This window comes from Amblyraja radiata, chromosome 3 (assembly GCF_010909765.2).
Source record: "Amblyraja radiata isolate CabotCenter1 chromosome 3, sAmbRad1.1.pri, whole genome shotgun sequence".
Lineage (NCBI taxonomy): Eukaryota > Metazoa > Chordata > Chondrichthyes > Rajiformes > Rajidae > Amblyraja > Amblyraja radiata.
This window is the reverse complement of record NC_045958.1, coordinates 25,040,910-25,108,700: the sequence shown is the minus strand read 5'-3', so window position 1 is coordinate 25,108,700 and position 67,791 is coordinate 25,040,910. Positions and strand designations below refer to the sequence as shown.

Genomic DNA, 67,791 nt, shown 5'->3' with positions numbered 1-67,791 from the left:
TGTCTATTGGTTCTAAAGCTTGCAAAAAGTGTCTCTATTGGTTCTAAAGCTTGCAAAAAATGTCTATTGGTTCTAAAGCTTGCAAAAAAATGTCTATTGGTTCTAAAGCTTTCAAAAAAAATGTCTATTGGTTCTAAAGCTTGCAAAAAAATGTCTCTATTGGTTCTAAAGCTTGCAAAAAAATGTCTCTATTGGTTCTAAAGCTGGCAAAAAAATGTCTCTATTGGTTTTAAAGCTGGCGAAAAAATGTCCATTGGTTCTAAAGCTGGCCAAAAAATGTCTATTGCTTCTAAAGCTGGACAAAAAAATGTCTATTGCTTCTAAAGCTTGCCAAAAAATATCTATTGCTTCTAAAGCTTGCAAAAAAATGTCTATTGGTTCTAAAGCTTGCAAAAAAATGTCTATTGGTTCTAAAGCTTGCAAAAAAATGTCTATTGGTTCTAAAGCTTGCAAAAAAAATGTCTATTGGTTCTAAAGCTTGCAAAAAAAATGTCTATTGGTTCTAAAATGGTTCATACTAGTGCTCCAGAAATCCCCCTCCCCTGGTTGGCTTGGCTTGGGTTAGTCTTGAAATTGAAAGGCACTACTTACTGCAAATGGTGGCATGAAGTTTAAAGGCACTACTTACTGCAAATGGTGGCTTGGGAGCTTTGGCTTGAAGTTGAAAGGCACTATTACTGCAAATGGTGGCTTGGTTGCTTTGGCTAGAAGTTGAAAGGCACTACTTACTGCAAATGGTGGCTTGGTTGCTTTGGCTTGAAGTTGAAAGGCACTACTTACTGCAAATGGTGGCTTGGGTGTGGCTTGAAGTTGAAAGACACCACTTACTGCAAATGGTGGCATGAGGTTGAAAGGCACTACTTACTGCAAATGGTGGATTGGATGCTTTGGCTTGAAGTTGAAAGGCACTACTTACTGCAAATGGTGGCTTGGTTGCTTTGGCTTGCAGTTGAAAGGCAATACTTACTGCAAATGGTGGATTGGTTGCTTTGGCTTGCAGTTGAAAGGCACTACTTACTGCAAATGGTGGATTGGTTGCTTTGGCTTGAAGTTGAAAGGCACTACTTACTGCAAATTGTGGCTTGTAGTTGAAAGGCACTACTTCCTGCAAATGGGGGGCGTGGGTGCATTGGCTTGAAGTTGAAAGGCACTATTACTGCAAATGGTGGCTTGGTTCCTTTGGCTTGAAGTTGAAAGGCACTACTTACTGCAAATGGTGGCTTGGGTGTGGCTTGAAGTTGAAAGACACCACTTACTGCAAATGATGGCTTGGGTGTGGCTTGAAGTTGAAAGACACCACTTACTGCAAATGGTGGCTTGGGTGTGGCTTGAAGTTGAAAGACACCACTTACTGCAAATGGTGGCTTGGGAGCTTTGAAATTGAAAGGCACTACACAGCAAATGATGGCTTGGGTGTTGCTTGGGTGTGGCTTGAAGTTGAAAGACACCAATTACTGTAAATGATGGCTTGGGTGTGACTTGAAGTTGAAAGACACCACATACTGCAAAAGGTGGCTTGAAGTTGAAAGGCACTACTTATTGCAAATGGTGGCTTGGGTGCTTTGGCATTAAGTTGAAAGGCACTGCTTACTGCAAATGGTGGCTTGGGAGCTTTGATTTGAATTTGAAAGTCACCTCTTACTGCTAATGGTGGCTTGAGTGTGGCTTGGGTGTGGTTTGAAGTTGAAAGGCACTACTTACTACAAATGGTGGCTTGGATGCAATGGCTTGAAGTTGAAAGGCACCTCTTACTGCAAATGGTGGCATGAAGTTGAAAGGCACCACTTACTGCAAATGGTGGCTTGAAGTTGAAATGCACTACTTACTGCAAATGGTGGCTTGGGTGCTTTGGCTTGAAGTTGAAAGGCACTACTGTAAATGCACTTACTTCCTGTTTGCGCTGTATATTGATTTTAGATAAAACGCTACCACTTACGGCTGTGATTTTTGGCCATCTTACTCAGTCCCTCTCCGCTGAGCAGGTGCGGAGAATTCTTCCCATTAATGAGTTTTTAAAAAAATGTTGTGAATCTCTCCCCTGTCAATCACTCCATGAAAGCCACACCTTTTCCGTGCCCCCCCCCCCCCCCCCCCCTTGAATTATTGGGCTGGAAATTGTGGCTTGGGTGTGGCTTGAAGTTGAAAGACACCCCTTGCAATAAAACCCGGAAATGTGGGTGTGGCTCAGTCTCTGCAAGATGGAGGAGGGAGAGGTCATGACTCGCTGTCTTTAGTGGCTTTGCACCCTGCTTCAAATGATATGAAACTGCACTTGAATTTGGTGGCCTTATACCCTGCTTGAAATAGAATTTCAAGGATTAGCCGTGAGTCAACTACCAGCCCACCAGCCGTGAGTGAGTTGATTGCCAGCACAACATGCTTGATTGACTGAGACGCCACCCCAAGAATCCATTTGGCGCACAATTTGCATACTAGCCCTCTGGAAACCAGTCCCTTCAGCCCACAACACCCATACTAGCTCTCCAGAAAGCCCCCCCCCCCCCCCCAACTGTCCACCAATATTAGAATTGGTGGGGAGGTGGAATATTGCGTTGGATGACCAGCCTTCCTGTGTGATGCTGGGACCCAACGGGTCCCACTTTGTCTAGTATATATTATAATTATATATATATATCCCCTTTTATTAATCCCCTTTTCAGGGGAATTTCAGGTGTCCTTGCAGCACACTAATAAAAATACAACATAACATTGAAGAAAAAATTTAACATTAAAATATAAAAACATCCCCCCACAATGGTTCCCACTGTGGGCGAAGGCATAAAGTCCAGTCCTCATCCTCTTGTCCACCCGTGGTCAGGCCTATTGAGGCCTCCACAGTCGCCGCTATGGAGGCCCGATGTTTCAGGCCCTCTCGCCGGGTGATGGTGGTCCGACGTCGGGAGAACCCTCTCAGCGGCTTGGAATGCCTGGAACGGCCGCTTCCTAACCGGAGACCGCGGCTTCCGAAGCCAACAGGCCGCGCTGGACGGAGCTGCACCACTGGCGATCTCGGCGAGAGATCCCAGGCTCCCGATGTTAAAGTCAGAGCCACCGCCCGCGGCTGGCCGCTCCACAGACCCGCAGCTCTGCAATGTTCAATCGGCAGATCCCAGCATACCGGAGTTACAGCGTGGTGACCCAGGCAAGGCATCGCCGGCTCCACAATAGCGCTCCAGCGCTGCGCCGCCGCCGAAGCCGAGATACTGGCCAGGTCCCCTCAGGAAATACCACTCCAGACCCGCTGGTAGGCCGCGAGGACGGGTCAAAGGTGCTGCCTGGAGGAAAGCAGCCTCTCCGACTAGGTAGGGACTTGAAAAGCAGTTTCCCCCTCCCCCTCCCCCCTCCCCCCCCCCCCCCCCCCAGCCCCCACACATAAAAAGATTAGACCCCCAACTAACACTTTTAACATACTAAAAAATTAAAAAAAGAAGTGAAAAACACGGACAGTTGCAGGACAGGCAGCCTTACAGGACAGCAACCCCACACACCTTTTCTTTCCTAGTTCATGTTTTTGTGCTCTCTGGTAAATCCTCGATACAAAAGATGGGAACGACTCAATTATTCCAAATTTTCAAAACTTGCTATAAAATGAACAGATGTGAATGGAAAGGTTCACATGTCTAATGTACAAAGACAAAAAAACTGCTTGGGTTCTGTATTCTACCCTTATTGTTGCAGATACACTTGTTAGGTCTTTTTCAATTACTGAAACAAAAAATAGCGTCACTCTCGTGTGTTTCCCAAATTTATCACACCAGCTGTCAACGGTAAGGGGGATACCGTCCTTCAGTCACTTCCTGGAGAGGACGCGACTATTATTCGAGTCGCGTCCTCGCCCCCCCCCCAGCGGCCTACCTACTGGATTGGCGCGGCCTTTCCTGCCTGGACCGACCAGAGCTCCAGCAGCGGCGGGACAGCGCTGATACATCGCGGGGCTGGCGGTGCCTTACCGGGGATCGCCGTCTGGAGCCCGGAGTGCTGGGCTTGCGGCACTGACATCCTGGAGCTGTGGTTCGCGGAGCTCCCAACGCGGGCGGCGCTGACAAACATCGTGGGGTCCTGCGACTCTGCCTGGCTCGGTCTGTGGATTCGGGAGCTGCGGACTCCGGTGGGAGGCGGCTGATCGGGAGGTCCAGGCCGCTGAGGAGGATTTTCACCATCGGGGTTCGGCGTCGGCGTTCCATCAGCCCGGCGAGAGGGCCTGAGCATCGGGCCGCCCGGGGTGGCGACTGCGGGTGCTCGGAAGGCCCCGACCACGGGTGAACACCTGGGAAGATCGGAGGGGAGGCTGGCTGGACTATGGTGCCTTCCTCACCTTGGTGCCATTGTGTTATGTTGTGTCGTGGACTTTCTGTGTTTATGCTTTTTGTTAAATTCTATTTTATTTTTAATATGTTTTATTATTTATTATTTATTTATTTTTATGATACTGACTAAAGGGAAATTCATTTTGTTGTCTCTAATTGAGACAATGACAATAAATTTGAATACAATACAATACAATACAATACAACATTTCTCTTCATTTTACAAAGATTTACTGTTGGCGAGACTGATTGCGATAGGTGGTTTATTACTTCAACTCATGTACCTTGTGGAAGCAACTCTGTCGAGTTGTTGTCGTCAGCAGAATGGCATTAATATGTCCATTCTACACAAAGCCCTTGGTATCAGTGTACCTAACTACCTGTCCAGCTCAGAATAAAGTACATTTTAAAATAGGTACAGAAGCTTGAAAGCATGTATCAATGGATTCAGGAACAGCTTTTTCTCCTCTGCTACCATGCTTCTGAATGGTCCTTCCATCAGCTAGTGTAATGTCTGATTCACCTCTACCCCATTGCCGACATTGGACTTTGTCTATGGAACTGGCGTGCTACTGCGGTAGCATCTTGGACCCTCCATGACACACTGGTCAACCTGGGGAGTAACTTCAGCAACAGACTGTTTCCACCAAGATGCAGGGCAGAACGCCACAGGAGATCTTTTTTCCCCTGTGGCTATCAAACTGTACAACTCCTCCCCCTTCTGTCATGGGGTAGACTGATCCCCTCCCCAAACTTTGCACATCTCCAATCCTTTCCACTGGTCACTTTAATTTCATGTTTCCTGTATCTTGTGTTTTATGACTGTTGGCATATCAATTTCCCTCCTGGGATAAATAAAGTTCTATCGTATAGTGTCGTACAGTGCTAAGAAATATGTTTTGCACTCTGTATCTCCCCCTTTGCTTTGCCTATTATGCTTGAATTTGACTTAATTGTATTTATGTAAAGTATTATCTGATATGATTGGATAGCAAATATTTTTCACTGTACTTCGGTATACATAATGAAAATAAACCTAAAATTAAAAATGTACTATAACAAGAGATTTTGGTTTAACTAAAGGAGGCACTAAACGGCTTGCCGTTCCTTACATGTCGAGATGACACATACGCCAGGTTTTTGAAATAAACTGGACTGGAGATGGCAGAAACTCCAGTCTTTCAATGTTCTTTGGATATGGAACTGGTATCAGAGACAATATAATCTTTTTTTTAAAGACAAAAGAATAAACATAGAAACCATTATCAATGACAATATTAATTCTCACTTGGAGAAGCATTGGTTATGAGAATACAGCCACCAAAAACTGGTTAAAGTTAGATATTATCTGTTTAAACTCATATGACCAAAATACTCTGAGAGCATTACAGATTGACTCGGGACATGTAGTCTTGAAATCTTCCATGTCTGACTCCCTTCGCTCTCTCTCTCACCTCCCCATAACTTCTCCACTCACAAATAGCAGTCTAATCTTCCCCTGCTCATGACCATAAGAAATGGCTTCAAGCTATTCTCTTCCCACAACTGCTTCCCAAACATTTATGGGTGACCCCTACCTTCCCCTTCCCCCAACACCAGATGTATCCTGGAGCCCTTCTGTCTCCCACACCTCCACCCATTGGAATGTGTGCAGGACCTTCCCCCACATGCCCCCAACTCCTCACAATGGACCTCCCTGGAGTGCCACCAATGTCCAATATAGCTCCCACTCTGTTTTACCAAAGCATGAAGGAGTCACCATAGAATGTTGCTCTCATTGAACTGAATATGCTACTGTATATCATGGAATTGCAACCTTGAATATAAACTGAATGATGCGAGACCTTCTAAAGACCTTCTGCAAAAATATGCAGTTTTCTAAAGGGGAAAAAAGCAGTGTGTGCCAATAATATTCAAATTTGCAATTATATAACTTCTTTAATTGAAATCTCTCCTCAAACAAAATATTTAAAAGGAAGACAAATCAGAGAAAGGAAATAACACTTCCTGAGCACATATTGTTCTAATTCTAGCTTCCTTCAAGAACGAAAAGCAAGGAAATGAACCTTCCGAGTTGGACATGTATCTTTATATTTGTTCTTTGCTGATCCAAATATTTTCAAATCCACTTCTATTATGATATCTTATTCTTTTGTATTTACAGTTTGTTGGATCACCATTTAAGTAAAAGGAAGTATCTGCTGACAGACAATAAGGGCGCAGTGGGCGATTAATTAATTCTGCTTCAATTATCGTCTCTGCAAGATCACACAATGACATTTTGAATAAGTTTATCAGTTATTTACACGTCCTACTAAGAAAGAAAATCAAATTACATTTTTCTCTCATGTTTTGGTAAATGTAGATTATAATTTCACTAACTCTTAGGGTTTCCTAAATATATCTGGGTGGTCCATTCCTAGATCCTGATCTGAAACAGAAAATATCTAAATAATGGCACAATGTGTATTTCCATTTCTCGTCTGTTTTTTGCTTTATGCAGTTTTGGAAATTTAGAGGATTGAGTTGTTAACTGATTTGGTGCTGAACAGATTCATTTAATTTTGATGTATTTTAATTGCAAGTCATAATTTAAAAATAAACCCGGGAAAGGAACAACCGTGCTTTCTGTTCCTTCCCGTCAAAATGGTGCGGCTGGATAAAGTGTTTGCAGGACCACAGAGATTTCTGCTCAATATGGAAACACTTACCTCTCCCTACTGTATACTGTTTTGCTGATTATTACACATGTTCCAATGTTGTACTTTCAATCAGCTTGCACCTCACTTCCAGACACATCTGCTGCTGAAGGCATGATGGCCTCCCGCACCTTCATTGAACCTAGGATGGTGCCCTGGCGTAATGGTAATCGAAGCTGGCCCATAAGATTACTGATTGCCGAGGAATGCAATCTGGTGGCCAACAGCACTTCATGGACATATTCAGCTTCAGATGTGTTTTCAATCTACCCATTTTGCAGGATGGTCATGTCATAAAAACATTAGCTCAATACATCTGACATCAATAGCTGTGCAATTGAATGCATAATCGCCACTTCAGACTCAACGTGTGTCACCCCCTTTCTTACCTCACTCCTTCCAACTGAGAAAACCAGCTGAGGATGACCTAACAGGCTTTAATAATCTTTACATAGCTCAACACAACAGGTAGTGCAAAGCTGGGCCTGATATGAGGAAAAGAGACACAGTATTTACATAGTTTTACTTTCCTTTCTCCTTATTGTCATTTGAGGAAGGCTAAGTGTAATTACTGCTTACGGTGTAAGGTACATGAACAGGGAAAAGCTAGAATTTTGGGCACAAAGCCTGAAGGTATTGTAAAATTGAATGCATTTTTTAATAGTAATATGATCTCATTAATTATATGCACTCATCTATGTCAAAATTAGTAATTGTTTATCTAAATGTCAAAACACCGGTGAATAACACTGCACTCTCTCCATGTCGTGTTTCCGTATGAGGACCTTCCTACTTTTCCCACTCATTCAATGTAAGTTTTCTTTCTACAACATCTACCGTGGTGTGGCGGCGCCTAACAGCAGCGGCTCGACTGCAGTCTATTTGTCTTTTTTTACATTTTTGTTTTGTTAAATGTATGTTTTTGATTCTAGTTTTTATTATTTTTTAGCTGTGTATATGTGGGGGGTGGGGGAAACCGTTTAATCTCTTCCCTGTCGGGTCTCCGATGTCATTGGGTCTAACATCATGGAGCCGGCGGCGGCCTCTGGCCGGTACTAACCTGAGGGCTCCAGTCGCGGAGCCTGCGGACCTGCCATCGCGGAGCTGGCCGATTACGGAGCGGGAAGAGCTGTGGTGGCGCACGGCTGCAACCCGACTCCGGAGCTTCGGAGGCTCCGGCCGCAGGCCCGGTGGACAGGAACATCGGGAGCTCGCAGGTCACTGGTGGGAGACCGCTTTTCGGATCTCCCGCAACGGCAACTTCTCCCGCTGGAATCGCGGGGTTTAAATGAGTAGGAGCGGGGCCTAACGAGGTGTTGGAGTTTCACTGTGATGGATGTTTGTGTAAATTGTGTTAAGTGTGGGTCTTGGGATTTTTTGTAATGTTAAGACTGTAGAAATGCAATTTCGTTCAAATCAGGTTCAAGCTCAAGTTCAAGTGAGTTTATTGTCATGTGTCCCTGTATAGGACAATTAAATTCTTGCTTTGCTTCAGCACACAGAACACAGAATCAAGCTGTTTGAATGACAATAAAAGGCATTCTATTCTTCTATTCTATCTTGGATAAATTAAATTGGAAGAAGGGACACAACCCAAAACAACACCTACCCATTTTCTCCAGAGATGCTACCTGACCCACTGAGTTACTGCAGTCCTTCTGCATAAGCTAGCATCTGCAGTTCCTTGTTTCTCAATTAAAACTCTATTTTTCTCTCCAATTAATTTAAGGCTGTTTTCCTTAGTTTTGTAATTAAGACAATGATCCATCATCTGCAAGTTGTAGCAATTTAAAGAGAGAATTTTTTTTTTAAATCACTTTTTTTAGTCCATTAATTTGCACTTTTAGTTAGATCTGATTTTGCATTTTGACATTTATATCCTTGACGGATAACATAGTCTTCTCTCCAAAGCTAGCATATGTAACATCCCTTGCCTTCTGACCTTCATATTTAGTGTCATTGCTATGGAAACTGGAATAGAACTTTAACATTGAACACAATCTCCTGAATTAATGACCTTCCTAGACTTTAAACAGGAAATGGAAAAGTGTGTTTGCAGTGCAAGTAAGCAAAAGCTAGAGCTCTTGAATTGTAATATACAATTAATCAGTGGAGCAATGAAGTGAGCTAATTTGGAGCCACAAATGCTACGTATCTAATCAGATGACATTAATTGCCCCATGATCTAGCTTTGTTGCACTACTAGTTGCACAGCATTTTTAAAACATGGTTCTCACTATTTCCCAAAGTAGTTTTGATTGATGAATGTCTTTACAGCAGTAAGTGTGAAGCAGTTCATTTCATATTGGTGCTATTTTATCGTACAGTATGAATATATATGTGACCCAGTTATGTAATTCCAATCTAATTCACTTTACATTTGTTCCCATTATGACCAAGTTAAATGCTGAAACATGGTTGGCGTGTAGAGCTGCTGCCTCGCAGCGCCAGAGACTTGGGTTCAATCCTTATCGAGGCTCCTGTTGGTGTGGAGTTTGCACATTCTCCCAGTGACCATGTGGGTGTCCTCTGGGCAAGAGCGGAACTCGCTATCAAAACATGGAGGGGACGGGGGACACAATTCTTTGGCGGCCACGTGCGCATGCGCACATTCACACACACAGGCACGAGGCTTAGGAAGCTCAATCGGGCGCTAAATGCAGCTCAACTCTGCCTGTCTCACCGGGTTAACTACAGCCCTGTCTGGACTGACAGGATACCAGCACTGCTTCTCCACGCTGGCCATATTTCCCGCAAGCCCATCCAGGGTTGTACGTTTACTTGGCGGGACAGGCAGAGTTGAGCTGGGTTTTGTGCTGTTTCTCTGTGCTAGCTGTGGGCCTGGCGGTACAGCTCGCATCTGACTCCCGACCTCTCTGGCCACCCGTGGGGGGGGGGGCCTCGGGACAGCGCCGGAGACCAGGCCGGGATCGATCCTGCCTGCGGATGAGGCGCAGGTCTGTGCCACGTCTCCCTCCTCCAATCGCCGCGCTCTATCCTCATCCCCCCCCCCCCCCCACTCCTCCCTCCTCCAATCATCGCGCCCTCGATAATCAGTCCCACACCCACTGCCTCGCGGAAAGCGGAGATTTTAAAATCGGGATCACAAAAACTTGGGGGGGGGGATGTCCCCCACCTCTCAAAACATGGGGGGGGACATGTCCCCTCTGGCCGCCCCGGATTTTCCGCCCCTGCCTCTGGGTGCTCTGGTTTCCTCCAATGTCCCAAAGACGTACGTGTTTGTAGGTTAATTAACCTTTGTTGATTGTCCTTAATGTGTAGGGAATGGATGCAAAAATGGCCTAATATAGAACTAGTGTGAAAGAGTGATCAATGGTTGGCCTATGCTCAGTGGGCCAAAGAGCCTATTTCCTTGCTGTATCTTTCAATTCAATTCATAAAAATCTTGAGTCGCATATAACATTAAGCTAATTTATGCTTTTCTTTGAACATTGTGACCTTGTTAGCAATCGGGTGCAACCGAGATATTGTTATCTGCTTTTGTCCTTCAACAGCCCTCTCGTAGAGGCTATCTCTTAAGTTAGTTTCAAAACTATTATTAACTGAGATTCAAATGATGGAGTTGAAGACTTTGCTGCCACTTTGATTTACAGTAGAATTATTGGACATCTAGAAAGTCGTCCTCAGTGAATAGCTTTAAAGCGTACTGCTTTACAACCAACGTTTATTCCAGTAATTTTAATACTGGATGAGAATGCTGCTGAGCAATTAATCCAAGGACATCTATCATTTTTTCAGTGGGTTTTTGATCTGAAGGGCTGCAGAGGAATGGTTGTAAGGGAAGCAACAGACTCTAGGTCTGAATGACAAATAAAGGATCTAATCTAGACGGCTGGGTTTGTTGCGCCTACGCAGATGAGGGGGGTTACATTCTGGAGGATCTGAAGCTGATCAGCTTATGATGTTAGAGTGGGGAACAATCATGGTCTCATAAATAGACACAAAATACTAGAGTAGCTCAGCGGGTCAGGCAGCATCAGCATCTCTGGGGAAAAGGAATAGGTGACGTTGCAGGTCGGAACCCTTCTTCAGACTTAAAGATAGAGGTGGGCGGAGGGGTGGGGGGAACTGGAGGCGAGAAAAGACCAGAACAAATCGGGGGTGGCAACAGATGATCTCAGGAAGGATGCAGTCCATTGTTGGCTGGGGAAGATGTGCTAATGAGAGGGGAAGCAAGGATGCGAACAGTGGAACTGGTAGGACAACAAGGGTGGGGGAGGGAGGAGGGAGAGAGGGGAAGAGGAGGGGAGGGAATGCAGGAGTTGCATGAAATTACAGAAATCAATGTTCATACTGCTGTTCAAGCAAAATGTGAGGTGCTGTTCCTCCAATTTGCATGTGGCCTCACTCTGAGAGTGGAGGAGGTCCAGGGCAGGAAGGTTAGTGTGGAAATGGGAAGGGGAGTTAAAATGTTTGGCAACTGGGAGATCACATAGGCCTAGGTGGGTTGAGTGTAAATGATTGGTCTCAACCTGCCAGCAGAGTAGTAAATGCACTTCATCTGATAAAACATGTGCCTCCACAAAATGAACCAGTCATCCATCCACTATGCCTCTGTCAAAACTATAAGAATTAGTTTTATTGCTAATTCCTTCTGAATGCCTTTTTAAAATTGGTACATATTGTTCTGCATGTTTTTCTGTGTGTGCTTTTATTGTGTTCTTGATCGGACAAAGTTTTAGTTTAATGCTATGTGTACTGAGGTACAGTGAAAAGCTTTTGTTGCGTGCTAACCAGTCAGCAGAACGACAGGTAAGTCGCATAACTGTTTTGCAGCAATGTAACATTCGTCAGTGAATGGACTATTATCTGTCAAACCAAAGACTCATTATGCAAGTTGTTGAAATGTGGTGTTTTGCAAGTAAACTGTTACAACTGTTAGTGATTACATGACCTCACATATTTGTGAAGAGATTGGACTTCAGTCCTCGACACATCTTTCATTTGTGGTTACAATTTGCCCAGTGTGTCAGGTCGCTGACCCTTCATCAGCTCTGGGGATTTTCAGTGCTCTTTTCCTCTGGAACAATAGAAAATAAATATTTATTTGACTGAACCCTATTCATCCTCAGTCTGGCAGAGAGAGGAAAAACTGACCTGATAGAAACATAGAAACATAGAAAATAGGTGCAGGAGTAGGCCATTCTGCCCTTCGAGCCTGCACCGCCATTCAATATGATCATGGCTGATCATCCAACTCAGTATCCTGTACCTGCCTTCTCTCCATACCCCCTAATCCCTTTAGCCACAAGGGCCACATCTAACTCCCTCTTAAATATAGCCAATGAACTGGTCTCAACTACTTTCTGTGGCAGAGAATTCCAGAGATTCACCACTCTCTGTGTGAAAAATGTTTTTCTCATCTCGGTCCTAAAAGATTTCCCCCTTATCCTTAAACTGTGACCCCTTCTTCTGGACTTCCCCAACATCGGGAATAATCTTCCTGCATTTAGCCTGTCCAACCCCTTAAGAATTTTGTAAGTTTCTATAAGATCCCCCCTCAATCTTCTAAATTCTAGTGATATGGTTCTGTCACCAGTTGCTGTAAGTAACGTGGGTGTCATAAACCAGTCAGCTGCTGGAGTTCATGAGAATCCAGATATCACTTGGTGCTCAATTGGTTTGAAGGCTAAAAATTAGAGGAAGACTTGGCATTGCCTGAGACTAGAAGCTGTGAGTTATGTAATATATCTTTAAGCATGGACATCTTTTTCTCTGGATATCTCAGGGAGGCTGTGAATCTCTGGAATTGTCCAACCAGGAACATTCTAGAGGCTTGGGACTTTGACATTGGGGCTTTTTAAAGAATACGCAGATAAACCTCTGGGGGAAAAAAACAGGAAATTTGGCATTTTGGGGAGACGGCACAGAAGAGAGACGAGGAGAGACGAGAAAGACCAACGTTGATTATATTGATTGGCAGGGCAAGGTTGAGTGCAAAGTGGCCTCCTCCTGCTCCTATTTTTTTCATGTTAAGCTTTTTGTGTTCTTATTGTGACCCTGATTAGATAGGATAATTGTGTGGTGTCTGCTTTGCAGTAATGTAGCATTGCCACAGACACATCAGCAGTTTATCGGCATGTTCTGCATTGCAAATAAACCATTTTCCCTTTGGTTATATATAAATTGTGCTTCAAAACATTACAGATAACATGCCAAATAATCTGGAATTTTATAACAAAACTAATGTGTTGGATTAGATGCTGCTGGAATCTATTCGATGTTACCTTCTCCTTGTGTTTATTATTTACCACAATCTGTTGATTTAATTGTTACTACATCCTCTTAATTGGCGATTAAGACTTCACACCATGATTAAAATAAGCGCCTTTAATATGAATTCATTGACTCCTTTAGTCAGCTATTATAATTCTGCTGTGTTTGCCATTCATCTCCTTTTATCTAAAGGTGTTATGATTCAAATTTTGTTTCCCTGCTGCTTTCCAGAAGAGTGAGTGAATGTTTTTTCAATTGTTATTTCCATCTAATTATATTGTTAAATGCTGCCAATTATATTTCAGCTCCAGGGGGTCAGTTAAAAGACTACAACATTGAAATCATTAAAATCGTTACCTTTTGTTAGGTTTAATGAAATTGATGGGAAGTTTTTTAAAAGCAAAAAAGAAAAACGTGTTTTCTGTGTGTTCTATCATTTTTGGTTTCATTTGCAATGCAGCAAATAGGCTGAGTTGGACTACAGCTTGGGAAGGGGACATTTGATAGCATATTCCGACAGACATTGTGCCTAATAAATACTTATCTGGCAAAAAAAACAGCAGCTTCATGAAATTCATGCCAGACTAAAGTAATTTGTTAAAGGCAGCTCATTGATACTAAGGGATGGTACTATGATGAGTCTTTATATTTTGATACCTATCATGCTGGTTTTCCATCTTCACAAGCACGTCGGAGGTTTGGAAAGCAAATTTTCCGAAAATTAAGGGGTTCCCTGAAGACATAGCAAGAGGACAACAACTATCTAATTATACAACTAGATCCTGAACTAAGCTGATTGGCGGCCAAATCAACAAATGTAGAAGAAAATTTAAACTGCCTGACCTTGATTCATTTAGTTCTTCATTTTCCCCCATTATACTTCTCCAAGAAAATCTGATTACTCCATGAGCAGCCTCCAAATGCTGAATGTTTCATTCCATTCTAGCATTTTTTACACATTGTGCAACAGGAGAAAATAAAAAAGACTGACCTGGGCTGATTTTGGATCATTGGGTTTTGTTTTACTAAATTCAATTATCAGATCTTTGTAACACTGGCAAAGCCAATATTCCTTGCATGTCCCAAATTAATATTGAGTGTTGGTGACCATTGCATTGCATTGCATGTTGTGCATTGATCCCAAACATTACATAAGGCGAACCAGAATTTGCCCTAGGTCCTGATGGCACCGTGATTACATTTTCAAATCATGATGGTATGGTACTTGGGAAAAAAATAGCACGTGGTGATGTTCTCATCAGCATTTGAGCTGAAATAGATTTAATAGGAGATTAATTTCCTCGTCTTTGGTTGGCTTCGATGAGTTGGGCTAGAGGGCCTGTTTCTGTGTTGTATAGCTCTATGTCTCTATGAATCTAACAGGTTGCAATTTTAAAGGAGACTAGACTAAGTGGGACCCATTGGGTCCCATTCTCACACGGGAGGCCTGGTCCCCCAATGCAATATTCCACCACCTACGCATAGCCCCCAACTGCGCAGGCGCGGCTGATGGGTTCCCATTGTGATGCCCCTGATCCTCCCCTTAACCCCCCCCCCCCACTCCGCCACTTGCCCTTCCCCCACCCCACTCCACGCACTTACTCCATCCCCCCTCGACCACCACCTCGACCACCACCACCCCCCCCCCCCCTCATCCACTCCTAGCGGCTCTCTGGCGGCACAGCCATTCCTGCCCATTGGGCTCCCATTGTGACTTAGAACACGTGTCCTGCAGCCGGGGGAGGGGGACGTCTTCAGTCGGGGGCTGTCGGGGGCCGTTTGAGGGGGGGGAGGGGGGTGGTGAATAACGTCCTGCAACCGGGGGAGAGGGACGGCTTCAGGCGGGGCCTGTTGGGGGAAGGGGGGAGCGGGGAGCGCTGCCATAACCTACCGTTGGCAACCCTAGCCGCTGCCGTGGCCTGCCTTTGACGTGGCCTATCGCCGTCATGGCCTATCCCTGCCGCTCCTCACCGGTTCAGGCGGGGACCAGTGGGAGAGTGTCTTGCAGCCAGGGGAGGGGTGGCTTCAGGCGGGGGCAGTCGGGGGCACATGGGTAGGGGGTAGAGCGTCCTGCAGCCAGGGGAGGGGGGCGGCTTCATGCGGAGGTTGCCAGGGGCCGGTGGGCGTGGGGGGGGGGGAGCTGTACTGCAGCCGGCGGAGGGGGACGGCTTCACGCGAGGGCTGTCGAGGGCCGGTGGGGGTGGAGAGTTTCTTGCAACCGGGGGAGGGGAACAGCTTCAGGCCGTCAGGCTGTCAGGTACCGATGGGGGAGGGGGAGCATCCTGCAGCCGGGGAGGGGGATAGCTTCAGGCGGGGGCTGTCGGGGTCAGGGTGGGGGGGGGGGGGGGGGGGGAAGCTTCCTGCAACCGGGGGATGGGGAGGGCTTCAGGCGGTGACCGGTGAAGAGGGGTGTTGTGGGCCAAATGGACTGGTTTCCAGAAGGCTAGTAGGACATTGTGGGTCGAAGGGACATTTCTTGTGCTAGTACAGGTGCTGTGGACCAGCTGGACTGGTTTCCAGAAGGCTAGTAGGACATTGTGGGCCAAATGGACTTTTCTAAGGCTAGTATAGGTCTTGTGGGCCAAATGGACTGCAGCTGGGGAGGGGAACGGCTTCAAGCGGTGGCCGGCGGGAGCGTTCTGCAGCCGGGGACCGGAACGGCTTCAGGTGGGGATTAGCGGGGAGCGTCCTGCAGCCAAGGGAAGGGGACGGCTTTAGGCGGGGTCTGCCGAGGGCAGCTACCGTAGCCTACTGCTACCGCTGCCCTCGCCTGTAGCTGCCCTCGCCTACCCCTGCCATGGCCTGCCGCTGTCAAGGCCAATCGCTGTCGTGGTCAATCACTGTCGTGGACTATCACTGCTGCTGCCATGGCCTATCGCTGTGGCTTACCGCTGCCGTGGCTTGCTGCTGCCGTGGCCTGTCGCTGCCACTGCCGACCGCTACCTACCCCTGCCGATGCCCACCGCAACCGCTGCCGTGGCCTACTGCTGCCGTGGCCTACCACAGCTCCAGGCCCCTGCTCCAGCCTCACTCAAAGGCTCCCGTCCCCGGCTTCTAACGCACTCAACGGCTCCTGGCCCTGACCTCACTCAGCAGCACCCGTATCTGGCTCCGGATTCACTCAGTGTTTCCCGGCCCCGGCTCCAACCTCACTCAGCGGCTCCAGGCTTCATCCGCACTCAGCGGCTCCTGGCTCATCGTGATGGTGGTCGCCCCCGCTCACAGACACAGCCCCCGCTTGCAGAACACAGCCCCCGCCCGCGGAACGCAGCCCCCACCTGGGGAGCGTAGACCCCGCCCGCGAAACACAGATCCCGCCCGCGGAACACAGCCCCCGCCCGCACTCTGCTCACTCCGCTCCTTCAACTTTATTCTCGCCGCTGGTGATTGACAGCGGGTGCCGGAAGAGGCATCGCAGTCCCGGCGAATGACAGGAGAGAAGGTCAACAACGTTTGTAATATTCCACCGATCAGAATAAAACTTGGTGCGCTTGCAGAACAGGAGAATGGCGGGTAAGGTGGCAAAAAATCGTAGCTCTATCGGGTACCGTTTTTGCGCAAATGTAAAAACAATGCAAACCGGAAGAGGACAAGATGAGAGTTTTTAGTTAAGTATAGATTCCAAATTATTTATTGTGTTTGCATGCTAACGTGTTTCATTTAGAAGAGCACTCTGATCTGACATTTTAAAAAATTTGCTTAATTTAATAACTGCTCTTCTATTCGACTTGGCCCTCCAAATGTTAATGGTGTAGAAAATTATTGAGAAAGGATAAGGAGATGAATTATACGGCACAGTGTTGCCAACCTTTGACTTTTTCATCAATTTACTGCAATTTGAATGGCTGGGTCAATTATGTTTGTGAATTTGACAATGGTAATATCTTTGATAATGGCTTGTACTGTATCTGCGATGCTTATTAAGATGTATCTAAGTTCTTCTGTACAGTGATACTTGTGCTGAACTGTATACAAAAATGAATTTCACTGTACATGTGACAAATAAAGCGCCATAAAGTACCATTGTTTCTGCACCCTTCCTTTAACTTGAGTATGAGACTTCATTTTTCCTAATCCCCTAAATTCCTTATTTGTTTCCCATTCACCTCTAGGACATATGTTTAATAATATTTTTTACTAAGACATCCCCATTATTAGTTTTTCTGTGCGTTCAATCACATGCATTTTAAACTGTGAACCCTCTTCTTAAGCCTTTCTCCAGTTTGATTTAGGCTCAGACATAAGCGCATGGAAAAACTGAGATTGGGACTATCTGATTTGATCCTGAGAGAAACAATAGACAATAGACTCTATCAAACTCCTCCGGGATTATCCCTATGAGATCGTGCAAAAGAGAAGAAAGTTCTCACAGACAAGACAGATTCTCCATGGAGTTAAAGATTTCAGATGTGGCGTTTTTTATCCGGCCAGGATGCGCATTACTTTCAAGGGAAAAGAGAAAACTTTCACTAATTCAGACGCATCTTATAAATATGCCCAAGAGATTGTGGCAGAAACAGAAGATTAATCAAGGCAGCGGGACGATATGGACAAATTCTTTCCTTTTATTACTTCACAGAGAACACCTGAAGATAAGGGAAGAAACACCATTCTCTAAAAGTTTAAAATGGAAGAGCATTTCCACGTGCGCTGGTCTATACACCTTATCTCCTTTGGACGCTTTGGAATTCAACTCAAGGACATTCTTTGTTCAAAATGAAGGAAAGACTGATAAGCAACACAGAGACGAACAGCAGAGCCGAATGTGGAAAACATCACAAGGACAAATGGTGGTTTAAGATCTTAAAATAGCTTTACAAAATATAGAGAATTAACAATAATTAACAATACTAATATAGAAATATAAATGGAAACTAACTTGAACTATATAATGGGCAAAATGTAATAATGTGTTAAAAAGACTGACTAGCTCATATATAGAGCGAGACAGTCAAGCAGGGATAAAGAAATAATAAATAACAAATTTTAGAACTAACGTAGATAATACTGAAAGCTTAAGTGCTATGTAATTCGTGTGGGGAAGGGAGGAGACTCGGGTACCTGGCATAATTCCAGGAGCCTGATTCTGGTTAACCCTTTCAGCCAACAGCTTACTATTATCAAAGGTATAACTAATTAGTAGACGAAAGTGTTAGATATATAAATTTCACAGTAGCTGAACACAAGATCTGATAAGTCTGAATGAAATATATATATACATATAGTGTAATTGGGTGATAGGTTTAGAGTAATAGTAATAGTAATAGAGTAATAAAGGGAGCGGAGCTAATTGTACATCAACTTCGGAAGTCGAATAGATGTCGAATACCACAGGCGGGTGGGATGCTCACTACAGTGTCGAATACTCCAGACACTGTAATTTTACTTGTTCTATTTTTTTTTAAATCACAATATGTGACAACTATGTTTTTTTTTCAAGGACAATCACAAAAGGGATCTACCAAGGAAGTTAGTAATATAAACACCCCCCAAATATCCAGAGTCCTGAGGTATGGATGCACCGTAATAAATAAGGGTATTAAAATCAGCGAAAATGCAAGATGATAAACAAAAGAAAATGGGAGGAATCACACTGTGTAGCTGGAATATAAGGGGTATTAATGAACCAATTAAAAGGGGCAAAATACTAGCTCAGTTGAAATCATACAACACGGACATTACTTTTCTACAAGAAACACATCTTAAACATCAAGATCAGATGAGATTGAGGGTGAATTGGATAGGCCAAACATTTCACTCCTCACATACTTCGAAATCCAGAGGCACCGCAATTATTATTCGCAAAGGAATACCATTCAAATCAAAGAACATTATATCAGATAACGAAGGGAGATATCTTATAGTTACAGGAGAGATCCATGCTATGCCAATCACTTTGGTAAATAGATATGCGCCCAATTTTGATCATCCTCAATTTTTCAATAAAATCCTGAATACAATCGCAGAATTTAACTACCAAAATGTTATAATTGGAGAAGACTTCAACTGTGTTTTAGATCCGTACTTAGATAAATCGATGCAAAAACAAAGAGGTAATATGAAATCTAAAACCAGTGAACTCTTAAATACATATAAAAAATACAAATATAGCAGACGTTTGGAGGATCGCGAATCCGACTGGAAGGGAATACTCATTTTATTCAATGGTACACAAAACATACTCACGTATAGACTATTTCCTAGTGGATACAAAACTAATCCCTTATACTATGAACCCTAAATATCACACCAATACAATTTCTGATCACTCCCCGCTAACTTTCGTTTTAAAATTAGAAGGAATGTCTGCGAACAAATCGTTCTGTAGGTTTAACTCGCAAATTTTGAAAGACCCACAAGGGAGTATATATCTAAAAAAACAGATGGACCTATTTTTTGAGACAAACGATACACCAGATATATCGCCCACTTTACTATGGGAATCCTTCAAAGCATTTATTAGAAGAGTCATTATCTCGTATCAAGCTTTTCAAAACAAAAAGAATAAGAATGAACAAAGACAATTAGAAGAACAAATGCCATGGGGGTTCAGTATTGATGTGGATAGAGAACTGGCTGGCAAACAGGAAGCAAAGAGTAGGAGTAAACGGGTCCTTTTCACAATGGCAGGCAGTGACTAGTGGGGTACCGCAAGGCTCAGTGCTGGGACCCCAGCCATTTACAATATATATTAATGATCTGGATGAGGGAATTGAAGGCAATATCTCCAAGTTTGCGGATGACACTAAGCTGGGGGGCAGTGTTAGCTGAGAGGAGGATGCTAGGAGACTGCAAGGTGACTTGGATAGGCTGGGTGAGTGGGCAAATGTTTGGCAGATGCAGTATAATGTGGATAAATGTGAGGTTATCCATTTTGGTGGCAAAAACAGTAAAGCAGACTATTATCTAAATGGTGGCCGACTAGGAAAAGGGGAGATGCAGCGAGACCTGGGTGTCATGGTACACCAGTCATTGAAAGTGGGCATGCAGGTGCAGCAGGCAGTGAAGAAAGCGAATGGTATGTTAGCTTTCATAGCAAAAGGATTTGAGTACAGGAGCAGGGAGGTTCTACTGCAGTTGTACAGGGTCTTGGTGAGACCACACCTGGAGTATTGCGTACAGTTTTGGTCTCCAAATCTGAGGAAGGACATTATTGCCATAGAGGGAGTGCAGAGAAGGTTCACCAGACTGATTCCTGGGATGTCAGGACTGTCTTATGAAGAAAGACTGGATAGACTTGGTTTATACTCTCTAGAATTTAGGAGATTGAGAGGGGATCTTATAGAAACTTACAAAATTCTTAAGGGGTTGGACAGGCTAGATGCAGGAAGATTGCTCCCGATGTTGGGGAAGTCCAGGACAAGGGGTCACAGCTTAAGGATAAGGGGGAAATCCTTTAAAACCGAGATGAGAAGAACTTTTTTCACACAGAGAGTGGTGAATCTCTGAAACTCCCTGCCACAGAGGGTAGTCGAGGCCAGTTCATTGGCTATATTTAAGAGGGAGTTAGATGTGGCCCTTGTGGCTAAGGGGATCAGAGGGTATGGAGAGAAGGCAGGTACGGGATACTGAGTTGGATGATCAGCCATGATCATATTGAATGGCGGTGCAGGCTCGAAGGGCCGAATGGCCTACTCCTGCACCTAATTTCTATGTTTCTATGTTTCTAAATCAGACAACTAGATATAGATAATGCTAAAGATCCAACTATGGATAAACATAATAAAATTTTAATACTGAAATTTAAGCTAAATAAATTATTGTCAGAGAAAGTTATAAGACTATTCCAAATTACAAAACAAGAACATTTCGAATTTGGGGATAAACCCCATAAACCTTTGGCACGCCAACTGAAAAAATGGGAAAAAGATCATGCAATTTTAAAGATTAAATCAGATAGAGGGGAATTATTAACACTACCTAATGATATCAATAAAAGATTTGCTCAATTTTACAAGAATTTATACACATTGAAAACGCTAATAGACAATAATAAAGTTTCAGAATTTCTGGACAATTGTAACCTTCCAAAACTAGAACTGAAGGAACAAGAGGAACTGGGAGCACAAATTACATCTAAGGAAATAGAAGACACAATAAACACACTTAAGAATGGAAAAACACCAGGACCAAACGGATTCAGTAATGAATTTTATAAATGTTTTTACGACATAGTTACACCACGTCTACAGAAAATGTATATGTACGCTTTTAAAGAACAAATCTTACCTGAAACACTAGCAGAATCAACGATTACATTAATACTTGAAAAAGATAAAGATATAGAAGAACCAGGCTCATATAGAGCTATTGCTTTGTTAAATACGGATCAAAAAACATTAGCGAAAACACTAGCTAGAAGACTAAGTAAATATTTTAGTAAATTAATAAATGAGGATCAAACGGGATTTATACCTAAGAGACATTCATTTTTCAGCAGACTGCCAGCGACTGTCAAGTTGCTGGCAGTCGCCTGAAAAACTGGCAACACATACACACAAAAACACATCACTTCCTTCACCAGCCCTTGTGAGATTTTTAGACACCGTTTTAGACACTCGGTGCAAAGCCAAGGTGATACAGACACACACCACGATGAACAGGAAGGTTGGTGCTGTAATTAAGATGGCTAAAGCACAGTGTATGGTAAGTCCTTTAAAAGAGGGGGGAGAAGGGGGGAGAAAACTTTTAAGAAGTCAGAGAAACACGGCTGTGAAGCTCGGTGGACATTTAACATATCCTTGGTTCTGAAAACTACTGCTTATCTTTTTTTCCCCAGTGAGCCAATGAAATTCACTGGTCAGCACCGCATACAACCTACGAGAACCTCCGAGAACCTTCGACCTCCTGGCAACCCACTAGGTACTCCAGTCAACCCACCTACGGCTCGTGAATTCTTGCTATTCTCTATGGCGGCTTCATTCTAGTAGCCGCTAATTGTTCAACATGTTGAAAAATTTGCGGTGATCATAATGAGGCCGTGACTAGTTCCCAGGATGCGGGAACTCCTCGGGACCATGAAGGCGACTCCCCGGCATCTACCCGCGAACATGTGGCGAATATTTTGAGGATGTAACTAGGAAAATGGACAAGGGAGAGTCAGTGGATGTAGTGTACCTGGACTTTCAGAAAACATAGAAACATAGAAAATAGGTGCAGGAGTAGGCCATTCGGCCCTTCGAGCCTGCACCGCCATTCAATATGATCATGGCTGATCATCCAATTCAGTATCCTGTACCTGCCTTCTCTCCATACCCCTTGATCCCTTTAGGCACAAGGGGCATATCTAACTCCCTCTTAAATATAGCCAATGAACTGGCCTCAACTACCTTCTGTGGCAGAGAATTCCAGAGATTCACCACTCTCTGTGTGAAAAATGTTTTTCTCATCTCGATCCTAAAAGATTTCCCCCTTATCCTTAAACTGTGACCCCTTGTTCTGGACATCCCCAACATCGGGAACAATCTTCCTGCATCTAGCCTGTCCAACCCCTTAAGAATTTTGTAAGTTTCTATAAGATCCCCCCTCAACCTTCTAAATTCTAGCGAGTACAAGCCGAGTCTATCCAGTCTTTCTTCATATGAAAGTCCTGACATCCCATGAATCAGTCTGGTGAACCTTCTCTGTACTCCCTCTATGGCAAGAATGTCTTTCCTCAGATTAGGAGACCAAAACTGTACGCAATACTCCAGGTGTAGTCTCACCAAGAGCCTGTACAACTGCAGTAGAACCTCCCTGCTCCTATACTCAAATCCTTTTGCTATGAATGCTAACATATCATTCGCTTTCTTTACTGCCTGCTGCACCTGCATGCCTACTTTCAATGACTGGTGTACCATGACACCCAGGTCTCGTTGCATCTCCCCTTTTCCTAATCGGTCACCATTCAGATAATAGTCTACTTTCCTGTTTTTGCCACCAAAGTGGATAACCTCACATTTATCCACATTATACTGCATCTGCCATGCATTTGCCCACTCACCCAGCCAATCCAAGTCACCTTGCAGCCTCTTAGCATCCTCTTCACAACTAACACTGCCCCCCAGCTTCGTGTCATCCGCAAACTTGGAGATGTTGCATTCAATTCCCTCGTCCAAATCATTAATATATATTGTAAATAGCTGGAGTCCCAGCACGGAGCCTTGCGGTACCCCACGAGTCACTGCCTGCCATTCTGAAAAGGACCCATTTACTCATACTCTTTGCTTCCTGTCTGCCACCCAAAACATTTGATAAGGTCCCACATAGGAGATTAGTGGGCAAAATTAGGGCACATGGTATTGGGGGTAGAGTGCTGACATGGATATAAAATTGGTTGGCAGACAGGAAACAAAGTGTAGGGATTAACAGGTCCCTTTCAGAATGGCAGGCAGTGACTAGTGGGGTACCGCAAGGCTCGGTGCTGGGACTGCAGCTATTTACAATGATTTGGATGAAGGGATTCAAAGTAACATTAGCAAATTTGCAGATAACACAAAACTTGTGAACTGTGAGGAGGATGCTATGAGAATGCAGAGTGACTTGGACAGGTTGGGGGAGTGGGCAGATGCATGGCAGATGAAGTTTAATGTGGATAAATGTGAGGTTATCCACTTTGGTATCAAAAAAAGGAAGGCAGATTACTATCTAAATGGCATCAAGTTGGGAAAAGGAAGTACAACGAGATCTGGGGGTCCTTGTTCATTAGTCTATGAAAATAAGCATGCAGATACAACAGGCAGTGAAGAAAGCGAATGGTATGTTGGCCTTTATAACATGAGGAGTCGAGTATAGGAGCAAAGAGGTTCTTCTGCAGTTGTACAGAGTTCTAGTGAGACCACACCTGCAGTTTTGGTCCCCTAATTTGAGGAAGGACATTATTGATATTGAGGGAGTGCAGCGTAGATTTACAAGGTTAATTCCCGGGGTGGCGGGACTGTAATATGCTGTGAGAATGGAGTGGCTGGGCTTGTACTCTCTGGAGTTTAGAAGGATGAAAGGGTATCTTATTGAAACATATAAGATTGTTAAAGGTTTGGACACGCTAGAGGCAGGAAACATGTTCTCGATGTTGGGGGAATCCCTGGGCCAGATTTACGTATAAGCTGGACAAGCTTAAGTTTAGGGTCTCGAGATCTAGGGGGGCCTCGCAGAGCCGGATTTACCACTAGGCTTCATAGGCTGAAGCCTGGCGCCTCGAAATCTAGGCGGCCTCCGGCCAAGGCAGGACACCTGCCGTTCAACTCTGGGCGGGCACCCCTCTCTATCTCTCTCTGTCTCTATCTCTGTCCGTCAATCTCCATCTCCGCCTGCCATCCGTGTCCGGGCCGCCGGGTCTCCACTCTTGGCTCTTCGCCTGCTCTTCATCCGCCAGCACGGCAGGCCGCGTTGCACATGCGCACTGCTACAGCCAGCACATCCTCCCCCTGTACATGAGCACAACCACGGCCAGCACCTCATTGGCCACCCTGCGCATCCGCGCTGCCACGGCAATTGGTCGGCGCTGGGCACTTTCTCCCTCGCTTTTAATTGTGGGAGATCTGGCCGCCATTGCTGTCCGGGCACCGCCTCGCTGCGACCACTGAAAACCAACGCAGAATCACTCCCTGACCCTGGATCTGGAGTAACTCCTTGGAGTAACTCTTGCTTCTGGTTTCCTGGTCCTCCATAAATATTCTAAATGGAATTTAAACTGGAGGTGGTGGAGGGCTGAACAATAACAGCCTATTGCATTTTATCTGTTTATATATTGTGTATATACATGGTCTATGGTATATAAATACACTGAACTTCTATCTCCTGTTCTGTATTATCTTTACATATTCTGTTGTGCTGCAGCAAGCAAGAATTTCATTGTCCTATCTGGGACACATGACAATAAAACTCTCTTGACTCTTGACTTGGACTAAAGCAAAAAAGGGTTCTTGGGGAAAAAAGAGGTACCTTATATTTAGTTGCGTCTGGTTGGGTAACTATGGTAGGGTGAAGATTATTCCATGCTTTGATTGTGCGGGGGAACTCCAGCAACTCTGGATAGAAGAAATTGGGTGACTTTTTGGGTAGAGACCCTTCTTTAGACTCCCTCTGGTTTTAGTGTCTTTAGTTTAATTTAAAGATACAGCGTGGAAACAGGCCCTTCAGCCCACCTAGTCCACGCCGATCACCGATCACCCGTACACTAGTTCTATCCCACACATTAGCGACGTAAGTCAAGAGTGTTTTATTCGCTCATGCCCAGTTAGAACAATAAAATCCTTACTTGCAGCAGCACAACAGTATATGTAAACATAGTGCTCTGTAAACAATGTAATAAACGAGAAAACAAAACTGTATATATTTATATATGAATCTATAACTATATAAATATATGTATGTGTGTGTGTATAATATATATACACACACACACACACACACACAATTTCCCTCCTGGGATTAATAAAGTTCTATCATATGGTGTCATGTGTGTAGGAAGAAACTGCAGATGCTATTTTAAACTCAAGATAGACACAAAAAACTGGAGTAACTCAACAGGTCAGACAGAGTCTCCAGACAAAAGGAAATTTTTAAATTTGGGTTGGGTCTGAATTAGGTTCCTGCACACCTTTGGAATGTGGAAGGAAACAAGAGCACCCGGAGAAAACCCATGCGATCAAAGGGAAAAAGGAGCAAATTCCATACAGACAGCACCCATATTCAGGATCAATTCCGGGTCTCTGGCACATTTAGGCAGCAACTTTATGGCCAATGTACTGCCCCATAATCTTGAACTTAATTAAAACATACAGTAGCTGTAAAGGGGGACATAGCGTGACCTGGAGATTTAAAACTGAAAATGGATATTTTCATTTTATTAGTTAACCAAAGTTATCAACGTATAATTTTGTGTGTGTTGGAAAACAAAATATAGTGTCATAGCTGGTAGACTTGCTGCCTCACACGCCAGAGATCTGTGTTCGATCCTGTCCTCGGGCATTGTCTGTGTTGATTTTGCACATTCTCCCTGCAAGCGAGTGGGTTTCCTCCCACATCCCAAAGACGCGAGTAGGTTAACTTGTCTCTGTAAAATCGCCCCAAATGTGTAGGGAGTGTGTGAGGAAAGTGGGATAACAGAACTTGTGTGAATGGGTAGACAAAAATGCTGGAGAAACTCAGCGGGTGAGGCAGCATCTATGGAGCCAAGGAAATAGGTGACGTTTCGGATCGAGACCCTTCTTCAGACTGTTGTGAGAGTGGGGGGGACGGGAAGAAGAAAGGAAGATGCGGAGACAGTGGGCTGAGGGAGAGCTGGGAAGGGGAGGAGAAAGCAGGGATTATCTGAAATTGAAGAAGTCAATGTTCATACTGCTGGGGTGTAAACTGCCCAAGCGAAATATGAGGTGCTGCTCTATCAATTTACAGTGGGCCTCACTCTGGCCATGGAGGAGGCCCAGGACAGAAAGGTCAGATTCGGAATGGGAAGGGGAGTTGAAGTGTTGAGCCACCGGGAGATCAGGTTGGTTATTGCAAACTGAGTGGAGGTGCTGTGCGAAGCGATCGGCAAGCCTGCGCTTAGTCTCATCGACGTTGATCATACGCTGAATAATCCAACCACATTTTTGTTTGGAAGTGGAAAGAAATAATAGAAATTGCATTCATTGCTACGTGTAAAAAGAGTTGAGATACTGTATTATTATTTTGCTGCATATCATTGTGGTACAGGTACACAACCTTTTATCCGAAAGCCTTGGGACCAGACACTTCTTGGATTTCTGAATTTTTCGGATTTTGGAATGGAAGATTTTTAGCGTAGATTAGGTAGGTAGCGCGGGCGGCTTGAAAAGTCTGGAGCGGCTGCCTCCTCCCCGGAGACCAGGGAATCATTGTAAATCATTGCTTAAATTAGGTATGTTGTAAAACATACCTGAAGCGTCGCTGAAAATCTGTCCCAGCCCGTGTGCGCGATTTTGGCGCCGTTTAGAGGGGGCAGGTTTAAAACGCGATTTTCCCTAGGCTGTTCAAATCGAGGATGTTCAGCCTAGTTAATTATTAACGAAAATTCGCTGGAAGATTCCGTCGCTTGAGCTATTTTTAGTTTTAAGGGGTTTATTTACTTGTTATAGTAGGTTAAAAATTAAACTCTAAACCCGCGACCGCCGACAATGGGCCGGATCTCATACAGGGGACAACGGAAGGTAGGTTGTTTATTTTTACGTTAAAAAGGGCTTCTTAAGATCCCTTTATACAAAGTTTTATGTTGCGAGTAGCTAATTTGGGGCCCATTATATCCCGCAGTATTTTTCTGGGCATTTGGGGGCACAAATCTACCACAATGTGAACGTTCTAAACCAGCGCATTCCACAGTTTCCCCACTCGAAAGCTGATTTAAATGCCATTAATTTACAGCAATTGAACACTAAATTCCTTCCATTTGGCCTATAAATTAATGTCAATGAGATTTAAAAACCATGTTTTATTGTGAATTCTTTGTGAATAATATTTGGACACTTAGGCTATTTAAAAATGTTAATTTTTTCTTAAGAAATAGATGTTTAGATCTAGTAATTGAAGTTTGGAATTAGCTACGTGTAATTGCTAATTTCCGAGTATGAAAATTGGGTAACTAACTAACTATATGCTTTAATTTCAGGTCATCCAAGTAAGATTATTTTATATTTGTTTCAGAATGCTTCAATCTATGATAACTGAAAATTTCATTCAGTTCTCTTAATTTTTAAGAAAGTTATGGGCTTTTGACTGTCCACGATCACAGCTTTTTTGTTATGTCCATGGAAAATCAATAGGGAACAAGATGCTAATTTCCGAGTATGAAGATGGCCATAACCTTTTTAATACTTGAGATATGAAAGTGAATTAGGTGTCAAATTAAACTTCTTTTTATGCTTTATCTGATGGGATAAATTGCAGACTTGATTTTTAAAATCTCAAAATTTTGTAACATTGCTACTTAAATGTTAGTCAGTTAGTTTGGAGGGATTTTATGTGGTGGGGGGGTGAAGGGGGAGACTTTAATTCTTAGTCCCCTGCCTGGTTGGAGAGGCAGGGAGCGGGCAATGCCTTACCGGGTCGCCGTGCAGTAAGCTCCGGAGCGCTGTGGCCGCCGACTCCCAACATCGCGGAGCTGGGGCTGCGGGCGTCCGGCCGCGGGCGGCGCTGGATTTGGAGCGCCGCGCAGCCAGGGGTAGAGTTGCCGGGGTCGGATCTACAAACGCCGCCGCCCGCGGCCGGAAGCCCGCAGCCCCAGCTCCGCGATGTCGGTGGCCACAGCGCTCCGGAGCTTACTGCACGGCGACCCGGTAAGGCATTGCCCGCTCCCCGCCTCTCCGACCAGGTAGGGGACTAAGAATTAAAGTTTCCCTCTTCACCCTCCCCCCCCCCCCCCCCCCCCCCTTCACATAAAAGCCCTCCAAACTAACTGACTAACATTTAAGCAATGATTTACAGATGTTTAAGTGTCTCCCCGGTCTCCGGGGAGGAGGCAGCCGCTACAGTAGTACAGACCTGGGTTGACCGTGAGTCATTTTGGGTCAAGTTTGGCGCCAAACGCGAGCTTTGGTGTGCAGACGACATCCTGGAAAAAATGTCTGGTTTTCGGAGCTTTTCGGTTTCCGGAATTTCGGATAAAAGGTTGTGCACCTGTATATATCATGTCTTGATTGGTGAATATGTTTAGTTTGTGACTTTATGTGAAGCAGAAATAATATGTGAATGCTTCATTGAGCATAATTCCGACTGGTAACTACGCACTTCGTCCAAGCACATTATCGCACGTGACATGCAAGCCATCTTAAATGACAACATAAACTGTCATTTGTCAACTTAAAAAGCTGCCAAGGTTGCCCGGCTGACAACAGAGAAAAAAAATTAAGTGAGAGCCCTGCAAGGTGTATAATATTTTTGACACTGTCATAGGCCTTTCTTACATATGCTGTCACAACGCATCGTAGTCTCTAAACAACCCTTCAGTAATTTTCCCTGCCCTCCATTTCAGAATAATAGTATTTTAAGCCAATAACTCAACATTAGCACTGGCAATAAATAAATAAATAAAAAGCGCAGCTCTCCAGCCCCTTATCTCATTGGCCACGCTCAGCTGCAAATTGTGTCAATCTGGTGGACCATCTTCCTCTAGTCGTGGGGGTGGGGGCCCTGTGGAGTCCAGAACCAGGGGCCACAGTTTAAGAATAAGGGGTAAGCCATTTAGAACGGTGACGAGGAAACACTTTTTCACACAGAGAGTTGTGAGTCTGTGGAATTCTCTGCCTCAGAGGGTGGTGGAGGCCGGTTCTCTGGATACTTTCAAGAGAGAGCTAGATAGGGCTCTTAAAGATAGCGGAGTCAGGGGATATGGGGAGAAGGCAGGAACGGCGTATTGATTTGGGATGATCAGCCATGATTTCATTGAATGGCGGTGCTGGCTCGAAGGGCCGAATGGTCTACTCCTGCACCTATTGTCTATTGACTGCATAGTCTCCTGCAGTCACCTAAAAAGTCACCTAAGTGGGTCAGGCCCATAAGGAGTAAAGCATGTAGATTTGGTCTCTTTACTTAAGAAATGTCTGAAGAAGGGTCCCAAACCAAAACATCACATACCCATGTTCTCCAAAGATTCTGCCTGACCCACTGAGTTACTCCAGAACTTTTGCCTTTTGTTTGTAAACAAGCATCTGCAGTTCCTTATTTCTACATCTGAGTGTTATACTTTAATTGGATTCTGTACAGGGAAGGGTCAAAAGATTGATACCTGAGGTGAAATGGTTGTCTTATAAGAATAATTTAAATAGATTGGGTCCATGCTCAATGGAGTTTGGAAGTGATTCTGAGAGGACTTGACAAGCTTGTTTTCTGTTCTGGGCAAATGTAGAACTTGAGGGTAGAGTATGCCCATTTAAACTGAAAATGTGGAGAAATATTTGTTCTGAGAGTTGTGATTGTTTGGAATGCTCTACCTGCAGATAATTTGGCAATGAATCATTGGACTTATTCAATTCTAAAGCGAACAGCTACTTTGTTATATAGCAGAATATAAGGTTATGGACAATTGGGTGGAAAGTGAAGCAGCATCCAAAATCACATCAGCCAGGATTGTCTTGAATGGTGGTGTAGGGTTTAGAGATAATATGGCCTGTTCCAGCTACATTTCTTACATTCTTATGTTCATCACACCAGTTTATTCAACTCTTTTTTCTCCTTGTTTGCTCCACGACGGTAATGAGATCTGGATCCAACTATTTCTGGCAGAGCCAAAACTGGGCATTAGTGAATAGATTCTTTGTGATGATACTTTCCATCACTCTGCTAAATGAATTCGAGTCGATCAATAAGGCAGTAATTGGATGGATTAGATTTGTCCTGCATTTTGTAGATTCAATTATAATGGAAAAATTAAAGAAAAAGCAAGTGCTTAATTGAAATCCAGAAAATCCATCAGTTTCTTGTCACATTCTAGAACCTCGAACCGTACAGCACAAAGTCCATGCGGAACATAATGCCAAATTAAAATAATCTCTGCTGTCTTGTGATCCATATCCTTTTATTCCCTGCATATCTATGTGCCTGCATTAAAAAACTTCTTAAATTCCACTATCATATTTGGCACCCACCACTCTCTGAAGGTCTGCTGTCCAAACATATTAAAACAATTTGGACATAATTCTGTGCCTGGAATCAGAGAATTGTCATAGAAACATAGAAACATAGAAAATAGGTGCAGGAGTAGGCCATTCGGCCCTTCGAGCTTGCACCGCCATTCAATATGATCATGGCTGATCATCCAACTCAGTATCCTGTACCTGCCTTCTCTCCATAACCCCTGATCCCTTTAGTCACAAGGGCCACATCTAACTCCCTCTTAAATATAGCCAATGAACTGGCCTCAACTACCTTCTGTGGCAGAGAATTCCAGAGATTCACCACTCTCTGTGGGAAAAATGGCACGGAAGGAGTGATATTTCTCCATCTGGTCCATGCTATTTCTCTGTAGGGCCTTCGAGTGAGCCTATGCCAGTCAGCCTCTTTCCCTCCAGTATTTATACTCCCTTTCAAGGCTCTGATTGACACTATTCCATCGCAATTACTGAGAGCGGGATGGGGTGTCCAGTGGATAAAATTGACCTGCATAGGCTCTGCTATATTTTAGACTTTACTTTAGAGATACAGCATGGTAACAGGCCCTTTGGCCCACCAAGTCCGAGCTGACCAGCGATCACCCCTACACTAGTTCTATCCTGCACATTAGGGACAATTTACAGAAGCCAATTAACCTACAAACCTGCACATCTTAGAATGTAGGAAGTAACCAGAGCACCCAGAGAAAACTCACAGGGTCACAGGGAGAACGCACAAACTCTGTGCAGACATAACCTATAGTGAGAATTGAACCCAGTTCTCTGGCACTGTAAGGCAGCAACTCTTCTGCTGAGCCACTGCTCGAGTCTGAAGAAGGTTCCCAACCCAAAACGTCACCAATTTGGCGGATGCAAAGACGACAACCAAGTTTTCCGAACTGATTTATTAACGCAATAGTTCTTTGGCATACAGGTCTCTGCAAACACGTCTGAACACAACGGTGGTCAGCAACACAACTGGGGCGCGAAAGCGAAACCGCGCAAAAACAGCAGCCCCTTCCGAACGCCAGGTGCCGCTACATGGCCCCACCCAAAATCCGTGGTACGGAAACGCACGGGTAACTGGACGGTTTGACCGGAAAGCGTAAACCGAAGTCGCCGGGTAGAACGTAACATTCGGGACCGGCAAAACAGAACCGGACGCGACAAACGCGAACGAGGGGCAGGCGTAACAGAGAGGGCCGGTGAAACATAACCGGGGTAACAGGTGCAGAGGGCGGAAAACGGCCGGAGGACGCCCTCTACGCCGCGGAAGGGCCATAGCCACCGGGCTATCCTCGTCGATGTAGGCTGGCTTAAGGCCGCTGATGGAGACGATCATGTCCAACGTGAACGTCGAGGTACCAGTCTCTAGTACCCTGTACGGACCTTCGTACACCCGCTGTAACGGCGAGCGGTGAGCACCCATACGAAGGAAAACATAAGCACAATCCCATAACATAGTAGGCACATGCACCACGGACGACCCGTGTCGGGAAGTGGGAACCGGAACCAACGCGCGTGTGTGCGCTCGCGAAGGTCAGCTAGCACTGCCGAAGCCGGGACCTCCTGATTGCGGGTGGCGGGCAGAAAATCCCAAGGTACCCGCAAAACCGATCCATAAATCAGCTCGGCTGAGGAGGCGTCGAGGTCCTCCTTAGGTGTAGTTCTGATGCCTAGGAGAAGCCAGGGCAACTGGTCGACCCAATCGGGGCCGGTGAGCCGGGCCTTCAACGCCGACTTAAGGTGTCTGTGAAACCGCTCGACTAAACCGTTCGACTCTGGATGATACGCGGTGGTCTGGTGCAGCTTCGCGCCGTACAGCTGCGCCATACCACACCACAGGGAGGACGTGAACTGGGCCCCAGGATCAGTAGTAATATATGAAGGGTAGGTATGTTACAAAACTTACCTTCAGCGGCGCTGCAGTTCTGCCACTGGCCGTGTGCGCGATTTTGGTGCCTTTGAGGGGGGGGGGGGGGGCGGGTTAAAATACGTTTTTCACCTACCTGTCCTGGATTGTATTTTCTCGGAGTGCAAGCTTTTGCTGAAGAATTGTTCCCACGGGCGTTCTGTGAATTTTTTTTTTTTTAAATCACCCGACAAGTTCAGCGCTGGAGTAATTTAAAAATCAACTTCTAACGCCGTCAACGCAGACAACGGGGACGGATTTCACGTTCGGGACAGGTAAAGGAAAGCCGTTTATTTTATGTATAAAAGTGCTCCTTAAGATGCCTTTAATTCACATTTTACGTTGCAAAACGGTGATTTTTTCCCCATACGAACCGGCAGTATTTTTCTTGCCGATATTCACCACAACCGCAACGTTCCAAATGATCGCGTTCCAGAAAAACCCACTCGCAAGGATTTAAATGGCCATTAATTTGCAAGTATTAAACACTAAATTCCTTCCATTTGGCCTATAAATCCATGACAATGTGATTTAAAAATCATGTTATATTGTGAACTCTTGTGTGTATGTTATTTGGACACTTAGGCTATTTAAAAATGTTGATCTTTTCTTAAGAAATGGATAGATGTTTAGATCTAGCAATTGAATTATGTAATTAGCTACAATTGGGAAACTAACTAATTATATGCTTTAATTTCAGGTCATCCAGGTAAGATTGTTTCATATTTGTTTCAGAATGCTTCAATCTATAATAACAGAACATTTCTTTCAGTTCTCTTAATTTTTAAGAAAGTTATGGGCTTTTGACTGTCCTCGATCACAGCTTTAGTGTTAAGTCAATGGAAAAGCAATAGGGAACAAGATGCTAATTTCCGAGTATGAAAATGGCCATACCTTTTTTAATACTGAAGATATGAAAGTGCATTCGGTGTCAAATTAAACTTTTTTTTTTGCTTTATCTGATGGGATAAATTGCAGACTTGATTTTTAAAATCTCAAAATTTTGTAACATTGCTATGAAGGGACCCCGAAACGAGCGATCCAATTGGAGACAATAGTGCGTGCACAAGCCTCAGCGGAGGTATTAGTTAACGGTATTGCCTCCGCCCACCAGGTGAACCTATCTACAATAGTTAGTAAGTGAGTGGCCCCACGCGAACACGGCAAGGGACCCACCAGGTCAACATGGATGTGCAGGAACCTGCCGTCTGGAACAGCAAAACCCTGCATGGGTGGGCGCACATGTCTCTGCACCTTTTTAAAAAAAAAAATGTTTTAATCAAAAATATTTATTCAAATATTAAAATAGTATTGACAATACAATAAAACAAAACACCACCATAATACAAGACGAACAAATATGCTAAGCAACTGCTAAACAATTATATTGCAATCCTTGTCAGGGATACATTCAACCCCCCTCGGTGCCCAGCGTTCCCGGAACTCCCTCAGGGTGCCCGTAGACAGGGCGTATTCCCTTTCCATCCGCACCCGGGCACGGACGTATCCCCGGAAAAGGGGCAGGCAGCCGGCTCGGGTAGAGCCCTCCAACGTCTGGTGCCTTGACTCACGGATGGCCAGCTTGGCCGCATGTCTCTGCACCTTGGAAGTCTGGCAGGGGATACCAGCGCGGGCCCATGCTGCGACCTGCTTTCGTAATCCGTGGCAGACGAACTTGGAAGCAACCAGGGCAGAGGTGGCGCGGATGGACGGTTGAGCTAGGCTGTGGATGGTGTCGAAAAACCGACGCCTCCAGGCAATTGGGACGATCGGGCGGGCTTTACCCGTTGAGACATCGCAAATGACTCACACGCCATCGGTGCCAGCTTGAGACCCGATTCAGCATTGTGGTAATCCTCCATGCCAGCGTCGGTACATTGGGCTGCTGCCAGCTCCGCTTAATCCACACCTAGGTTTAAAGCAGAAACCTCAGGGACCGCCGGACGGGATAGCGCGAAGGCCACAATGTTCAGCTTCCCCGCCACATGCAGAATGTCAGAAGTGAACTCGGTTATGTAGGCGATGTGTCGCTGTTGACTGGCAGACCAGGGTTCTGTCACCTTATTCAAACCGAACGTGAGCGGCTTGTGGTCCGTGAATGCGGTAAACGCGCGGCCCTCAAGGGAATAACGGAAATGGCGGATCGCTAAGTAAAGTGGGAGGAGCTCCCGATTGAGAGCGCTGTACTTGATCTCCGGGGCCCGCAGCTGCCTGCTGAAAAACTCCAGCGGCAGCCAGCGGTTACCTACCCGCTGCTCGAGGACAGCACCCACCGCTACGTCCAACGCGTCCACGGTGAGAGCCGTGAGGGCCGATGCCCTAGGGTGTACCAGCATGGTGGCATTGGCCAGCGCGGTCTTAGCCCCCTCGAAAGCTATCCCTGCCTCCTTGGACCAAACCAGGTCCTTAGACTTGCCTGCCAGACATTGGAACAACGGCTGCATGATGGCGGCTGCTGACGGGACAAATCGGTGGTAGAAATTGACCATTCCAATGAATTCCTGCAGGCCCTTGACGGATAGTGGCTTCGGGAAGCGACGGATTTTGTCGACCTTCTCAGGCAGCGGTTACGCGCAATGGCAGGTTATGCTGTGGCCTAAAAAGGAGATGGAGTGCAATCCGAACTGGCACTTCGCGGGGTTGATCACCAGCCCGTGCCTACACAGCCGTTCAAAGAGCAGGCGGAGGTGCCTGACATGTTCAGCCTGCGAGCTGCTGGCCACCAGAATATCATCGAGATAGATGAATATGAACGGCATACCCCGCCCGACCTGATCCATTAACCTTTGGAACACTTGAGCGCCGTTCTTCAGGCCAAAAGGCATTCTAAGCCATTCAAAAAGCCCGAAAGGGGTGATGGTGGCCGACTTAGGGACGTCGTCAGGATGGACCGGAATCTAATTATACCCGCGAAGAAGGTCGACCTTCGAGAAGAAGGCGGCTCCCTCCAAATGAGCTGAGAAATCTTGGATGTTCGGGACTGGGTACCGATCTGCTGTGGTTACCGCGTTCAAACGCCTGTAATCACCGCAAGGTCTCCAACCCCCGGACGCTTTGGGCACCATATGCAGAGGGGAAGCCCAAGGGCTATCCGACCGCCAGACGATCCCTAGGTCTTCTATAAGCTGGAACTCATCTTGTGCGATGCGCATTTTATCAGGTGGGAGGCGGTGCGCGTGGGTTTGAACTGGTGGGCCCTCAGTGGGAATGTGGTGGACCACGCCATGACGGGGTGTGGCCCCGTCGAACCGGAGCTTTAGCAACCCAGGGAATTCAATGAGAAGGGCTGCGAAAGGTTGCTGGATCTCAGCTACTTCGTCGAGTTGCTGTTGGGGCGTGAACGGGTTGCTCATCTTGGCAGGGCACAGGTCCGACAAAGGGACCATGCGTCCACCTCGCACATCGACTAGCAGGGAGAACGCGGGCAAGAAATCGGCCCCCAATATCGGCTGGGCGACGTCAGCAACGGTGAACTTCCACCTATACGGGTGGGAGTCGAAATTTAAGTCCAGGGTCCGCATATTGTAAATGCGAATATCGCTCCCGTTAACGGCCAAGAGGATGGGTCCTACATTACCGACGTGGTTCTCTCGGGCGATCGGTGGCAGGATGCTGGCTATGGCACCGGAGTCGACCAGGAAACGGTGGCCAGAGTGGCTATCACGGACGTAGAGGCGTTCGTTTGGGATGATCGCATTTGCTTCTATGGGCGATCGGCCGAGGCATTTCCCTGAAATGAACAGGGGCTTCGGCAACTTCGGGCTTCCACACCGTAACGGAGATGGTAGTAGCACCAATATCGTCGGTTGTACACCTCCGGTAGCAGCGATTCGTCTTCGGCGCTGGGCGGATCCTGACCTTTGTCCCGATGTCGTCTCGATTGCACCCGCACCGCGGCAGAGGGGCGGGTGAAAGAACAAATGTCCCGCCGTCCGTGGGTCCACAACTCGTCGGCTCTCTCCGCGAGGTGCTGGGGATCGCTGAAATCGCCCCGGCGAGCATCAAACGGACTTCGTCTGGCATCTGCTCCAAGAACAACTGTTCGAAAAGGAGACACGGGCGATGCCCGTCCATCAGGGCCAGCATCTTCGCCATGATGGTGGATGGACGCCGATTGCCGACACTGTCCATCTGCAGGATCTTCGCCGCCCCGTCTCTATGGCTGAGACCGAAGGTGTGTAACAGCAGGGCCTTCAAACCTTCATACTTTGCGATCGTTGGTGGTTCTCTAATATACAGCAACAGCCTCGAGGTACAGTCCTGTGGCAGAGCTCCAACCACATGTAAGTGCATTGTGTCATCCGCGATTATTCGATGCAGGTGGAACTGTGCCTCAACGTGGGCGAACCACACCTGAGGTTGATCTGGCCAAAAGGAAGGTAGCTTGAAGCCCGGTGAGCCCTGCCTCATGCCAGCCGATTCTGCGGGAACGTAGTCCTCCTGCATGATCTCTTGTCTAACTACGGCTAGACAGGTCGGGGTCACCAATTTGGCGGATGCAAAGACGACAACCAAGTTTTCCGAACTGATTTATTAACGCAATAGTTCTTTGGCATACAGGTCTCTGCAAACACGTCTGAACACAACGGTGGTCAGCAACACAACTGTGGCGCGAAAGCGAAACCGCGCGAAAACAGCAGCCCCTCCCGAGTCACGTGACCGCGGCTTCCGAACGCCGGGTTCAATACCTGCGTGCGCCAGGAGGCGTCGTTACAACCTAATCCTTTTCTCCCGAGATGCTGCCTGACCTGCTGAGTTACTCCAGCATTATGGATCTTCCATGCTCGAGTCTTTTTAGGTTGCCAAAATTCCAGCTTTTAAAAAAGTAATATTCCTTTGTGTTTATTTAAGCATTTAGAGTCCACAGTTTTAAAAGAATAATAATCTATTTGAAAGAAAGAACACGCCAATGTGGTTACTAGCAGGATTAGACAAATTGAAATTCAATCAGCTAAGATAGTGCAAACAAAGTTATTTGAAAGAACAGTACTCTTTTAGAAAACATCTGTAATTTTAATAGTTTATCTCAATGGTAGCTTTAGAGTTTTCAACCCCATTGGAACGAGATTGAAACACTCTGCATTTATGCTTCTTGCCAATTTACTTTAAATTATAGTAAAATAAATTATTCGGAGAGGTAGCCAATCTGTTTTCTATGATCAATGTCTGCTTTGAGTGATGGTGAAATGAGATTTCCAGGTTGACGTTCTTTTTTTAATTCCTTTTTCAGTGAAATGGCATGACAACACGATGATTAAGTTACTGGTTGAGTATCTAGAGGTCTGGAGACATAAATTTAAATCTCGCCACAGCATCTGGAGAACTGAAGTCCAAATAATTAAACAAACCTGGATTTTAAAAGCCTGTCTCGGTAATGGTGACCATGAAACTGCAGGTTTTCTCAAATGCGCTTATTTTTTTCAGTGTAGCAATCAGTTAACTTCAAAACAGAATTTTTATGCATGTCTATAATGAGGTGGATGTATCTGGTTCTTCCTAATGCCTGTTACTACCATTTGGTGAATACAAGCACATCGTTTATATTATGTGCTGAGATATTTATTATACTCAGTTCTCTGTAAAAATAAAAGATACAACCAGATTGATTAGTTGCACAACCAAAATAAATCATGCAGCCCTTGGCTAATAATCACCAAATGGCCAATTAGACTAGCAACATAATGAAAATGGAAATCACTGGAAGTCTTAATAATTGATACTTCCAGGACACAAATTATAATGAAAGTAATGGATTACTATTTCTAAAATACTTTGCGTCCATTTAGATATTGAAAAGTCTGGATGTGTCCACCCAGTGTAGCGTCCACGTTGGACACACACTGCTCTCAGTACTTACTGTTTAGCTGCCACATGGGACAATGCTTTCTGTGATTTTTACATGCATCTCTAAAATAATTAGGCAAGGCCATTCAACCTATCATGCTTATGCCAGCTGTTTGACTGTTGCTGAATGTAACCCAATAACTGTAGAAAGGATGCTTTATGTATGTAAAATTAGGAGAGGCATAGACAGTTCGAACATTTTTCCCATTGGGGAAATGTCAAAGACTAGAAGGCATAGGTGAGAGGGACAAAGTTTAAATAGGATATGTGGAGTAAGTTATTTTAGAGATAAAACAGAGAGTGGTGGGTGACTGCAACACAATGCCTGGAGTGGTATTGGAGGCAGATATAATAATGGCATTTAAGTGTTTTTTAGATGGGAGGGACATGGGTCATGTATAGGCAGAGGAGATTAGTTTATCATGGCATTATGTTTGGCACAGATATTGTGGCTGAGGGTCCTGTTCCTGTGCTGTACTCTTCTATATTCTATGTTCTAAGTGAAATATAAATCTATTTCCACCACCGTTTCAGACAAAGTCTTGCAGATTATTGGTCTTTTATCCAATCTTCTTCTTCCCCTTTTCGGGCAGTCCCTCAGAATTGAATATAACTCGCTTCCATTGCAGTTTTGTGAGTTGTGATGAGACACATGGAGTCACTGAGGACAGCAGACTCTTCCCCAGAAGGGGCAGGAGGTGGCTGTTGGAGTAGTGAGGATGGATGTGAGGAAGCACACTCCTACTCTGCCTGCACATGCTTCTCTATGCTCCCGATTCATCATCTCAGTGCCCTCAATACTATCCCAAATATTCTTTCCTCACTTTGAATCATCGTGGGTCAGAGATTCCCAGGAGTCAGTGAATCCCCCAAAGTTACATCATTCCATCTTGGTTTAGAGTTCAGAACAGAGTGAGAGGACTGCAGTGTGGGGCATGTGAACAATGTATCCTGTCCACACTAGGTGAAGAGCATTGCCCAATATCAGTGTGAATCCTGTTAATCCAGAGATATATTGGACTTGATCTTCATTGTGGACAACTCCAAAAAAAGTTCAGAGCTCTGCACAAACCACTATTCATGTCTTCTTCGGCTTCATCAAAGCCTTTGACTTCTTTCCTTTGAAAGAGCTGTGGATCACATTTGTCTCTATCGTATCTTTGCTCCACATGATGTGCAAGCCATGATTCTAACAAAATGGATTACAACAGGCCCAATCTCAGTGAATATTGGAATCGGACAAGGCTGCATTGCCCCAATATTGATCTTCTTCATCATGAAACAGTACCTCATCTCCAAATACATGGTGGGCATCGAGCTAAACTTCAAAACTAATTGGATTTATTCAGCATACAGTAACTGCATTCAAGAGCTATGGTCACTAAAAGTTCATTTTGGGAGTGAAATTCACTGGAAAGATAAGCAAACTAAAATAGTGTCATTTCCCAAGCCAGCATCCTTTGCATTGGCGCCCTAATTATTCTCTAAAGGCACAAGAGACTGTAGGTGCTGAAATCATGAACAACAAAATAAGTTTTGCTAAAGTAAATTGGCGGATCAGGTAGTATCTCTGGAGGGAAATGTTGAGTTGGCGTTTTAGGTTAGGACTCTTCAACTGGACTGAAAAAGTAGAGGGGAAGTTATCATCTTAAAGAGGTGAGGTTGTTGAACAGATATCGCCTCCCTTTCCTCCTCCACATGACTGTTATCTGCCCATCAACCCCTCCCCACCTGTATCCACCTATTGGTTACTAACTAACTAACTCTTGACCTACCCGTCTCTCCCATGTCTTTATATTGGCCACTTCTCCTCTACTCTTTCGATCTCGGAAAAGAGTCTTAACACAAACATTGTCTTCCACAGATGCTGCCTGACCCAATGAGCTCCTTCAGACCACTTATTATTGCTCCTAATTACTCTCAGTTGGTTATTCAGGGCTGGCCTCTTCATTTGAAAGCCCAACTCTCTCTAGTGTATCTTTAAATAGCGTAAGTTTAGGGAAAATGGCCATTTAAAAATGAGTACATCTGTGAATATACAAGAACTTTATTTACAGATGAATGAGATTCAGAATCACACTGCAGATAAAATGTGGTGGAATTCTGAAATGAAAACAAAAAACCCACACTTAACAGATCAGACAGCATCTGTGGGGGAAAAAAACCCACACTTAGCAGATCTGCATCAGCATCTGAGGAACAATTAATATTTCAAGTCATCAAAATTCGGTATGTTGCCCCACTGTTGATGTCATATGGGAGAATGTTAAGTACGTGGACAATGAAAATCCTGATGAAAACTGAGGAGAAAATTTTACTGTGGGGTACTAAGATGTTCGGAAATTAACACAACATAGCATTATTAATACCACCCCCCTGCCCCCCACCAAGTTGTGGGAATGAATTGCTCATCTGCTGTTGTTCATCACAACTGCTTGGTGAGCTAGGAATGCCTAATGGTATTTGCTATGAATGCTCTTGATTACAAATATCTGCTGAGCTTGTGCAATTTATCTTTGATCTATTAATGCTCTTTTTGGTTAAACAGTTGCCTCCCATATCTACATAAATGATAATATGCCCATTACTTGCATTTTCAAAGGGATTATTGACAAAGGGATTATAAAGAAAAGACATGGTATAGCTTTAATGTCAGTCAGACCAGTGATGGAAATGGAGAGCAGCTGACTTTAATAAAATTTCAGAAGGATCTTAGAAAAGTTATCTGCTCTCAATAATGTGATGTGTTAGGCATGAAGAATGATTCAATTTCTAGTTGGAATCTAGACTAAATGACGGATAAACCCAATGACTAAAATAGATTTCCTCTGCGCTTTCTACTTTTATGTAACATATTTTAATAAATTCAATGGATTTGCTCCTCGAATGTGGGAGGTATTCAAAGGGAAGTATAATTTTAAGACATAATATAAAGGAATACAATTTTTTTTTTTTAACTTATGAAATGTATTTACTATTCTAAAATCTTTACCGTCTGGATGATGTGATCTCAGCTGATAGTAGTGGCTTATTGGCTGTACTCTTGCTCCTTGTCAGAATATTTAAAGTTCAAATCAAGCTCCAAAGAATTGAAACAAGCTGACAGTTCAGTGCTATATTGTTGAAGCTTTTGAGGTAGAAATTAGTTCTTGTCTCTTGTATGAAATGTACAATATACTGTAATAGAAATTCTGCAATATATTCTGCTTCCAAAGCTAGGTTCCATCAAAGTCAAAAGCAATCAAGGATGAATTTCTATGCCGTTGCCTTTTGATTGATATGCTAACCAAGCCGCTGCCCGTATCTCAGTGGGATGTAAGAGGTGTCCTGAATGGTGATATGCCAATCACCTTTGTAAGTAAAATTCTTTCATTGTAAGTTTACTGTTTATTGATGAATGTTGCTGTGCTTTGCATGTTATAACAGTGATTGTACTTCAATGGGTACTCTATGGGTCATACACTTTCTCCAATTACAAAATAGAAAGTATTTAATGCATCGATTCTAGATTATTAGACTATATGTTAATCATTAATTTCTGTGCTCTCATTCACCTAACCTCATCAATTTCTCCTTCTTTCATTTTTTGTTTCCCATGATTTTTGAGCTCCTCTCTTAATGCAGGTGTATTGATGCTGCCGAGCAAAGTGCTTTCACAAAATATGGTGTTGGGAACAGATGTCTGGAGCAAAGCACATCGAGCGCGTGGATCGGATTTTGGACTTTTTGTAAATGGCGGTAAAACATGGCGACATCCTGATCTCAGGTGCTGACAGTGCGTAGTTTGCATGTTCTTTCTTTGACCTCGTGGAATTTTCCTGGTTACAAGATATTCTCAGTTGCTTTCCACATTCTTTGGCCTGGCAATGTAATGTAACCAGCAAAAGCCACAGGACATTTCAATTTTTCATTAACGTTTTCTTTAAGCTTTTATCATATTCTTAAGGCAGATCCTTATCCACTTCCTTTCGGGACAAATTAGGTTTAGGTTTAGGTTCAGGTTTAGGCTTAAAGTCACATGTACCAAGGTAAAGTGAAAAGCTAGATACATAGAAAATAGGTGCACGAGTAGGCCATTCGACCCTTCGAGCCAGCACCATGATTCAATGTGATCATGGTTGATCAACCACAATCAGTAGCTTCTCCCCATACCCCTTGATTCTGCAAGCCCTAAGAGCTCTATCTAACTCTCTTTTGAACGCATCCAGTGAATCGGCCTCCACTGCCTTCTGAGGCAGATAATTCCACAAATGCACAACTTGTGAGAAAGTTTTTCCTCATCTCAGTTCTAAATGGCCTGCCCCTTATTCTTAAACTGTGGCCTTAGTTCTGGACCATGTTTCCTGCATCTAGCGTGTCCAATTCCTTAATAATTTTATATGTTTGCATAAGATCCCCTCGCATCCTTTTAAATTCCAGTGATACAAGCCCTGTCGTTCTATTCTTTAATCGTATGCCATTATGAATTAACCTCATGAACCTACACTGCACTCCCTCAATTGCAAGGAGACCAAAACTGCACACAATACTCCAGGTACAATTGCAGAAGGACCTCTTTGCTCCTGTACTCAAATTCTCTCATTATGAAGGCCAACATGCCATTAGCTTTCTTCACTGCCTCCTATACCTGCATGCTTGATTTCAGTGACTGATGTACAAGGACCCAGGTCTCGTTACACTTCCCATTATCCTAATCTGACACTATTTAGATAATAATCTGCCTTCTTGTTCTTGCCACCAAAGTGGATAACCTCACATTTATCCACATTATACTGCATCTGCCATGCATCTGCCCACTCACCCAACCTATCCAAGTCACACTGCATTCTCATAGCATCCTCTTCACAGCTCATATTGCCACCCAGCTTTGTGTCATCTATAAATTTGCTAATGTTACTTTTCATTCCTTCATCTAAATCATTAATATATATTGTAAATAGCTGCGGTCCCAGCACCGAGCTTTGCGGCACCCCACTAGTCACTACCTACCATTCTGAAAGGGACTCTTTGATTCCTACTCTTTGTTTCCTGTCGGCCAAACAATTTTCTATCCATGTCACTATCCTACCACCAATACCATGTGCTCTAATTTTGCCCACAAATCTCCTTTTGGGACCTTATCAAAGGCTTTCTGAAAGTCCAGATACACTACATCGACTGGCTCTCCCTTATCCATTTTACTTGTTACATCCTCAAAAAATTCCAGAAGATTAGTCGAGCAAGATTTTCCCTTGGTAAATCCATGCTGACTTGGACTGATCCTTTTACTGCTATCCAAACGTGCTGCTATTACATCTTTAATGACTCCAGCAACTTCCCCACCACTGATATCAGACTATGGTCTATAATTCCCTGTTGTCTCTCTCCCTCATTTCTTAAAAAGTGGGATAACATTAGTTACCCTCCATAGAAACATAAAAACATAGAAAATAGGTGCAGGAGTAGGCCATTCGGCCCTTCGAGCCTGCAACGCCATTCGATATGATCATGGCTGATCATCCAACTCAGTATCCCATTCCTGCCTTCTCTCCATCCCTTTAGCCACAAGGGCCACATCTAACTCCCTCTTAAATATAGCCAATGAACTGGCCTCAACTATCTTCTGTGGCAGAGAATTCCACAGATTCACCACTCTCTGTGTAAAAAATGATTTTCTCATCTCGGTCCTAAAAGACTTCCCTCTTATCCTTAAACTATGACTCCTAGTTCTGGACTTCCCCAACATCGGGAACAATCTTCCTGCATCTAGCCTGTCCAACCCCTTAAGAATTTTGTAAGTTTCTATAAGATCCCCCCTCAATCTTCTGAATTCTAGCGTGTACAAGCCGAGTCTATCCAGTCTTTCTTCATATGAAAGTCCTGACATCCCAGTAATCAGTCTGGTGAACCTTCTCTGTACTCCCTCTATGGCAAGAATGTCTTTCCTCAGATTAGGAGACCAAAACTGTACGCAATACTCCAGGTGTGGTCTCACCAAGACCCTGTACAACTGCAGTAGAACCTCCCTGCTCCTATAAAATCATTTTGCTCCAATCCACATGAGCTGATCTAGTATCTATAGAACATTGGAAAATGATCACCAATGCATCCACGATTTCTGGAGCCACCTCCTTGAGTACCCTGGGATGCAAACCATCAGGCCCTGGAGATTTATCAGCCTTCAGTTCCATCAGTCTACCCTACACAATTTCCTGACTAATTTGTTTTGCATGCTATCCAAACAGGGCAGGTATGCTATACATACATTCCAATCAGGCTCAAGTACAAAAGGTAGAGCAAAGAGGAAGATACAGAGTGCAGAATGTAGTTTTCCGTATTGTAGCACATCAGTTCCATAGACAAGTCCAATATCCACAATGGGGTAGAGGTGAATTGGTGAGGATACTAAGTTTTGGAAGGACAGTTCCGAAGCCTGATAACAGAGGGGAAGTGGCTGTTTCCCAGGAACAGCTTCTTGGTTAACGGAATGTAGTTCCTCTATTGCTTGTGTTGCAATCTGTTGAACAACACCATCACTCTTTTGGGAAGAACGATCTTTCCAAATGCTATTTTTATTTCTAGCATGTCAACTTGAACAAAGGTACACTGGCGCAATGTGCTAAGTGTTCGGCTGGCGACCGGAAGGTGGCCGGTTCGAATCCCGCTTGGAGTGCATAATGTCGTTGTGTCCTTGGGCAAGACACTTCACCCACCTTTGCCTGTGTGTGAATGTGTGTGAATGTGTGTGAGTGATTGGTGGTGGTCGGAGAGGCCGTAGGCGCAGAATGGCAGCCACGCTTCCGTAGTCTGCCCCAGGGCAGCTGTGGCTACAGAAGTAGCTTACCACCACCGAGTGTGACTGAGGAGTGAATGAATAATGCGATGTAAAGCGCCTTGAGTATTAGAAAGGCGCTATATAAATCCCATCCATTATTATTATTATTACTCAGTCACCTGTGTAATACCAGAATATCGAAAGGATATTTGCTGCAACAAGTAGAACAAATCATCTTGCATTTTAAGTTTGTTGTTCTCTAATCCCAGTCAAAATGTTGCCATATAATTTCACAACAGGTACGGTCTTTACTGTTTCACCATGTATCTTGGGGTACGCAATTCTCACCTTTATTTCAAGCCAAAAGAAACAGAGATTCCAATTCCTGAATTTAAAAACCTACCTCAGATATTGATAGATTGCATGGTTTTATACCCGTCTTATTCCAACAACAATTCCCTCTCAAACTGGGATTTAATCTTTTTTGTCTCATTAGAGTTTGCAATTCTTACTCAGTCAAACTTTATATGATTTGTATTATAATTTTCTATGATTAATTTCTGCTCTTTTTTATTTTATCCTTGAATCTGTGAAGAAGCTTAATGTAGAATATCAATCAGAACCCAATTAAACATAAGCAAAAGGAATCCGGGCACATCTTTTGAACCTGTCCAAACATGGCTCTATTGCTGCTCCAAACAAAGCCACCATAAGATTCACTGAACCAATGTACTCAGCATAAAGAAATATACTTATAGTTTTTAAAAGGTGATCATCAGGAAGGCTGGCTCTGTTCTGGGAGCAGAGTTGGATTCATGGGAAGTGGTCTTGGAGGGGAGGACACTCCTCAAATTGCAGAGCATCCTGGGAAATGCAGCACGCCCCCTCCATGACACACTGGTCAAACTGAGAAGTACCTTCAGCAACAGACTGGTTCCACCAAGATGCAGAAAGCCACAGGAGATCCTTCTTCCCTGTTACCATCCAACTGCCCCCCCTTCTGTCATGGGGTAGACTGACTCCCCTTCTCCCCCCCCCCCGTCTCTCCTCAATCTTTGCACATCCCCAATCCTTTCCACTTGTCACTTTATTTCATGTTTCATGTATTTTGTGGTTTTATCGTTGTTGGCAGATCAATTTCCTTCCTGGGATAAATAAAGTTCTATCGTATTGTATCGTACTATCCCCAGAACATCACAGCATATATTCCTTTTGGCATTCCCAAATCATTTTTTTATATCCTCTTTAATAGAGTGGATGTGGGGATGATGCTTGCACTAGTGGAAAAGTCTAAGACCAGAGTCCATAGCCTCAGAATAAAAGGATGTACCCTTAGAATGGAGATGAGGAGGAATTTCTTTGGGCACAGAGTGGTGAATCTGTTTTTTTTTTTGCATTAATACTACAGTTAATAAATTATTGATTTAAAAAAATGATTTTATTTATCCATGTGCATTGAGTTTAAGGGTCTGGTAGGCTGCTGCAAGTCAGAATGTCATTATTTAATTGTCGGGGCGTTTGACAATTAAACTCTCTTGAAACACGCAGCATTTTCAGTTTGGATGTAACTTAATAGTTCGACTGGAGTATGTATATGTGCACATAGACCTTCAGGGAACACTCTAAAAATTTAAGTGCGTTTCATATTTTCAGATTTATTTAATTGTTATTTCAACATAAAAGGAAGCCATGCAACCAGCTGGCTCTATGCTGGCTCACAGACCCATCCCATTCCCTGTAACCTATTGTTTTTAAATTTCCAACAGCTCCTCTCTGATCTGCCACGTGTCTCCACACTGGGGCCAATTTACAGTGGCCACTACCTATGAACTGAGGAGTAATGGCCCAGAAAAACCTACCAATGAAAGTGGCTTTGTACATTTATGGACATGCACATGACAGTCATGTTTTAAGGTACCTCGCTTAAAAGGTGGAGATCTTTATCTCCATTAACAGCAATTTAAAAACGTTTGCAAATTCTTCCTTAGTTTTGACACTCAAGACAGTGAAGTGTGCCACAATTGCTGGGGTGGTGAAGATAATTTATTATTTTTTCTTTTTATAGGACTTCAAAAAGTAAATCAATTTTATTTTGGCCTCCTTCTCACTTGTTACTGTTAGTTGTTTACTGATTTTATAGCCACATCAGTAATTCCTTTCTTTATCTTCTCATCTTTCTGATGACTAATTTCCAGAAGACGACAAGGTGTAGAATTGTCAAAGAGATTTAAGTAAACTAAAATAGATTTTAAAGTAAAACGCCTGGAATTATTCATGAGCTCTGCGAATTCTCATTGATTTAAAAATAGATGAGCTCATATTACATAACATGGTTAACTAAATGAGTCTGAGGAATCCAATTACATTTTGTATTGAGTTTGAAGTTGGTTTTTAAGGTACCACAATTCAGTTATTGACAAACCTAAGATTCAGCTGATAACAATACAATGGAATCAGGAGGTTACCAAGGTCAGTTCATGTTCTGATTTAATTGTTCTTGGACTAGATGGCAGAAGGACCAATTTATCTCACTAGTGCTCGGCAAAGGAGAGGAATTTCATCCAGCGTTCCCTCTTGAAGTCATAATCACTGCCCCTGGCAACACTCTGCATGTAATTGCCTGAACTGAGAGTCATCTGACATCAGCAAAAGTAACCACAATACTTTTCATATAGGTCGTACCCGTAACATGGTGAAATGCTCATAGACTGTTCACAGGCACCAATCTTAAAAAAAAGAGCTTGAAACAAGGAACTGCAGATGCTGGTTAATACACAAAGGGCACAGTGTGCTAGAGTAACTCAGAAGGTCAGGCAGCATCTCAGGAGAACATGGTGACGTTTCGGGTCGAGCCCCTTCTTCAGACTGAAGAAGTGTCTCATCCATGTTCTCCAAACAAGCTGCTTGATCTGCTGAGTTACTCAAGCACTTTGTGTCCTTTTGTTAAAAAAAAAAGAGCTACGAGGGAGGATAATCAAACACTTGTTCAAACGGCAAAGGGTTGAGGAGTATTTAAAATAGAAAGGAGAGGTAGAGAGGTTTCCAAATGGTATTCTGAAGAATAGTTACAATGATATAGGCATGGCCAGAAATAGTGCATTAATCACGGGTGCTCAATGTTAGATCTGAAAGACCAGACTTTCTCGAGCTATGAAGCTCTTTCAAAATACTTGGCTTTTGCATTTTGAAGAATTCACTCCATTGCAATTAAATTAACAGCCCGATCAGCTTTTTATACAAATTAAAATTGGACATTTTATAAACTGAAGAATTTTCATCTTTTGAAATGTATCAAGTATCTTAATGCTTTTTTTCTGATGCCCAAAGCACAACAGTGCTGTCAACACCCATGCAGCATACAAATATCTTCTGTGGTGGCAAATCTCAGACCCAGGGCAGAGATTAACGAATCACAACAACCAAAAATTATCAATAATCTTCCTAATTTTTTATCACATTTAAGTACAGATTTGGCAGATTTATTTCCTATGATCCCTCATAGTTTGGTCAGGGGGTGACTCTAGATCATCATTAAACATTGAATTCTCACATCTATTACATTCCTTAGAAGTATATATTCTGCCCTCCAAAATGATGAAGATTTTACTTTTCCCTGAACTACATTCCCCATGAGCCTTTTCTTCCTCTCTCATCGACACTTAAATTTGTGACAACAGGCTAGATAGATTGCGCATGCTTACATTCCATTTTGGAAATGTCTACAGATCTGTAGCATTATTAGCTGGGGATTTTTGACTGGCTTCTCAATTATATACCCAAAGAAATCTAATTTACAAAAAGCAACACAACTTTAATGGGTGAACTATATTCAGATAAATCAGCAAAAAGGGAAAAAATACAATTTAATAGGAATAAATATATAATGTGGGAGGAAACTGAAGCTCCTGAAGGAAACCCACATGGCCACAGGGAGAACGTGCAAACTCCACACAGACAGCAACCAGCTGCGTCGCAATGCTGCCCACAAAAATTATCTAAATGGTGAGGATATGCAGAACTCTGAGAGGCAGCAGAGCGTGTGTTCTTGAGCATGATTCACAAAGGACTAGAAGGCAGCTACAACTAGTAATGAGGAAAACAACCAGAATGTAATTATTTATTGGTAGCAGAATCGAAAACAGAAGAGGAGAGAATATGTTTCAGTTGCAATAGATATTTTTAAGGGGCAATATCGGGAATCTGGTGTGCAGCTCTTTATTTAATGGTGTTAATGTGTTAGAAACAGTTTGCTGACTAATTCTTGGAATGGTAGGTTAGTCGTGAAGTTCGACAGCTATATGCTGGAGTTCAGAAGAATGAGGACCTGACTGAGATGTATAAGATCCCGAGAGGACTTGACAGTGTGGGAGACACTGAAAGTAGAGGTTGGTGTTTAGAGGTTAGAGACAACCTTTTAAGACAGTGAGGGCTGTGTCTTTGGAACGCTCTTCCTTAAATGTAAACAGAACTTTTAAATATTTTTCATCTGAGATACACTACTTCTATCAGGCAAAAGGTACAGGTTGGGATCCGAAGCTAGTTAAGGGGTTAATGAGGACAGTTATAAGGAAGCACATGAGCTGTCGGAGAGACATAGAACCATTGCGAGAAGACAGGGAATGTGATGCAAGTTAGGCAGTGTCTGTGGAGAGGAACAAGATGAATTATCTAGCTGGTTGATAACCACATAACACAAGTGGTAAGTTCTGATGCTGTAATTACTTAACTCAGTTTCTCCTTCCCCCCCCCACACCTCTTCCTCCCTTTCCCTCCACTCTCTTCCTTCCCCCTCTCCCTCTCCCTGATCATTAACCTCTTAATCTGACAGTTTTGTAACAATGGAATCATCTCAGCAATGCTACTCTTTGGTCTTTGATGTTTCACCTGCCAGACTACTCTTACTTTTTGTTTATTGTTGATGTAGTGTGTCATTTCTATGGTTGGTACAGTGGAGAGTTGTCATCATTAATGGTATATCTTTGGTCAACCTGTCATTCTCTAGGCCTACCCTACATAAACTTTGCTGGGATATTAAATTATCCATATCGGGAGGTTTGGATATACTGCAATTACAGGTATATGACTATCTGTTGCACCTTTGCTGTACTCCCTCTAATAGCCTGTATGAATAGACAATAGGTGCAGGAGTAGGCCATTCAGCCCTTCGAGCCAGCACCGCCATTCAATGTGATCATAGCTGATCAAACCCAATCAGTACCTCGTTCCTGCCTTCTCCCCATATCCCCTGACTCTGCTATCTTTAAGAGCCCTATCTAGCTCTCTCTTGAGAGTATCCAGACAACCGGCTTCCACCGCCTCTGAGACAAAAAATTCCAGACTCACAACTCTCTGTGTGAAAAAGTGTTTCCTCATCTCCGTTCTAAATGGCTTACACCTTATTCTTCAACTGTGGCCCCTGGTTCTGGACTTCCCCAACATCGGGAACATGTTTCCTGCTTCTAGCGTGTCCAATCCTTTAATAATCTTATATGCGTCAATAAGACCCCTCTCATCCTTCTAAATTCCAATGAAAACAAGCACAGCCGCTCCATTCTCTCAGCATATGACAGTCGCACCATCCCGGGAATTAGCCTTGTAAACCTATGCTGCAATCCGTCAATAGAAAGAATGTCCTTCCTCAAATTAGGGGACCAAAACTGCACACATTTCTCCAGGTGTGGTCTCACCAGGGCCCTGTACAACTGCAGAAGGACCTCATTGCTCCTATACTCCACTCCTCTTGCTATGAAGGCCAACATGCCATTCGCTGTCTTTACTGTCTGCTGTACCTGCATGCTTACTTTCATTGACTGATGAACAAGGACCCCCAGATCCCGTTGTACTTCCCATTTTCCCAACTTGACACCATTTAGATAATAATCTGCCTTCCTGTTTTTGCTACCAAAGTGGATAACCTCACATTTATCCACATTAAACTGTATCTGCCATGCATTTGCCCACTCCCCCAACCTGTCCACTTCACCCTGCATTCTCATAGCATCTTCCTCACAGTTCACACTGCCACCCAGCTTTGTGTCATCTGCAAATTTGCTAATGTTACCTTGAATCCCTTCATCTAAATCATTGATGTATATTGTAAATAGCTGTGGTCCCAGCACCGAGCCTTGCGGTACCCCACTAGTCACTGCCTGCCATTCTGAAAGGGACCCGTTAATCCCTACTCTTTGTTTCCTGTCTGCCAACCAATTTTCTATCCTTGTCAGCACTCTACCCCCAATACCATGTGCCATAATCTTGCCCACTAATCTCCCATGTGGGACCTTATCAAATGCTTTCTGAAAGTCCAGGTACACTACATCCACTGGCTCTCCCTTGTCCATTTTCCTAGTTACATCCTCAAAAAATTCCAGAAGATTAGTCAAGCATGATTTTCCCTTCATAAATCCATGCTGACTCAGTATGAATCCTGTTACTGCTATCCAAATGTGCTGTTATTTCATATTTTATGATTGACTCCAGCATCTTCCCCACCACCGATGTCAGGCTAACTGGTCTATAATTTCCTGTTTTCTCTCTCCCGCCTTTCTTAAAAAGTGGGATAACATTAGCTACCCTCCAATCCACAGGAACTGATCCTGAATCTATAGAACATTGGAAAATTATCATCAATGCATCCACTATTTCTCGAGCCACTTCCTTAAGTACCCTGGGATGCAGACCATCAGGCCCTGGGGATTTATCAGCCTTCAGTCCCATTAGTCTACCCAACACCATTTCCTGCCTAATGTAGATTTCCTTCAGTTCCTCCGTCACCCCAGATCCTCTGGCCATTAGTACATCAGGAAGATTGTTTGTGTCCTCCTTAGTGAAGATGGATCCAAAGTACCTGTTCCACTCATGTGCCATTTCCTTGTTCCCCATAATAAATTCAGTCTTCAAGGGTCTCAATGGAGTCCTGCATAATTGCTATATGGTAGTTTAACAGTTAACTTTATTACCAACCAGTTCAGGACCATTAATCCAGATACATGTTTAAATTCCATTAAGGAAGCTGGAAAATTTATATTTGAACAATTAAATAAATGTGGAATTTTAAATAAAACTAGTCCCAGAATTGGTAACCAATTTCATTGCCACAAAAACAATTTGACTCTCTAAGGTCCCTCCAGAAAGGAAATCTGGCATCTGCATCTGTCCTGGCCCATATGTGATTCCAGGGCCTCAGATATGTTTGACTGCTCGTTACTTCCTTCATCCTGGGGTAATTAAGGGTAGCAATTAAAATTGGCAGTCTATGACATCTGGATTTAGTTTAGTTTAGAGATATAGTGTAGAAAGAGGCCCTTCGGCCAACTGAGTACATGCTGGACACCGATCCCAGCACACTTAAGGGCCTGTCCCACTTACATGCGTTTGGCGCGACCAAACGGAAGCGGAGTTCGCGGTAAGTACGCGTTAAGTACGCGCTAAGTACGCGCAAAATACGCGCTAAGTTCGCGAGTGACATAATTTGCGTCATACTTACCAATCAGCTGGGCAGGATGCGGGCCGATGCCAATCCGGGCGGTGACGTCATCGCGTAACGCCACACGCTAGGCGTACGCCGTCAAGACGCTGCGTACGACGTCAAGATGCTGCGTACGCCGTCAATGCTCCTGCAGGCAGACAGGTTGTTGGCGCGCGGAATGTTCGGACAGTGCGGGATTTTCGATGCCCCGCACAACTCCATACGCCTCCGCACTTGGAAGTGGGACTGGCCCCGCGTGGCCCGTACGTCTCAAGCGACCACGTTTGGTCGCGCCAGACGCATGCAATCGCATGCAAGTGGGACAGGCCCTTTACACTATCCTACACACACTGGGGACAATTTACAATTACCCAAGCCAATTCGTCTAGACACCTGTATGTCTTTGGTGTGTGGTAGGAAACTGGAGATCAGAGAAAATCATGAGAAAATACTACTTAAAAAAACAAATGAGCATCATAGCTTTAAGTAGGCATTTAGACTTGCCCAAGTACCATAGCTGTTTCCTGAAGTATTTCATTGGGCTCTTCTGCAATCACAATAAGATGAGGCCATCAGTTTAAATGTGTCACAAAGTTTACTGCTTTGTGTCCCCAGAATTACACACCAAGGCCTTTTACTCATTACTTTTACTTGGTCTTCATTACATTCTGAGGTGTATTCTCTTCTTCCCGATGGTATTAAACTGGTATTGTGATACTGGCTACACAATGTACTTGACTCCCATCTAATATATTTTATGAAACTATTCACAACAGATGGCTGACCCATTATATCCATTTAATATTCACAATCATAGGTCAATTTCTCTACATTGGTCACATCTTGCTTTGGCTATTATTTTTTCCGAAGATTAGGATTTTTGTGCTTAAATGTGTCATGCATTTCTTCTAAAACCTACTTTTGCAGGATTTAGATTTGTAGATGCATGTGGATTTTAAACGGTTTCATAAATCTCAGGACCTCGGGTAAAAAATGGTGATTGGAGCAGAAGTCTATCAATGAGGGCTTTCCTGCAAGGAAATGGGTGACATGATGATGCAGCAATTGACATTGGTGCCCCACAACCCCAGGGACCCTGGTTCAATTCCCGCCTCTGACAATGTATCCACTGGGTGCTCCATTTTCCTGCCCCATCACAAAGAAGCACTGGTAGATGAATTGGTCCTGCGTGTGGATAAATGCAATCACCTCTTCCTGCATTGTTATAAGAATATCTTTCTCTAATGGACCTGCATCACTAACCTGAAACATTAACTCAGTCTCTCTCCACCAATCCTGGCAAACCTACTATTTTAAGGATTTTGTTTTTATCTTGTGTTTCCAATGACAGCCGTCATTGTTCTAAAAACAGTTTAGTTTAGTATAGGAAACAGCCCCTTCATCCCACTGAGTTTGCGTCATCCAGCGATCCCCATACATTATCATAATCCTACACACTAGGGACATTTTTACAATTTTACCAAAGCCAATTAACCTACAAACCTGTACATCTTTGGAGTGAGGGAAGAAACTGCAGCACCCGGAGAAAACCCATGTGGTCACGTTGAAAACATACAAACTCTGAACAGCCTATTGTCTGGATCTGTAGTCTGGATCAAACCCAGGTCTCTGGCACTGTATAGGGCCTGTGCCATGAGCATGCGACTCCGTGCTTCGATCACCGGAGCCGTATGGAGTTGTGCGGAGCTGGTCCCGACATCGTGCGGGGCTCCGTAAAACTGACCATGTTCAAAAATTCTGCCGGCCCGCAGCCGCCTCGACGCCGTACGCACCACCTCAACGCCGTACTCAGCGTCTTGATGCCGTACGTCATGCGTGAACTTCCCGCGGACTTCGCTCGAAATTCACATCACTCACTCGACCTCCGCACGGCCCCTGCTTCAGGTTTGGTCGCGCTCGCCGCATGCTGGCGCATGCTGGTGGGACCGGCCCTGTACGGGGATCACTCGAACTCCGCGCGGCCCCTGCTTCCGGATTGGTCGCGCTTGCCGCATGCAGGTTGCATGCTCGTGGGACAGGCCCTTTAGGCAGCAACTCTACCACGGCACAACCGTGCTGCCCTAATCTGATTACCAATAATTTCAGTTGATCACCAACATTTCTATCTTTTAATGTTTACATGTTCTTTCCTTTTATGACTAGCCAGAACGCTCACAGTTCTTTTCTGCACTACCTAGTACAAACTATTTAAACATTTTCACCTTCAGTTTATTCTGAAGCCTGTAGTGTTGTTCCAGTGTTCAAAAGGGAACTGCATATGCTGGAATATCGAAGGTACACAAAATTGCTGGGGAAACTCAGCGGGTGCAGCAGCATCTATGGAGCGAAGGAAATAGGCGACGTTTCGGGCCGAAACCCTTCTTCAGACTGATGGGGGGTGGGGGGGGGGAAAGAAAGAAGGAAAAGGGGAGGAGGAGGAGGAGCCCGAGGGCGGGCGGATGGGAGGGTGGGAGGAGACAGCTAGAGGGTTAAGGAAGGGGAGGAGACAGCAAGGGCAAGCCAAATTGGGAGAATTCAATGTTAATGCCATAAGGACGCAAGGTCCCCAGACGGAATATGAGGTGCTGTTCCTCCAATTTCCGCTGTTGCTCACTCTGGCAATGGAGGATACCCAGGACAGAGAGGTCAGATTGGGAATGGGAGGGGGAGTTGAAGTGCTGAGCCACCGGGAGGTCAGGTAGGTTATTGCGGACTGAGCGGAGGTGTTCGGCGAAACGATCGCCCAACCTACGCTTGGTCTCACCGATGTAAATCAGCTGACATCTAGAGCAGCGGATGCAGTAGATGAGGTTGGAGGAGATACAGGTGAACCTTTGTCGCACCTGGAACGACTGCTTGGGACCTTGGATGGAGTCGAGGGGGGAGGTGAAGGGACAGGTGTTGCATTTCTTGCGGTTGCAATGGAAAATGCCCGGGGAGGGGGTGGTGCGGGAGGGAAGGGAAGAATTGACGAGGGAGTTGCGGAGGGAGCGGTCTTTGCGGAAGGCAGACATGGGGGGAGATGGGAAGATGTGGCGAGTGGTGGGGTCACGTTGGAGGTGGCGGAAATGGCGGAGGATTATGTGTTGTATTTGCCGGCTGGTGGGGTGAAAGGTGAGGACCAGAGGGACTCTGCCCTTGTTGCATGTGCGGGGATGGGGAGAGAGAGCAGTGTTACGGGGTATGGATGAGACCCTGGTGTGAGCCTCATCTATGGTGGCGGAGGGGAATCCCCGTTCCCTGAAGAACGAGGACATTTCCGATGCCCTGGTATGACATGTCTCATCCTGGGAACAGATGCGGCGTAGGCGGAGGAATTGGGAGTAGGGGATGGAGTCTTTACAAGGGGCAGGGTGGGAAGACGTGTAGTCCAGATAGCCATGTGAGTCAGTGGGTTTGTAATGTATGTCGGTCAGGAGTCTGTCCCCTGCGATGGAGATGGTGAGGTCAAGGAATGGTAGGGACTTGTCGGAAATCGTCCAGGTGTATTGGAGTGCCGGATGGAAGTTGGTGGTGAAGTGGATGAAGTCAGTCAGTTGTGTGTAGGTGCAGGAGGTGGCACCAAAGCAGTCATCAATGTAACGGAGGTAGAGGTCGGGGATGGGGCCCTGGTACGTCTCGAACAAGGATTGTTCAACGTACCCGACAAAGAGGCAGGCGTAGCTGGGGCCCATGCGTGTGCCCATAGCTACGCCTTGTGTTTGGAGGAAATGGGAGGAGTCAAATGTAAAGTTGTTGAGGGTGAGGACCAACTCCGCTAAGCGGAGGAGAGTGTCAGTGGCTGGGTATAGGTTGCTCCTCTGGTCGAGGAAGAACCGGAGGGCTCCGAGGCCATCCTGGTGGGGGATGGAGGTGTAGAGTGACCGGACATCCATGGTGAAGATGAGGGGGTGAGGGCCCAGAGAGTGGAATGCGTGGAGGCGGCGGAGAGTGTCTGTGTGCAGGAGGTGGCACCAAAGCAGTCGTCAATGTAACGGAGGTAGAGGTCGGGGATGGGACCCTGGTACGTGTCAATGTAACGGAGGTAGAGGTCGGGGAAGGGGCCCTGTTGTTCCAGTCCCTGCTGGCACTGATCAGCACCAACCAGCTTTCAAACTCAGCCAAATCTTTTTTTTTCGTCATTCAAAGTACATTTCCCCAGTGAGCTCCTTTTATATTGTTCTCAGTATCTCACTCAAGCTGAGAACCCCAGTCCCTGGGACTGAGCTGAAGCCTTTAATATTGGGATTTATATTTTGTGCTTGGCATTAATGAAAAATCTGACTGGCAATGGCTTACAATTCAGAGAAGCTTGATGCAAACAGCATTATAAGTTTTATGCACAAATAAGGAACTGCTGATGCTGGTTAATATGCAGAAGGACACAGAGTGCTGGTGTAACTAACCAGGTCAGGCAGCCTGAAGTAGGGTCCAAATCCGAAATGCCTGACCCGCTGAGTTACTCCAGCACTTTGTGCCTATCTCATGTTGCATCTCTGGAGAACATGATGATTTTTCAGGTGGAGACCCTTCTTCATTTTGCATTATGATGCACTGGATTAAGGAAAACTTGCTGTGTTGACAAATGCAGTGTTGTATCCACCTTTTTTACCTTTAGGTACAAAATACATGGAGTCTGGGCAGAGCTCCCCCTGCTTTCTGCATTTTGCTGGTGAGTAGGGCCAGGCTGCCTTTGCATTGATCCATAACCACTGTGTGCCTGATGATGCTTTGGTCGAGTTTGCTTGTTGCAGAGATTGGCCTGAGTTTCACCCGGGTCTCTAGAGCTGCAAGGCGGCAACTCTACTAACTGCGTTACTGTCAGCCAGTCCCACGTGCAGTTCAGAACAAACATTTTTGGAAAGACCTTCGTTGGTTAGGCTGCTGCATTCTGCTTTAAATGTCACAGTGTCCCTTGTGCATCCTTCACTCATTTAGACTTCAAATAATGCAATTAGGTCCCTACGTATGCTGTTAGTCTATTTGAACAGTAACTTGGCCTCATGCCTGAAACGGCTTAAGTGCCCAACTTGAATGTCAGTAGCCAAAGCACTAACATAGACTTGGTGGTAAAGGATGTTTTGCTATTTTTAAGTCCCTCTGCCTTGTTTACCTTGGTGCTCCATTCCTAACACTGAATTTAATTCATAGAACGAGCAAGAGAATAAATCCAGCCTAAACTCTCATAAAAAGGGAATATTTTTTTCTTCTGTTGATCCAAGAAAATATGAATCAGATTATTCATGCTGTGATTTAACCATAATTTGGATTTTTGCATCTAATAAAGCGCCTTTGTGTAATGAGATGTGTGATTTCTCCTTTGTTAATTTTATTCAGCAGCAGAATACAAGCACGGACATTTTTCTTATTTTTTATTTGCATTTGCAGTTTAATTAAATAGAATTTATTGTGACATCCTGCCAAGCCTATATTTTGCTGTTGACAGCCTATATTTTGCTGTTTGTTGATAGCAAGTGTTGGCATAACCCTTAAACTATTTAAAAAATGGAAAACAAGGTTCCGTTCTGTCATAGTGTAAATGAACAGCAGGAAACAGTCTGTTCTTTGGCCGATGGACAACACAGATGCTTCAGGTATCCATATCCCTGGGCAAGAAAGTGAACTGTGGGATGATCTGGTGTGATAACAGCTGAGGGTCATGTGATCAAAAAACTGCTATGACAGCTGTCCTGACAGCATCAGATGGTAAAACAGAGTGCCTGATAGCTGTGTGGACTTAACCCTTTCAAATATTCATTTTAAAGAACATACTTGCGTAAAATCACATCATAGAAACCCCATTGAAGGAAGGGATAAACATATTCTAACGTTCAATCTTTTCTTCATTAAAGCAATGGATGGAAACGATTTGCTTTCTCCCTGACATATTTCAGGCACTGATTTTGTTTAGTTTCAGCAGCATAGTTTAGCAGTTGCAACTTTCTGTTACCTTCTCTGCTTGACCTTTCCCTATGTTTGAACCTTGACGAGGAATCTCAACAAATAATGTCAAAACAAAGCCCAATCCTATGCTCAGCTGGGACCCAGGAGAAAGAATTGTCATCAGGGCTTGTGGAAAGCTGTCAAAAGATGCAAACTTTTCTCCCTCTCCAATTTGGAGTGGAGGAAGCTGTGACCTTGGTTAAGGTCAAATACCTAACATAGACTGGTCTTGACTTGTCTATGCAGATTGTACAACTGCCATTTGTGCTTAATTTTTGGCAACACTGAACACTTGGCCACATGAAAACATTCCTGATAGACAAACTGGAAGAATGTTAATGGCAGTGTGTATACAGATTGAATTCCATGCATTTATGGTGTAAACTAAAGACAACATCTTGGGAAGCTAATTGTAAACTAGGAAATTCTTCTTCTCTAATTCCTGAAAAGCTCCAATCCTCAAAGTTGAGGCCTTTGAAAATGTGCCCACCAAGACATTCTGAAGGACAGATTGATGGGACTGTGCCAATTATATATAGTCTGATAAATATTTTTTCAGAACAATATCCAGCAGATAGATGTCAAAAAATTGTATTTCTTGACTATTACTTTGAAGTGGTGTGTTAGTTATTTCAAAGAGTCAATTATTTTTTTTGATGTTTAGTTTTAGTTTAGAGATAGTGTGAAAACAGGCCCTTCAGCCCACCAAGTCTGTGCCGACCAGCGATCACCCATTCAAGTCAAGTCAAGTCAAGTTTATTCATCACATACACATACGAGATATGCAGTGAAATGAAAAGTGGCAATGCTCGTGGACTTTGTGCAAAAAGACAAACAAACAAACAACCAAACAAACTACAAACAGAATAGAACAGAATCACATATTCTTTTACATATTAAATATTGTGAGCGGATGGAAAAAAGGAAAAAAACAGCAATTAAAAAAAAAAAGCAGTAGAATGGTACAGTAAAGTTAGTCCCTGGTGAGATAGGAGTTTACAGTCCCAATGGCCTCTGGGAAGACACTCCTTCTCAACCTCTCCGTTCTCACAGCATGGCAACGGAGGCGTTTGCCTGAACGTAGCAGCTGTAACAGTCTGTTGCAGGGATGGAAGGGGTCTCCCAAGATCTTATTGGCTCTGGAGTTGCACCTCCTGATGTATAGTTCCTGCAGGGGGGCGAGTGAAGCTCCCATAGTGCGTTCGGCTGAACGCACAACTCTCTGCAGAGCCTTCTTGTCCTGGGCAGAGCAATTCCCAAACCAGATTGTAATATTTCCGGACAAGATGCTTTCCACAGCCGCTGAGTAGAAACACTGGAGGATCCTCGGAGACACTCTGAATTTCCTCAATTGCCTGAGGTGGTAAAGGCGCTGCCTTGCCTTACTCACGAGTGCTGCGGCGTGTGATGTCCATGTCATATCCTCAGAGATGTGGACTCCCAGGTATTTAAAGCAGCTCACCCTATCCACAGTATCCCCATTTATCTTCAATGGTGTGTACGTCCTCGGATGATGTGCCCTCCTAAAGTCCACGATCAGTTCCTTCGTTTTTATGATGTTCAAGAGGAGGCTGTTGTCCTGACACCAGAGTGCCAGACCAGCCACCTCCTCCCAGTAGGCCTTCTCATCGTTGTCTGAGATCAGGCCCACCACCACAGTGTCATCAGCAAACTTGATTATTGAGTTGGAGCTGAACCCAGCCACACAGTCATGTGTGTACAGGGAGTACAATAGGGGGCTGAGGACGCAACTCTGGGGGGATCCTGTGCTCAGGGTGAGGGACCTCAATGTATTCCCTCCCATCTTGACTACCTGGGGCCTGGCGGTGAGAAAGTCCAGGGCCCAGGCACACAGGGGGGTGTTGAGCCCTAATTCCAGTAGCTTCTTGGCCAGTCTGGTGGGGACTATTGTATTGAAGGCTGAACTGAAGTCTATGAACAGCATCCTCACATAGCCCCCCTTCTGGCTGTCAAGATGAGAGAGAACGGTGTGCAAAACCTGGGCGACCGCATCGTCCGTGGATCTGTTCGGACGCTATGCGAATTGTAACAATCACAATAGTTCTATCCTACACATTCGGGACAATTTACAGAAGTAATCAATATCCAACCTACATGTTTTTGGAATGTAGGAGGAAACCAGAGCACCAGCAGATTAATATGAAACATTTATATTTCTTAAATATTAGTTTGTAGAGGTGTGTTCATTTTTTCAAAGAGTTAATTTTTTATCTTTCTATTTAGATTTAGTTTAGAGCTACAGTGTGGAAACAAGCCCTACGACGCACTGAGTACGCGCTGACCTGTGATCACTCATTCACAGTATTCTACACAGTAGGGACAATTTACGGAAACCAATTAAGCTACAAACCTGCATGTCTTTGGAAAGTGGGAGGGAACCAGAGCACCAGAGAAAACACCAATATTTTCTTTGACTAATTTACAATGTACTAGGCTTGGAACTTTTGACTTGAAAATATAATTTGAATAGCGATATTAATATTATATTTATATTCATACCTATAGCATGTGATACCAGATTCAACATTGGGAGATACATGAATAGAAACATGGAATTTTATTTGAAATTTAGGATACAAATGGCGGCTATTCTCCCACTATAACCATGCTGGAAAATTGAACTATTAATGATAATTCTCTTCCTTTCTCCATATCTTGTTCCATATCCTAGTACATTCAAGCATATTGAGTATTCATCGGGATATTTTTTAAATGGTTTCGCTGCCTTTGCTGGTAGTAAGGTCCAAACTCCCCAAATACAGAAACATTTTCCCTTAATCTTCTCTAAACTTTGACTCTATGCCTCAAAATTATTATACCTTCTGCTGAGAGGAATAGATAATTTCTGTTTGCTCTTTTTTGATTTGTCATAATCTTATACATCCCAGCTTGGCACCGCAAACTGGCACAGAGAGTAGTGCTGCTGTATCATCTCACCAGAAACCTTGGTTCAATCCTGACGTTGGGAACTGTTCACGTGGTGTTGGTACGTTCACCCTGTGACTCCTTGGGTTTTCTCTGGATGCTCCAGTTTCCTCCCACGTCCCAACGATGTGCGGGTTTGAAGGTTAATTGAATTCTGCAACTTGCCCCTAGTGGATGTGAAAGTGGGCTACCACAAAACTAGTGCAAATGGGTGAGATGGTCAGCATGGACTCAGTGGGCTGATGGTTCTGTTTCCATGCTATATCTTTCAATTTGTTCTCAAATGTTGTTTTAAAGAAACTGCAAGAGTCTATGATCATATTGAATGGTGGTGCAGGCTCGAAGGGCCGAATGGCCTACTCCTGCACCTATTTTCTATGTTTCTATGTTTCTATGTCTAGCCAGCTCTTATAACTTTACTTCACCAGTCTTAGCAACATCTGCATTAATCTTTGCCATGCCCATTCCAAATCCATCATATCCTAATGAGATGACCAGAGCTGTCAGAAGCAGTCCCACTGTGTCCTTGCCAGTGATTTTCAGCATTCTACCATGGTCTCTTTGCACTGCATTCAGTGCCTTGAGCAATATGTAACACTAATTCTAGTCTAACACATGTTATTCTTCCCATGTTCCCACGAACAACCCAAATTCAATATTCATCTGCACACAAAGGGCAATGTACACTGGCCAATTAATTTACCACACTGTTTTGGAAAGTGAAATTGGAGCATGCAGAGGAATACCACACTCTCACAGATGGAATATGCAAACTCCACAAAAACAGAGAGTAGGATTGAATGCAGGTCTCTAGAGTGTGAGTCAACGGTTCATCTGTGTCACCACATCTAATGGCTAACCAATTGGCAAGGTGAGAAAAGCTGAGTTGCCTTAAACAATGTTTAGGAAGGAACTGCAGTTGCAGTTTTACACCAAAGATAGACACAAAATACTGGAGTAACTCAGCGGGTCAGGCAGCATCTCTGAAGAAAAGAAACAGGTGACGTTTTGGATTGAGACACTTCTTCAGTCTGAAAAAGGGTCCGGATCCGAAACGTCAACCATTCCTTTTCTCAAGAGATGTTGCCTGACCCACTGAGTTACTCCAGCATTTTGTGTCTATCTTACCTTTAACAATGTTCTGCCAATAATGAAGGAGGCTAGACGATTTGTTTAATCCATTAGCTTGGTTTATGACATCAGGTGATGGGAAAGATAGGAAAAATTAAAGGTGACATTGTAACTCTTTTTTTCTGCAACGTTTGTCTCTTGTGATTTTATTTTTTACATGAATATCCCAGATGCAGGGCTCACAACTTGCATCAATTTTATCAGACTTCAGACTGAGATTCTTGGCTGGTATTTTGCTCTCTCTGAATAAGTATAGGTTGAAATTGCCTTTTTTTCCTTCTCTGTCTGGATCAACATCAGAGCAGAGAATGCACTTATCTTCTGCAGCATTGAGGGGCCCATCGTAATTAATGTCTTATTTCTCTGTGTCAGAGTCCAATAACTAATCGCTGATCAGAAGGTGCCAGGAGATATTTCCAAACCTTGTACTAGAGATCCTCACTTCGGCAGAGGGTGCGTGCAGAATCAAAATGACACATTAAAATGGATATCGGGCGAGTAGCATATGCACTGAAGGGCAATAACACTTCTGTAGTCACTACGGCAACTAGAAGCCAACGAACATCGCTGCAACTGAGCGGAAAATAAATAATTAAATAGGCAGCTCTTTCAAACTACAGATGGTAGTGATGTGTTCCATTTAATCCCTGGCTTTACAAGGAACCGAAAATGCTGTTGGGCTTTCTCAAGAGTTAAATCTTTTATTGTTCATATGTCCTGTGACAGAACAATGAAATTCTTGCTTGCAGCAGCACCACGCGTATGTAACCAGTACTCAGTGGATACCATAATGAACAACAAAGAAGTTCAATAAATAACAAATCACAATATAGTACAACATCAAAGCCAGATAGTGCAATGAAGGCAGTTCATAGTTCAGAGATTAGTTGGAATTCGGGGGGAGTTCATTAGTCTGATGGTTGTTGGGAAGAAGCTGTTCCCGAACCTGAACGTTACAGTTATACCTTCTTCCCAATGGCAGGAGTGAAATAAGAGTGTGGCCAGGGTTGTGTGGGCCCTTGATGATACTAGATGCTTTTTTTGTGGCAGCATCTCTTATAGATTTCTTTGATGCCGGGAGGTCAGTACTTATGATAGACTGGGCAGTGTTCACCACTTTTTCTAATCTCCTTCGTTCCTGGGTGTTCGAGTTGCTGAACCAGGCCGTGATGTAACCAGTTAACATGCTCTCCACTGTACACCTGTAGAATTTCAAGAATTTGTTGATATGCCAATTGTCCTTGATCTTCTAAGGAAGTAGGGATGTTGATGGGCTTTCATGGCATGAATGGAGTGTGGCACAGACCTATCCCATGGCATATGTGCACCACTGGCGATTATTCAGGGGACAACTGTCCCGAAGTTCAATGCCAACTCCTCTTTATAATTTACATAGGCTAATTCCTTCAGAAAAACTTCCCCAGAAGGTTTGACCTACAAGCTGCTGTATGTAATAACTGGAGGTTTGGAATTGATCATAAAATACCGTGGAACAGTGGCTCTTAAACAGTTCTCTTAAAATGTAAGTCATTATTAAATTTATTGGGCTGCCAATCTTTCACAGCTAATAAATAGCTCATTGTAAAATGTGGCATGGGTTTGCTCCTACTGTGTAGAGCTTCTGGACTAATGTTATCACCTGGTCTTGCCCAACTCTGGCATGGAGCCTTTTATAATCAGTGTTCTGGTTTTATATTAATGAAGTGTTCTGGTTTCAATTAATGAAATTTCAGGCAGGGGCTGCAGTGGCAAAAATTAGAGAGAGCAGTCCCAATTTATGAAATACATTTTGATAGTAACTGCCAATGATCCTTTTCATCTTTATGGATCTTAGTTTAGTTCAGAGATACAGCGCGGAAACAGGCCCTTCAGCCCACCGAGTCCGCACTGACCAGCGATACCCACACTTTAACATAAGCCTACACAAACGAGGGACAATTTACACTTATACCAAGTATACAAACCCGCCAATTAACCTACAACCCTGTACGTCTTTGGAGTGTGGGAGGAAACCAAAGATCTCGGAGAAAATCCACACAGTTACGGGGAGAACGTACAAACTCCGTACAGACAGCACCCGTGGTCGGGATCGAACCCGGGTCTCCTGTAAGGCAGAACTCTACCGCTGCCGCCCAATCTTCATCTATAAGGGATCCTTGTGCCGGGGAGATAGTCACACATTTTACATGAGTAACTAATTATACATGGAAAACAGGTGCAGAAGGAGGCCATTCGACCCTTCGAGCCAGCACCGCCATTCAATATGTTCATAGCTGATCATCCAAAATCAGCACCCCGTTCTGTTTCTTTCCGCAAATCCCTTGATTCCCTTAGCCCTAAGAGCTAAATCTAACTCTCTCTTGGAAACTTATACAACTGGTTATGGGAATTACGTTCCTGGCAATGTAGCCATATGATCTTTTGGTGTTCTTCAAGCCAAAACTTACTTTTACCAGAATGACCCATACAAGTTAAATTCTTCTTAGTTGACCAGACAAAGTAGGTGAAAAATAAACCCAACTGAGACTCGTCAATTCTGTCCTTTTATACAGCATAGATGGAGGCCAATCAGCCCTCCAGGCCCATGCCAGCAAATATATTAATAACTAATTTCCTACTTATTTCCTGATTCTCTCTTGTACATCCATTAACACCAATATACCTATTGGTTAGTACACCTTTGGGATATTGGAGGACATGCCAGCACATGGGGGACATCTATATTGTCAGATGATATGCAATATGTGCAAAGTCCACACAACAGAGGCTAGGATTGAATGTGGGTCAATGGAGCTGTGAGATCTGCAAAGCAGCACTGTCATTGTGCCACCCACAGGTACCGTCTTAGTACAGGGAACATAGAACCAGAGTCTGAAGAAGGATGTCGACCCGAAACGTCACCCATTCCTTTTCTCCAGAGATGCTGCCTGTCCCGCTGAGTTACTCCAGCATTTTGTGTCTACCTTCGATTTAAATCAGCATCTGTAGTTCTTTGCATCACATAGAACCAGAGATGAGTGATTCAGCCCTTAAGGCTACTGCACCAATATTGTCTCAGTTTTCTTGGTTTGGTTTTATGCCCCTTTATGTCTTTATCAAATAAAGAAAACATCTCTACATCATATTTTGAAAGCATCAATTATTCCACCACCCACAACATTTTGATGTGAGGAGCAATACTCTGAGGCACACAGCACACTATGCCTTATTGTGGCCACTAGGTGCGCTGCCTACAGTCTGTCTGTTTTTCCATCTTTTTTTTATTTTTAGTCTGTTTAAAAAGTATGTTGTGGAGGTTTAGTATTTCTATGTGGGGGAGGTAAGGTACGGTAAGGGGGAAACCGTTTCCCAGTCACTTCCTGGCGAGGATGCGACTACTCTCCGAGTTGCGTCCTCGCCCGCCCCCTCTCGTGGCCTACCAACTGGATTGGCACGGCCTTTCCTGCCGGGGACTGGAGCAGAGCTTCAGCGGTGGTGCAGCACTGGATTCACCGCAGTACAGGCGATGCCTTACCTGGGATCGCCGTTTGAAGCTCCGGAGTGTTGGGCCTGCTGCTTCAACATCGCGGAGCTGTGGTTTGGGGAGCTTTCAGTGCGGGTGGCGCTGACTTCAACATCGCGGAGTCCTGGGATCCCTTTGTCGAGGGCCGCCAGCGTGAATCTCCGCCCAGCTCGGCCTGTGGACTTCGGGAGCCGCGGACTCCGGTAGGAAGTGGTCGATTCGGATGTCCAAGCCGCTGAGAATGTTCTCCCGTTCTGACGTCGGAGTTCCATCATCCCGGCGAGAGTGCCTGAACATCGGGCCGCCCGTAGCGGCAACAGCGGGGGGCTTCGGGAGGCCCTGCCACGGGTGAACATCAAAGATCATCAAAGAGGATGATGACTGAACTTTGGGCCTTCCCTCACAGTGGGAAACTTTGATTCCGCTGTGTGGGGGATGTTTATGTTAAAGACTATCGTGTTCTGTTCTTCTCTTTTTATTCGTATGGCTGTATGGTGACCCCAAATTTCACTGTACCAATTGGTGCATGTGACAATAAATGTCTCTTGTCTTGTCTTGTCTTCTTGCAATTTGGATCAATAATGAATATTAGATCCAAAATTTCAGGTCGAGACCCTTTTTCAGATCTCTGACCAGTCCGAAGAAGGGTCTCAACCGATTCCTTCTTTCCAGAGATGCTGCATGTCCCGCTGAGTTACTCCAGCTTTTTGTGTCTATCTTCAGTCACTGTCAATATTTAGCAAGTCTCTGGATGGACACGTGAATTGCCAAGGCCGAGAAAGCTATGAGCTGAGTGCTGGACAATGGGATTGCTCTAGATGTGTGCGCACTGATCAACCCGAACATGTGTACTGAGGTACAGGGAAGAGCTTTTTGTTGCATGCTATCTAATCAGCAGAAAGACTACACATGATTACAATCGAGCCATCCATAGTGTACAGATACCGGATAAAGGGAAGTATAGTGCAAGGTAAAGATAGTTTGACGTCTCTAATGAGGTATATGGTAGCTCAAGACCATTCTCTAGTTGTTGATAGAATGGTTCAGTTGCCTGATAAGAGCTGGGAAAAAACTATCCCTGAATCTGAATTTTTCAAATTCTGTACTTCTTGCCTGATGGAAGACGGAAAAAGGAGTGACTTGGGTGAGTGGTCCTTTAGTATGCTGCTGGCCTTGATTTGTTTCCATGCTGTATGACTCTGACTCTCCGATTCTATATGTCAAATTCCTTTTGAAATTGTTCAGGCAGCACTTTGTAAATCATGTCACTAATAAATAAAAGTCTCATCTCTCAGCTGAAAGTTTTGATGAGAATCTTTGGGGCATAATGAATTGCTGGTTTAGCCGGCCTGGAAATTTAAAGGCATAGACCTTCTGGTGGGACAATTATAATTCTAGGTCATCGAGTTCATAAATGGAGCAGCACAGATATCTTGGACATTTGGCCTAAAACAGATTGCAGAGGCAGGGAGAATGGAGTTAAGGAT

The 67,791-nt window shown here is 44.3% G+C and overlaps 1 long non-coding RNA gene across 1 annotated transcript; it reads left to right on the top strand.

Annotated features, from left to right (window-relative positions):
• The first annotated feature begins 7,469 nt into the window (after positions 1-7,469).
• On the top strand, positions 7,470-42,377 carry LOC116970647. The gene is made up of 4 exons (XR_004411230.1): positions 7,470-7,639; positions 37,968-38,114; positions 41,801-41,935; positions 42,206-42,377. It is a non-coding gene; the product is annotated as an uncharacterized LOC116970647 (long non-coding RNA).
• The last annotated feature ends 25,414 nt before the right edge of the window (positions 42,378-67,791 follow it).